We start from the raw sequence: 71,735 nt of genomic DNA, 5'->3' as shown, positions 1-71,735 counted from the left end.
AACTGTAGTTCAGGTGTGCCGTGGGATGGAAGGGTTGGTAATCGTGGTAGCACAGCGTGGCGTGATGTGCTCTAGTAACATGTAACAAACACTATATTGTATGAATAATACTGCATCACCTAACACTGTTTCTATAATTCACACCAATACTTAACTCTTACTGAGCACTCGCTCTGTGTCGGGTTCTTGACAAAAATGACCTCTTACTTAGTCTTTAAAACTGCCCTAAAATACGCATCCTCAACAAGGGGGAGTCGCTCGCCAGAGGGCAAAAATTAGTTCTGGGTGGGGTGAAAAATCTTAGCGATGACAATGCTTTGTGGTCCTCCAAGGGGCCACAGTACGTAAACAGATGCACTATGTATTTCTGGCATTAAAATTCCCCTGACGAGGGAGACAGTCTGGTGGGGGGAGTCTTAAAAAGTTCCTCAAAGGGCAGTTTTTTCAGAAGGTTAATGGCACCACCCTAAAACCTAACCGTGGTCATGAACCCCAGGAGCAGACTCAGAGACGTGAGCTGACCTGTCCAAAGTCACTCAGCGACTAACTCCTACATCAAGAATTCAAGTCCAAGTCTGTCTAATGCCAGAAGCCATGGCTGCAGTGAGTTCTGGCAGTCACCTCCGGACATCAGGTGGGAGCGAGCCGTAGGCACGTCCCGCGGGTCCCACCGGTCAGTGTGGTCCTCACACCAGCAGCTGGGAGATGGCCGGAGGAGCGAGCCTCAGGCCCCGCCCCAGAGGACGGTGTGCACATCCAGTGCTGGGGGAGCTGGATCCTCACGGGCACAGGTGAGTCACCACAACCACCTGGGACAGAAAAGACACAAAGACACCTACAGCTGTTCCCACCTGGTAGGTTCCCAGCCCCAGTCAGAAACTCCCTTGTCAGGCTAATTATACGTAAGGGTGTTCTGTGACTTGCAGTGTTCCCAGAAAAAGAAAGAAAAATGAAATTCTCTTTCAGGCTTTCAGGGTAGATAATGTCAAATATTTACGGAGCAAACATCATTGTAGAGGCGCCATTCTCTTCCAGCTGATGAAGGCGCTGTCAATCACGCCGGGATGAGAGGCCTGTCAGCCCCTCTCAACAGAAGCCACCTGTCATCTCCATGGAACCGGGAGCCTGCCAGGCTGGGAATGCGGGGGGAGAGGGCTCTGAAGGCAGGCCCGGGGGTGGGGGCGTGGGGGTGCGGTTCGGGGAAGCCTAAGGCCCACCTTTGTGGGAGGGCCTGCATGAGGCCGGCTGTTGCGTGACTTTGCCGAGTTGCTGCGGGTGGTGGGAGAGAGGCCTCAGGGCACAGGGGACTGTGCTGTCAGAGCCTGAAGCACAGGGGCTGGCCCTGCCCAGGGCTCAGTGGTTTGGGTTTGGGACCTGAGACTTTGCACGTCTGCCCAGCTCCCAGGTCCTCTTCCAAAGACATGAACCAGTGACTCCCGACTGGATGCCTCCTTTCTCCTCTCAACGCGCAGTCTCTCCTGACAAAGCAGCAGAGAGATGTTTTCAAAGCCCATCCCGTCACACCCTGCTCACAGCCCTCCAATGGCCCCCACACCACTCGCTGTAAAACCCCAAGACCTCCCCCTGGCTGGTGTGGCTCAGGGGATTGAGTGCCAGCCTGCGAAACAAAGGGTCACTGGTTCTATTCCCAGTCAGGGCACATGCTTGGGTTGCAGGCCAGGCCCCCAGTAGGGGGCATGCTGGAGGCAACCACACATAGATGTTTCTCTCCCTCTCTTTCTCCCTTCCTTCCCCTTCTCTAAAAATAAACAAATAAAATCTTTTTAAAAAATAATTAATAATAGATAAATTTTTAAAAAACCAATACCTCACCATAGGCTGCATGAGCAGACCCTGGGCCGCTGCCCCACCTCCCACCCAACCTGCTGACCTCCCTGCCCACTTGCCCTCCCAGCCCCACCTCCGCCCCCCCCCCCGAAGTCATCCACCATAGGGCCTTTGCACTGGCTGTCCCCTCCACCATGCATGGCTTGTTCCCACACTTCACTGACGTCTCTGCTTAACTGCCACCTCATTGGTGGCACCTGCCCTCCCAGGGCACATCAACACCAGATATGATGTTATATAGTCCTTTGTTCACATCAGCGGTTTACAGCTGGGCGGCTCTGCCCCCGACCCTCCAGAGGACATTGGGACGTGTCCAGAGACATTTTTGATTTTTGATTGTCAGGACTGGGGAGTGTTTCTCCAGGGCAGAGGCCCCAGATGCCACCAAATACCGTCCAGGACATAGGTCAGAACCCAAGGCAGAAAATGACCCGGCCTTGAGTGTCAGTAGGGCTGTGGGTGAGAACCATGTTTTGCGCATGGATGGTCCCCATGCAGTTAGGGACAGTGCCGCATCGCAGACGCTCAGAGAGTCTTGGATGGGTGGATGGTGGATGGGAACTTGGAATACACAAGTGGGTCTCTTCTTTTCTTTTTGGATGGCAGAGCATCCAGTTTCCTCTTTTCTCGAATAATCACGTCCATGTTTCTTCTGGGGAGTTCCTCTCTCCATTAGTTATCTATTGCTGGTTGGTATGGGTTGAATTATATTCCTCGAATAAAAGATATATGGAAGTCCAAATCCTCAGTACTTGTGAATGTGATCTTATTTCGAAATAGGGTCTTTGCAGATGGAATCCAGTTAAGATGAGATCATTAGGGTAGGCCCTGAATCTAATCTGACTGGTACCGTTATTAAGGCAAGGAAGTTTGGACACAGACATGCACCAAGGGAAAATTACTCGAAGAGACACTGAGCCTATGGCCATGTCTAAGCCAAAGAATGCCCGAGGCTACCAGGAGCCAGGAGCCAGGAGCCAGGAGCCAGGAGCGAGGTCAGCAACAGACCCTTCCCAGGCATCCTCAGAAGAAACACAGACCTGCTGACACATTGACTTTGGACTTCTGGCCCCCAGCACCGTGGGGAAATACATTTCTGTGTTTCTAAACCACCCACCTCGTGGCATTCTGTTAAGCCAGCCCTAACAAATTCATACACCACCTAAGAAATTGTCCCAACACATGACGACGTAAAACAATAGGCACGTGTAATCTCATCATTTCTGTAGGCCAAGAATCCAGGCATGGGGAGCCGTGGGCCTCTGGCATAGGGCCTCATGCAGGGTGTCAGGTGGGGCTGCGGTCTTGTCTCAAGGGTCACCTGAGGCAGGGTCCACTTTTGGGGAAATCAGTGGCTGTGGGCAGCATGAGATCCTCATGGCCCATGGGACTGAGGGCCTCAGAGCCTCTTTGGCTGTTGGCTGGAGATCTCAGTCAGCCATTAACACTTGGAAATCACCTTCAGGGTGGCTCTCACATGGCAGCTGCTCCATCACAGCCAGCAAGCACTTGCAATGAAACAGGAGCCAGGGTCTCTTGTGACCTCCTCATGGAAGTGTTGTTCCCTCCCTTTCCCCTCATTCTCTGCGCTACAATCAAGCCCTTAGGTCCAGCCACACTCAGGGGAAAGGGGTCACAGCAGGCAAGAACACCCAGATGTAGGGGTCACCGGGGCCCCCCTCAGAGGCTGCCTGTCACCTTCTCCCAGACTGTGCAAAGGGGGAGAGGGGCAGGTGTGCAGGCCGATCACATTCTTTCTCATCCAGGAAAAACTCAATTCACTCCCTGGAAGCCCAGAGCGGTCCTGCTTCCTCTCCTCCCCATGCCCAGTCCTCCAGCTGGTAGTTGGTCAGCTCCCCTGTGCCATTTCAAAACCAAAGAGTCGATTTTGTTTCCTACATCCATCAAACTCCGACTGATAAGGGGTAGGACAAATTTGCCTCATTTAGAAAAATAATGAATTATAGACCTTGAATCCAAGAATTGTACAGCAAATGCCTACCTGTTCAAATGGATGGATGGATGGATGGATGGATGGATGAAAGGATGATGGGTGGATGATAGATGCATGGATAAATGATAATGGATGGATGGACGATGGATGAATGGATGGATGAAAGGATGATGGGTGGATGGATAAATGATGATGGATGGATTGACGGATGAATGGATGAATGGATAGATGATAGATGGATGATGGATGGATGGATAAATGATAATGAATGGATGGATGGATGGATGGATGGATGGATGGATGGATGGATGGATTGGTGGACGGATGGGTGGATTTAAACCTCATGTGGCAGGCACACCAGCCCTAATTTCATCTACCCAAGAACTTTTCATATCAAGGTCTAGATAACATCAAGTTTCCTATTCAGTTACATTTCTTGGTTTTTATCTACTTAAAGCAGAGTAGAAACAGGGGGCGTGTATATGTGAGTGTGTGTGTCTTCTAATTTGTTCACATTTATTGGCTTCCTTAGGTATTCTGAAATTAACCAGGCCTGCTAAGGGACATTAGTAAATATTTGGTCATAAAGTATCTTCAGAGAACCATTTTCTGAGTTAACCACACCCGATAAAATCCTCTTGCATCATTGAAAGGCTTGTCTGGCTGTCAGGCAATGAGGTCGTTTTATTGAAAAGACTCATGATGTAGTGAACAAAAGCTTAGGAAATAAACTCTAATCCCCAAAGGAACACTCAATACAACTCGACTCACACTAAAATATTCAATTTATGGCCTATATTGAATCCTATGTCTATAATTTACTGTCCTAACTACAAAGGAGTTTTTTTTAATACAAACCAATTTCAATATATTTTACTATTTTCCTTGCCTCTGTTAAAGCAGAAATAACAAATTTTGCTGAAAGATTAGGAGACAAATGCAAGAGATTCCCAGGGCTGCATCTGACAGGCACCTAGTTTTCGTCAGCCTCTGAGTGCCTGTGATTGTGTGGAATGCCCTGGGTCCCCAAACGGGCATTCTCGTTTTTAACTGTCTTCCCAGGCGGTTCTGATACATGCCAGGAACAATAGCTCTTAGGAAAACGGCAATGTATTTATTCAGTAAATATTTCCAGAGCACCTACTATGTGCAAAAATCATTTACAACAGTAAACAAACTAGACAACAAAGTCCCCCTCATTAAGGAGCTCTCATTCCAGAAGGGAGAGAGAAAATAAGCAAAATGCAAGGAGGTCTGTCCAGAAGGTCTCCAGCCATGTGATAGGAAAAATAGAGACACTTACTGAAGAAGATAGAAGATACAAGAAATATTGTACATAGGACAGTGACGCCTCAGTCCCCTTCAAAGTAGGTACACTAGGACCTTACACAGTTTTCCCAGTTGCCATCAGCTGCCCCGTTGTATTTTCCTGAATCTCACTGATGGCCTGAAACCTCTTCCCTTACAAAGGTGATTATAGTTTTGGGAAAAGCCAGAAGTCACAGGGCACCAAACCTGGGCTGTAGAGGGGCTGAGTCACCTGGGTAATCTGATGTTTCACCAAAAAACTCTTCAAGAGATGTGATGCATGAGTGGGTGTGTTGTTTTGATGAAGCTGCCAATCACCAGTTGCCCATAGCTGAGGCCTTCTGAATCATCCCAATAGTTTCTGGGGAGGAATGTTCAAACTTAATGCAAAATTGATGCAGATTCGTTGCTCTCTACTCATTTAGTCATTTTGAATAGCACGGCCACACAGTACACATGCTCACTCAACAGCGTCCACTGTCCCCACTGATTAGTACAGTGAAGTCGTCATTGTTTACACATGCACATTCCAGTCCACTCTCCTCATCTGCCAGGTTACATCTATATCACGAAAACCATTCTCGTTATATTAATAATGGCTGGACTTTTGTCCAGACAGACATATTACACTATGGAGAATATTCAGGAGTCAGCCACGTCCTCATGGAGAAAGTGATATTTGGGCAAAGATCTGGAGGAAGTGAAAGGAGGGAGCCATTCATAGATCTGGAGGAAGAGTAACCGTGAGGGGTTTGGAACAGAAGAATCGACAATCTGGCTTATATTTTTAAAGGATCCTTCTGGCTGCTGCATTTAGAATGAACTACCAGGGACAAAGGGAGATTAGGGAGGTGGCAACTGGAACCAACCTAGTGAGAGGTGATGGGGGTGGACCAAGGTGATAACTGAGGACATGAGAAGACATGATTGGATTTTAGATACAGTTTAAAGTTAGAACAATGGGCATTGCTCTTATAGCAGATTTGAGTTGTAAAATTAAGACAGGCTTACCCTGGGTGGTGTTGCTCAGTGGATTGAGTGCCGGGCTGCGAACCAAAGGGTTGCTGGTTCTATTCCCAGTCAGGGAACATGCCTGGGTTGCGGGCCAGGTCCCCAGTAGAGGACACACATGAGGCAGCCACACACTGATGTTTCTCTCCCTCCCTTCCCCTCTCTCTAAAAATAAATAAGTAAAATCAAAAAAAAAAAAAAAAGACAGGCTTTAAGGATATCTTCAAGGTTTTAACCTGAAAACAAGAACCATGACATCACCATTTTCTGAAGAGAGAAGTTAGAGGAAAAATTATGTATGCAGAATGAAGATTAGGAGTTCAGCCTCTGACGGGTCCTGTTTGAGATGCTGTCTTAATTATCTATTGCTGCATAATAAGTGTCCCTAAAACTCAGCATCTTAAAAGAACAAATAGTTATTATCTCACAGTTTCTGTGAGTCAGGAACTCAGGAGAAGCTTATCTGGACGCTCCTGGCTCAGGGTCTGTCCTGAGGTGGCCATCAAGCTGTCGGCTGGGGCTGCGTCATCTGAAGGCTTGACCGGGGCTGGAAGGTCCACCTCCAAGGCGGCACAACGTGGCCGTTGACAGGAGGCCTCAGTTCGAGACCCCAGGAGGGTCTCTCCATAGGACTTGTTGACTCGCACCAGCAGCTGGCTTCCCCCAGAGCGAGTGATTCCAGAGAGTAAGGCAGAAGTCACAATGCCTTTTAAGGCCTAGTCTCGGAAATTATACACTATCATTTCCATAATATTCTGTTAGAAGAAAGTGATGAATCCGCCGCACACTCAAGGAGAGGAAAATTAGCCTCCACTCTTTGAAAGACAACATGGCAGTGTGGTAGGTGGGGGGTGGGGGGGAGAGTGGTGGTGGGAATGTGGGGAACACTGTAGTTGAACAACAATTTTTGAAAGGAAAAATTTTTTATTGATTCCAAAGAGAGGGGAAGGGAGGGAGAAAGAAAGGGAGAGAAACATTGATGTGAGAGAGGAACATCGATCAGTTGCCAATTGCATGCGCCCCAACTGGGGACGGAACTCACAACCCAGGCCTGTGCCCTGGGAATCGAAATCGCGACCTTTCAGTTTGCAGGATGACGCCCAAGCAACTGAGCCACACTGGCCAGGGATGTGTCAGCTTTTTTTTTTAAGCATCAGAGATACCAATCAGACATACAAGTGGAGGTATTCACATGCATCGATTATAGAAATCTGGAGCCCAGTGGACAGGCCCGGAGTGAAGATGTAGCCTGGCAGTGGGCAGCAAATGGTCATTATCAGTATTTTTATGTTCTTACGCCACAGTGGTTATGAGTACAAGCTGTGGTGTTAGATCTGAATCCAGAATCCACTTTAGGCCCTCCCTGGCTGTTTGACCTCAATCAACCTCTTGCATTCTCTCTCTCCTTCATAAACTGGAGATAACAATTCCTACCTAGTCTTATCTCCAGGGAGGTTTGGTCCACCCAAAACCCCGAAAGTGAGGTAGGCTGGTTCCCCAAGGGGAATACAAATCGTGGTACCAGGAAACAGAGGAAGGAAGCCAAGCAACACTAACAGAGGCCCCACCAGACATTTTGGGTAGAGCAATGCCGACCAATGCTTATGCAGGGTGTCTGCATGCCCGTTTGCAAACCCCTTCTCTGTTTGTCCTCCAAAATGGTCAGCGACATCCTTGGCGCCTGTGGAATGATTGATCTGGTAGATGTTCGCCATTTAAAGAAAAGGAAAAGCAGAGTGTCACGGAGGAGAAAGCGCTCTCAGAAACCAGAGCCTGTGAGAGAGCGTGACCTCAACCCCTCCCTCCCCACAGGGATCAGCAGAAATCTTCGGGGCAGCTCTGGGGTCCTGCAGGCTTAGGGAACGTGGACTTCAAGGCATTTTTTTGCCTCAATATCAAGAAGCATGGAATTCTCTAGCTGTTATCCAAACTGTAATTATAATATTGATCATACTTTGCAAACTATCTCCAGCACCACACCCAGCGGAGATTAGAAAATTCGCCAGGTTTATTTATAACCACCCCCCAAAAAACTTGCAAACCACAGTACTTGGATCAGATGGGTGAGAAATGGCAAAGAAAAGGGAGGACGATAAGGACTCCAAAAACACAAAGACACTAGTGGGATTCGAAACAGATGAATTCCAGTTTTGGAGAAGTTTAAGGTCATTGAATTGGGAGAGACAGCTAATCTGAAGGAGTATTTATTTTTTATAATGATTTCATGAATGTTTGAGTATTTTTTAATAAAATGTTTCAGATGTATAACAGGGTATTAGAGAATAATAAAACAAACGCCTCTGTTTTACCACCCTGTTTTTAAAAAGAGAGAGAGAGAGAAGCTTTATTTAGTTAACAAACCTGTGAGAGATGATTTGAGTCTTTAATGCATGGGCATGCGTGACTCTGATAAACATAAAAAATAAAAACAAGTTATTAAAAATAAAACTCACAGTGGACAGAGCAATAGAAGAAATGGTAACAGTAATATTTCAGGGCCAAGGTCTTATGTGCTCCTAATGGACTGTTTTTAAGCAGCTGTTTTTCTTTAATGAATAAATAATTACACTCAATTTTTTGTTTTTTACAATAAACCCCTGTGAACCTTTCCCCTCTCTGGTCATATTTTCCTCCTCCCCCATGATAACGACTATCCTGAATTTGATGTTTTCCATTCCCATGCATAGCTTTATTTTTGTAATACTTTCATCCTTACACGATACTTAGGGGTTGTTTTGCATGTTGCTCAAAATTCATACCCACGGGCTCACTGCGCTTAACCCTGCTGCAAGCTGCTTTCTCCGTGCTGGATTCGAACTGTACGGCCCCCTGATTAGCACAACGCCAGCCCCGCCTCCCTGCTGCAGCGACACTGCCCACCCATGAGACAACACCGTTCCTTTATTTACTCGAACCCTTGTTTGCTTCCAATGTCTGGCCACAGAGACATTCCTGCCATTGACTCCCTGTCCACACACCTGTCCACTTTCCCCCGAGTCTCTCGCACATCATTGTCCAATCAGCCACACCTGCAGTACCTACTTCAATCTAGAAGATTCTATAAAGGAGTGGTGACCAACGTGTGCCCTGGGCGTGACTGACAGGTTCAGGTCCCAGCTCTGCCTAATTACTGGAGATGTGACCTCAGGAGAGTTACTCGACCTCACTAGTCCTCGGTTTGCTCATCTGTTGAATGGGTCAAATAAATCATAATGCCTTCCTCCCAGGGCTGGGGGGAGGAAATGGGCCCCTGGCCTGGGCCTCACGGTGGACGGGAAGTTACTTATTTTGACCATGGTCCTTTTAAGGGCACCCCCCTGAAGGGAAGGAGTGGCCTGTAGCTGCTGCAGCCTCTACACTAACAGGTGTGACAGGAGGAGGGGTAACTGTGGCCAGGCTGCCGTATTCCGTAGCATCTGCCCCCTGCAAAGGCCAAACCGGAAACACTCTTGGAGTAATAATAATAATGCAAATTGTTGCCAACACTTGAGGACTGAATATGTTCTGGACTTTGCTAGAGGCACCTTCCATGAAATCTCGCAGCTTTCATGGGGTGCCCGCTGGAAGAGAAGACAGCTGAGTTCCGTTAGGCCACGTGGTTTAGCAACTTCTTTAGAGGTAAGTGACCGAACCAGGCCCTCAGTTCTCCCTGCCCCCAAACCCCAAAGACCGTGCTCCTAATTGTCGACTGGATGGCAACAGCACAGAAAATGGTGAGATGCTCATCTTTCAAACTGGAGAGAATCTAGCAGACTGAGGATGTCCACCTTTGGCAAGACTGTGGAGCACGCAGCGCCATCAGACCGGCATCTGTGTTGGAAGTGAATTTAGCAATAAAAGTGCAAATCAGACATGCACGTACCCAATAACGCAGCAAGTCTACCTCTCTGTACTTCCCCAGGAGAAACGCTCTCTGGGGAACGCAGGGGGAAAGCTCAGGCTGCGGACAGCAGCAGTGTGTACCTGGGTGGGGAAGTGGAAAAACCTCCAGGTAAATCCTGGGAGGAACACCCACAGGGCCATTGCTACACCCACTGACCCGGTCCAACCAGGCCGTTTTTAAACACGGGATGAGTCTAGATGTACTGGCATGAGCCAATGTCCTACTCACCGTGTCAAAAAGTGAAACATAAACAACTCACAGAAAAAAACTATGAAGAGAATGAGGCTATTTGCATTTTTTAAACCCTACACAACTATGGGGTGCATGGGAGAACATCACAAAAGGTCCACATGGAGGTGATAGCGAGAGGATCTCTGAGGGGGGCGGTGTGCAGGGGATTAGGGGGTGGCCTATCTCACTGCGTGATTGGAATAGCTCACAAGTCTCTGTTTATGTTTTCTTGGGAAAATTTTGCAGGAGAGTGGGATGAGTTGGGGCTCCGTAAAAAGAAGGAACACCAGGCAATGATTCATAATCTTCCCCAGAGCTCATCGACAGGGGAAAAAAATGCATATTTTGCACATCTGTACAAAACTTATTCCAGGGACTCACAGATTCACTGAAAACTGTCCGTGAGACCCGGTGACCCTGGTTTAAAACTGCCACAGTGGAGCGAAGGAGCACGGGGAGTTAGTAGGACCACGGGGTCTCTGCACTCCTCCCAAGGAGAGGTGGGGTCCGACTCTGCTCCCCCAGAATCCAAGCAGCCTCAGGGATCTGCTTGGCCAACCAAATGCAACAGCATGGTGTTCTGGGACTTGCAAGCCTGGTCATAAGAAGCCTTGCTTGGGACACTCATTTTGGGGGAACCCATCCCCGTGACAGGTCACCACAGACTCCCTGACCCTGCCATGCTACAGGGGACCTGGGCAGGGGACGGTGCCAGGCAGAAGGAGGCTGCCTCGTACCTTTCCAACATTTTTAAGATTTTTTTTAGATCCTTTTTTAAAAATTTTTATTGTTATTCAATTATAGTTGTCTGCATTTTCTCCCCATCCCTCCACCCCACCCCAGCAAATGAGTGGATCAAAAAACTATGGTACATTTACACAATGGAATTCTACGCAGCAGAGAGAAAGAAGGAGCTTATACCCTTTGCAACGACATTTTTAAGATTTTATTTGTTTTAGAGTGGAAGGGGTGGGGACGGAGAAAGAGAGGGAAAGAAACATCTACGTGTGGTTGATTCCCATGCACCCCCTACTGGGGATCTGGCCCACAACCCAGGTATGTGCCTTGAATTGAACCGATGACCCTTTGGTTCGCAGGCTGGCACTCAGTCCACTGAGCCACACCAGCCAGGGCTTAAGCCACTAAGTTTTGGAGTAGTTTGCTGCTTGGTAATCATTGAACAAAAAAGGGATGAACTCCTGTGATCTGGGGTGACAGTGGGGGCCCCACCCATTCAGAGATGCTGGAAGGGGTCCTTGCTTCAGACTGGGTATCTTAGGTGTATCCCAACCTTCCATCGGGAAAATTTCCTTCCCTTCCTCCTTTCCTTCCTTCCTTCCTTCCCAAACATTAATTGAGCACCTGCTGAGAAGCACAAAGCAAGGGCCAGACTCTGGAGAAACACCGATCCGCCAGGTAGGGTCACTATTCTCCAGGGCTCACAGTCTCAGATGCATAGACGTGCAAAAATAATCACCATATATCTTGGAATCATACATAGTAACCACAATTGTTTTATAATAACAATACAATCCTTTTCCATTAATTGGCTTCATGTGGATGGATTCATTTCATCCTCACAGCAACCCCAAGATGAGTCCCATTGATCAGATGAGGAACCTGAGTCCCCCAGGTGTTAAGAGATGTGTCCAAAATCACAGATTCAGAATTTGAACCCACGCTCGCTGGTTCCAAAGCCACGGGAACTGTTTGGGGAAAGAGTAAAGGGGGTGGGGAGGGGGGTGGAGGAGACTGGGGAGGCCTGGGAGACCTGGGAGCAGTGCTGGTCCAGGTGAAGGTGTTTTGCTCTAATGAGGAGGAAGGATGGAGGCTGGAGATATAGGTGAAAGGTCGATCGACAGCGTTGACTGCTTTACATTTCAGGTAAGAGAGGACAGGCGTCAAAGATGAAGTAAATTTGGTGGGGAAATGCAGAGTTCAGTTTGGGGTGTGTTAATTTGGCAACTGACATTGGAACTCCACGGACAAATCCTCGTGGGCCGTGGCAAATGAGCTCACGTGTTGAAGGAGGAAATTTCACCCTAAAAAACAGAACCTGCTCGGGTTCCTGGGGTCAGAAAGCAGGAAGGTGGTGGCCGGGAGCTGGGGGACAGGGTCCCATGAGATGAAAAGTCTTAGAGACAGAGGGCGGTGATGGTTGCGGAACAGGGTGGACAGACTTAATGTCACAGAGTCACACGCTTAAAAATGGGCAAAACGGCCCATTTTATGTGATCTATATTTTACCACAGTAAAAAAATAACCTGGATTTTTGGACTCTTGAAAAATTGGCAGACCTGGAAAGACCACGGGCTCCTTGAAGTCCCCATGCTCCCTTCCACCCCCAGGAGTTTGGGCTCCTTCAGGTCCCCACGGGTCCCCCCAGCCCCGGGTTTATGGCTCTGCACAGAACATTCCTCCTTCTGGCTGGGCCCCTCACTTCCTCCAGCCCAGGGGGCCCAGGAAGGGTCAGGGTGAGAAAGCCGGGTCTCCCAGGCAGGGAAGGAGGGCCGGGCAGGGACCTCCAGCTCCTCGTGCATCTCTAATTGCGAGGATTGTTGCTGCCCAGTGATGAGCTGGCTATGGCGCCAGCATGAAACAGCCATTTATCAAACCCTGAACCTCCTACTTCAACAGAAAAGCGTGGCCCTCGCCCTGCACGCGGGCAAAGGGAGGCCGCTCCTTCACCCTTGTCAGCACGGAGGCTGGGGTGGGGGGATCCTGGTCTGGGCCGGCCCAGCCCCTGATGCCCGAAGAAAGGGCGAAAGCCAGGCCATGGTCACCATGTGGGAGGCATCTGCCTGTCACTGGGCGGGCGGTGTGCGCAACCTGTGCCTGGATTAAAGATGCTGAGAATTCAGAGGCATGCTCACACGGGGCAAGCAAGCCCAGCAGCCCCGAGACTCAGTCCGCAGACAGCAAGCCAAGGAACAGCAGCTTTGCTTTTCTCTCTTTTTCATTTCTTCAGGAGTGCCTCGGTCTGATCTCCTGGGTCTGCTGCAACAAGTGACCACTAACAGAGCAGCTGAGAACAGAAATTTGCTCTCTCACCGTCGTGGAGGTGGGAAGCTGGGAAGCCAGGTGTCGGGAGAGCCAGGTCTCCTGGGGCTGTGGGGGGAGCCTTCCTGCCTTCTTCCTCCCTCTGTTCTCATCTTCCTCCTTCTCTTCTCTTTCCTCTTCCCTACCCTTGGGAGTTCTCAGCCTTGGTTGGTCCGCTAAGGGTTCTCAAAAAAATTAAAAATGGAACAGCCAATGACCCAGCAATTCCACTTCTGGGAATATCTCCAAAGAAACCCAAAACACTTCATTGGGAGGAGTCTGTGTGCCTCTATGTTCACTGTCGCGTTATTTACAATCGCCAAGACTTGGAAGCAACCCATGTGGTCGTCAGCGGACCAGTGGATAAAAAAGCGGTGGTACGTTTGCCCAATGGAACACTACTCAGCCACAGAAAAGAATGAAGTGGTACCATCTCCAACAGCATGAGGGAATCGCGCTCAGTGAAATAAGTCAGAGAAAGACAAATACCATATGACTTCACTTACATGTCGAATCTAACGAGCAAAATAAATGAACAAACAAAATGAAAACAGGCGCATAGACACAGAGAGTGGACTGGTGGTTGCCAGAGGGAAGGGGTGGTTGGAGGGCCGAGTGCAAAAGGTACGGGGACTGACAAGCGCAGATTGGCAGTTACAAAACAGACACAGGCATACAGCAGAGGGAATGTCGTCGATAATGTGGCAGTAACTGTGGGCAGTGCCAGTGGGGCTAGAAATACGGAGGGGAACATTGTGTGAGGGAGATGACTGTCTGAGCACTATGCTGTACACCTGAAACTCACACAGAATAACGCTGGATGTCAACTGTAACTGAGAAATAAAATTTAAAAGAAGAAAAAAACTACAAGCCAGTGACACATCTCAGTTATGGACTGTGTGCTTGCGCCCCGCACCCCCCACGCCCACCCCACCCAACCCCTATGCTGAAGGCCTCAGCTCAGCAGGACTTTTAGAGCAGGGGAGGTATTGAGGTCGTGAGTGTAGAACCCAAATGCTGTGGCTTGTCAGAAGAGGCGCAAGGGCTCGCTTCCTCTCTCTGCTCTCGCCGCGGGAGGACACAGCAAGAAGAGGGCCGTCTGTAAACCAGGAAGTGGGCCCTCCCCAGACACCAGATCTGCTGGTACCTTGGTCTTGGATGAGCAGCCTCCAGACCTGTGAGAAATCACTGTGTATGAGCATCCCCATCTGTGGTATACTTGTTACAGCAGCCTGAACAGACTAATACAAGCCCAGTCTTGAAATGCTGGGACCTTAGGAAATAGGCCCCCTTCTCTCCACATCCAGATTTGTTTCATATATATATATAAAATTTTTAAAAGATGTTTCTGATTAGACTTAGGCTCCAGAAATGACTAAATAGAAAGAGATACTTTCTCTTCTCTCATACGAAAATTCATAGATGAGTTTTCTATGTATATTAGATGAAATCACATGGCCTTTTATTGTGACATTTTACATTTTATGTTCTGCCTCATTTCACAAAGAACTTAAAACAGAAATTTGGACATATTTTATGGAAATAACTAACTGAAACTATACTTAGTTACTGTAATATTCAAAAAGTTTCTTGGAGAATTATGGCTTCAGGGGAACACAGAGGCAGTCCAAAGGAGAGAGGCTAAATCGGGACCAGAGAGCTCGGTCTGTGGGCTGCGCGGCCCACACCGCCATGGCTCGCCTCGCCTGCCGCCGCACAAAAGCAGCCGCAGACAACTGTAAACAGACGAACGTTCTGTGTTGGCACGGAATTTTATTTACGGACACTGAAACTTGAATTTCATATCAATTTCATGTGGCGTGAAATATTCTTCTTCTTTTGATTTTTTCCAACCGCTTAAAAACGTAGAAAGCATTCTTTTCGGGCCAGCCCCACTAAAATCGACGACACACAGGACCTGATTCTCAGGCCAGAGCTTGCTAGCTCTCTGTCCTGGAATGTTTTCCAGCGTTCCTTGAGACACACTCCTTCCTCAGGATGGTAACAAACGTCTCCCAAAAAGAAAGACAAAATGGGAGGGCCCTTGTTAAGTGAATTTGAATCAGCTCTAGGTTTAATTAGCATCCGCTCGAGAACCCTGCTGAGTCCTTTTTTTTTTTTTTTAACTTATTGATTTGAGAGAGAGAGAAAGGGAGGGAGAGAGAGAGAAACATCTATTTGCGGTTCCACTTATTGATGCATTCGTTGGTTGCTTCTTGTATGTGCCCTGAATCTAACCGTGAGAAAACCTGAAATGTGAGCAGAGCTAAAAGCACACAGATGTCCAATACAGTATTTTCTATAAACAAAGAGGACTTAGAAGCCACTTACAATAAGTGCTATGGTCGGTATGTGTCCCCCAAAAATCCATATGTAGAAACCTAACCTCCAAAGAGATGGTATCAAGACAGTGGGGCTTTTGTGGGATGATTAGCTCAAGAGGAGCATGCTTTAGAGAGGAGGCCCCACAGAGCTCCCCAGCCCTCCCACCGTGTGAGGACACAGCAAATCATTTGCGACCCAGAAAGTGCCCCCACTGTCCCGTGGTGACACCCTGATCTCACACCGCCAGCCTCCAGAACTCTGCGAAGTGAAGGTCTGTTGCTCATGAGCCGCCCAGGTGGCGGTATTTTCTCACGGCTGCCCAGACAGACCAAGACACTGAATATAAGCTAGCAGTGCCAACACACCCATTTCATTCACCAGTGGGAGATGTGGCGACCTCCGAACATTACAGCTGCAAAGAATATTACTAACAGGCCGTAGCTTGTGTGGCTCAGTGGATTGAGTGCCAGCCTGTGAACCAAAGAGTTGCTGGTTTGATTCCCTGTCAGGGCACATGCCTGGGTTGCAGGCCAGGTCCCCAGTAGGGGGTGCACAAGAGGCAATCACCCATTGACGTTTCTCTCCCTCTCTTTCTCCCTCCCTTCCTCTTTCTCTAAAAATAAATAAATAAAATGTTTTTTAAAAGAATATTAATAACTGGAGGAAATGCCTTATTTTGTACTGTCTAGTGAGCCGAAGAGGATGTAAATTTGTTTATAAAGTTCAACCTTAAAAAAAAAAGCCTTCTCTTTATTAATGAAAATAACTGTGTTCACACATTAGCTTCCTCGAAGCTGGGAGACAATGGGGGATTGTCTTTTTCTGATGGTCAATCAGGGTGGTGGTTGTTTCTTAATTTATTAGGAAACCCACCACTTGTTTTTCAAAAACAGCCTGAGCAACCAGAGACGGGTAAGGCACGCTAACCCCACGGTCAAGGAGGGGGCTTCTTGCTGCTGCAGCCTGGCTTCAGACTTCAGCGCCCTCACCAGCTGTGGGCAGGGTTACAGAAACCCTCCAAGGGCTGGTTTCCTTCCCTGTAAAATGGGAATGATGGAAGCTCCCATCTGGAAGGGGAGTTGTGGGAATTGAACGAGCCGGTGCACTGAACTTCCAAAGCCCATTGCACGCGCTCGATGAAGGAGAACTCTCCTCTGGTCTGGTGGAGAGGGGCCCTGTGTTTGGGGAATTCAGAGGAGGTGCTTGTCCTTTGTTATCTTGATTGTCTTAAGAAGGTTCTCTCAACCCAAAAGAATGAACTCATTTAGAATAATCCCTCCCAACAGGAATCTTTGTGAAGGTCTTAATGAAGTTTTCGCTGATTTGTTTTTCATGTGGATTTTCTTGGTTTGCGTTTTTGAGGGGGAGTTGGGGTTTTTTGTTTGTTTGGGGTTATTGGAGGTTTGTGTGTGTGTGTGTGTGTGTTGTTGTTGTTGTTGTTGTTTTGGTTAATTTAAATGACTGCCCTTTACTCTTCAGTCATATTGTTCCAACTGATCTGCCCTCTCTTGTATTAAGGAACAGCGACAGTAAATGCCAACTGTATTTTTTAATACCCTTAACTGGCAAGATCAAAACTCTGTATCCATCTTTATGATGACACTAGTTTTTAACGTGATTGGTTAATGAATTCCAAAAATCTGCCCCCCACCAAAATGAAAGGTCGCTCTGAACACTTGCTTTCATCTGGTTTTGAATCAGGTGTGTCGTGCAATTACCTGTCCTCTCCGAAACGGAAGAGTGGAAACGTTCTTCCGTGGCTGAGAGGTGCCCCTACCGCTGCCTTGTCACCTGTGACAACAGAAGCCCTCGGGGAGTAAACCCCGGCACATCTGGGCAGCTCTGGACGCAGCCGTCCTGTCCACAGGAGTGTGGTGTGGAGCCCTTTAAGTGAGAATCCTCGCTGTGATTTTCCAAGCTGAAGCCTGGTCTGTTTTATATTTGTTTACCCAGAGTTCTACAGTTGCTGATTAATTTCCTTTAAGTTGCCCTAGGAAGCTTAGTAGCCAGCTTCTCTTTGTTCCAACAATTGTTCTTCTTGGGTAATACTGCCCCCGTGTGGACAAAGGTTGTATTACCATTGCCTGCGAGCAAAAGACGTTCCTTTTCGTTCACTGTTTAAGGAAGTCGCCCTAGTGGACTTTCTTTGAAAAAAAAAAAAAAAAAGAATGAAAATGCTAGCCTCTACTTGTGTCTGGGTTCTCAGTGTTCCAGAGTTTTCTGGACAGAGGAAGTAATCCGGTTAAGTAGAGACTGCTCTAGGATGTGAGGGTTTCCACAGCCGAGAAGCCACAGGTCCAGCCTCAGCTCCGTCCTCAATTCCCTGACGAAGAAAGTGGAATGAACATGCCTGGCTGGTGTGGCTGAGTGGATTGAGGGCTCTGTAAGCCAGAGGGTCCCTGGTTCGATTCCCAGTCAGGGCACATGCCTGGGTTGCAGGCCATATTCCCCCAGTGGTGGGGGGGGGGGGTGCACTAGAGGTAACCACACATTACTGTTTCTCGCCCTCTCTTTCTCCCTCCCTCTCTGAAGATGAATAGATAAATAAATAAAATGAACGAACAAGTCGAGGGATTGAGATGGAAAATTAAAAACACAGCCTATGCTCCTCGGTATGAATAAAGGTTCCATACCCATTCTGACATGTACAACAATTGTTCAAATGTTCTCATGAATAAGGTGCAAATTCATTGACTTTTTTTAAAGTTTGGCTTTTGTCATTAAGGGTTGCATTGATGAATATCATTCATTTGTTTAGCAAGATATATTTATTTCGCATCTCCTGTCAAGCAGTCACTCAGTAGAGATTCATTGGGGAAAATGGCAAGTATTGACGATTAAAGAGTAAAAAAGTCTGGGGGAAAGTATCACACTAAAAATGGACTTACATGTAATTTTAAAATAAAAGAATTAAAATTAAGTGAAGCAAAATTGTGGGTTTTCATTTTTTTAAAAAAAGGAAAACGGTGTGTGATAAGACCAAATCATTGGACTCCTGAGTGTACCCCCCAAAGAACAGAAAGCAGGGACCCGAACGATAACTCGTACACACGTGTAATAGCATCATTCACAAAGCCGGGAAGCTAGAAATTCTGAGTATGGGGGGAAACGCAAACGGGACCCCAAACCTGGAATAAAATGTAAACAGGAGGGCAGATGGTGCCCCCTAAGCGGAGGCACGCCCCACCCGAAGGACGTTTGGAAACACTCTGCTCACAGAACGGGCAGATTCTCCACTTTGGGCGGGGCCGAGGGGCAGAAATGCCCACGGGCCACGCGGCCAGGGATGGACAGTCCCACACAAGGAAAAGTTGTCCCGCCCCTAACGCCAACAGTCCCTCCTTTAGAAAACACAGCAAACTAAAAATCTCCGATCTGTTGTTGGTCGGAGGCGGCCAGACGCGAGCGCTCCTCATGTGGCTGGGCCCACGGAAGAGCAGGACTCCGGTGGGGGCAGCCAGTGCAAGACTCTTGTTTTTCATTGTAAACACTATTTGATTGTTTGAACCAGCTGCAAACATAATTTTGTTCACTTGTATTTCAATGGCAATGTCAACGGTACAGAAAGGACTATGACATGAGCATTGAGATCTTGCTCCCAGGCACTTGTCGTCAGGTTGGCTCAAATAAACTGGTATTAAAGGGGGTGGGGGTAGGAAGCGATGACGTAATGGAATGCGATCATTGTTCAATTAAGGCATCAGCTACGATCTTTCATTTGAATGTTTAAATGTTTCCTTTGGCCAAATGTACTCTGGTTTCAGAGGCATATCCAGCTTGGAATTGCAAGCAGCTGCTTCTTGTTCAAGGGAAGGAAACCCAAAGCCCCGACATCATGAGAAGCCGCAGAATTCAAGCCTCATCTCAACAAAGGCTCGCCCAAAGGGCCGTTAACCTGACGACGGGCGCCCCCGTGTGGCAGTGATGTTTACGCGCGCTTCAGTTTTCCCTGCCCAAAATAAGATTCTCTTGAGAATGTTTTTTTGTAAGATTTTATTTCTAGAGAGAAAGGAAGGGAAGGGGAAAGAGAGGGAGAGAAGCATCGATGTGACAGAGAAATATTGATAGGTTGCCTCCCGCTCGTGCCCCAAATGAGGACTGAACACACAAGCCAGGCCTGTGCCCTGACAGGGAATCCAACCTTAAACCTTTGGCTTGGCAGGACAAAGCCCAAACAGCTAAGCCGCAGGAATCAGGGCTAAAACGTTCTAATTTTGTGGAAATCCCACTATTGCGAATTTGGTGCATACAATGGAACTCTATTTGACATGTCTCCAAGTCACAATTTTAGATTTGCATAATTCAAATTTGCATACAAGAAGACTTCACTCAGCAGGTTTGGCAGCCCGGGTCTGGGTCAGGCTGATGCTATATCTGAAAATCTTTAAACTCCTCAACTTTGGGTGTCCTTTGTGTTGTAGATGAAAGGAGGCCATCGAGCCAGCTGTGATTTATGATTGTTTTTTATCAAGGATCAGCAAAAAGCAATAAAAAAGAGTCCTTAGAGGATTCCAATTTGCTACACTCACCTGCTCACCTTCAAAATCCAACCAATAAGCACGAGGGAGACTTTAATACAAGTTCAAGCAGAAGTTGTTGTCTGACATTGCCCTTTCCACTTCTGGCTGATGAAACCGGGGATCTTGTTGTCCTGAAACTTTGCATGGTGCAGCGTTTCTCACAGCCAAGGTGATGGGAACTCCCTCACCAGCCACGCGCCCCTTTTCAGCCTCTGCACATCCATCCCCGGCAGAAAACTCCACTCAAGTGGTCCCCACCTACTGGCGATCCCTGCGGTGAGCTTTGCTGCCTTCTACTTCTGGGTGAAAGGGGTTGGGGGGAGTTCGGGGGGCAGGGAGCTCAGAGGGAACAGCAGCCACAGGCCCTCCTGGCTCCTTGTGCATGTGTCAGATTAGATGGCACTTCTTCCAGGAAGCCCTCCTGGCCCTCCTCCTGAGGGTCTGAAGCACAGACAGGTGGCATCTTCCAATAATAAAAATCAAGTTCAATATGGTGGCATGAGCAGCCCTGTCAGTACCTCAGCTGCATGAATTTTCAACCTCATTTGAAGGTAACATCAATGATTCAATGGCCAAATTTGCCCAACCATGCCAGAGGCTGAGGACAGCTGTGCCTGAGACCACTCATGTTAATCCTCTGCTCAGACTCTGCCCTCCCCAGTGGCTCCCATCACATTCAGAGCAAAAGCTGAGATCCTTCCAACAACCCAGCAAAACCCCACCTTCTTTCCTCTCCTCATACACCTGGCCTACCAGCCACTTGTGTCTTCTCGCTGTTGAGTAATCCGGGGCCTTTGCACTCGCTGTTTTCTTTGCCTGAAATGTTTCTGTCCAAATAACCACATGGCTCATTCTCTCGCCTCCTTCAAGTCTTTGTCCAAATGGCATCTTTTGCCCTGGATGGTGTGGCTCAGCTGGTTGTAGCACTGTCCTGTAACCATCCTGTAACCCAGAGGATGCAGGTTTGATTCCCTGTCAGGGCACATACCTAGGTTGTGGGTTCCTTCCCTCAGTCCAGGCACAGACAGGAGGAAACCAATCGATGCCTCTCTCTCACACCGATGTTCTTTCTCCCTTCCTCTCTCCCTAAAGCACAGGTGGCAAACACAAGCCCCATGGGCGGAATCCGGCCCTGCACCTTGTTTTATCCAGCCCAGCACCTTGTGCATGGCGGCAGCACCAAGCTCCTTGCCCCTAGTTAAAGAATAGGTACATTTATACAGTCCTAAAATTACATTCGGCCCTTTGAAGGCAGCTGTGAGGCTGATGTGGCCCCCCGTGAAAATGAGTTTGACACCCCTGCAAAAGTAATGAAAAAAATGTCTTCAGGTGAGGATTTTTTTAAAAAAATCAAATGGTGAGAATTTTTCCAACCATCGTATTTGAAATTGCACCCTTACCCCCAACCTGAACTCCTGATTCTCCTCACCAGGTTACTTTCTACATAGTTCTTATGAGCATAATAGACTGACTTATTGTCCATAAGAGCCAAAAACTTGTGTTTTCACGATAAGCCCTCAATAAATAAATAAATAAATACGAATGTAAGCAGTGAATGAATGAATGAGTAGTGAATGCGTCTGCGCTGCCCTCTGGAGCTCAGTCTCATCTTGTGATGGTGTGACAGTCATCACCCAACCTGGAGGGTCGCACGAGGCTCCGCAAGTTCCACCGTGAACCAAGTCCCCTCCCTGCGCAGACCCAGGCGCAGACTCCGCGCACTAACCTGTCCGAGCCTCTGTCTCCTTGTTTAGAGAATGACATTAAATCGTGCCAACCGGGGAAGGCATGTTGTGAGTCGACAACCTAAATACTGTCTGGTTTTTATATTCCACATCCCCAAATGGCTTTACCGTGCTATTTTTAACTCGTGTAATATACGTGTACCTGAAAGTGCCCAAATCATCCGCATAGGCCTCAGTGAATTTTCCCAAAATAAACCAGCACCCAGATGAAGAAATAAAGCCTTTCCAGCACCCCAGAAGGCCGCTGTCCCTCTCTGCAGTCACCCCAGCACCATCCCCCCACCCACCCACCATCCTGACCTCTAACAGCAGAGGTTACTTTTGCCTGTTTTTGTCCTTCACATTGTGGATTCCTACAGGATGTCCTCTTCGTGCCTGGCCTCTTTCGTTCAAAGTGTGGGAGGTGTATTGTGTTACTCAGCGTAAGTGCGGGCCAGTCATTGTCACCGCTGTGTTTTACTCTGAGAACATACCGCGACATACTTACCCGTGCTATTGCCGGTAGGCATTTGCACATATGCCATTTTAAAGTACCGAAACACCTGCACTATTGCGCCTGTCTACCATCACGTCTGTGCTTTAAAACGTCTGAAATCGGGATTATCTGTGTCACGGAGTACACCCAAGGGGCTATCCAACTTGTGTGTCTGAAGTCCAGGAAGTCTCGCGGTCACTGTCATGCTGTTGTTTTAATTCCCACTGGGGGACGACTGAGTGAGTTTGAGCGTCCACCTGTTTTCTTTAGGTCCCAGGAGCCACGCGAAGCTGGAAGTTCCCGGGGCAGTCACCTTGGACGGGGGAGTGGAGGAGACTGCAGTGCGGAGACCCGACCAGCAGGGGGTGCGGCCGAGGAAGAGAGGAGCCGGCAGGCTCCGTCGGCCGCACCTGGGGCCGGAGGCGCCCTCCGCCCGGGACTAATTTCCTTTTCCATTAAGGTTGGACCCTCTGGGCCAGGATAATGGATTTGAGCCTGGACCTTCTGGCCCGACGTCCTCCCTGCAGAAAGCACGGGCACCTCCGCCCCGCCCCTGGCTCAAAAATAAATAGATATAGAGAGGATGGATAAAACGGGGTTTGGGGGATTGCCGGAAATAAATGCCAGAATGAAAGTGGTGCCATTTTGTGTCCACGTGTCTATCACTAAGGGCAAGGACTAAACTCGGTCATGAACGTAAAGGCTAGCTCCTGGAAAGTTGAACTATAAAAACTTTAAATAGTTCAATAAAATCGTATTAATAGAGTCCCATATTTCCTGCAGCATCGGAAATAATGCAGATGTTCTGTCTTTGAAAGTTTGTCCCGAACAGCTGGTAGGACAAGTAAATGCCGTTTGGAACAGCGCCGCCTCGTGGCGAAGCTGAACACTCTCCAGGGTTAAAATGTGTGCGGTCGCTGGTTGGTTAGTTCTATGAGGAAAAGAGTCTTGGATACTCAGTGCTCGTTTATTTTTATATTTTTTTTAACTGAAGAAGTTATTTCATTTTTTAAAGATTTTATTTTTATTTATTTTTAGAGAGAGGGGAAGGGAAGGAGAGGGAAACCTCAATGTGTGGTTGCCTCATGCACGCCCCCCACTGGGGACCAAGCCTGCAACTCAAGCATGTGCCCTGACTGGGAATCGAGCGGATGACCCTTTGGTTCGCAGGCAGGCACTCAGTCCACTGAGCCACACCAGCCAGGGCTCAGTGTCCCTTTAATGACTGTCTTCAAGAACATCCTCCTCGCGTACAAGTTAGCAGAAGCATATTGTGCTTGTCACTCTCCTCGTAACCAGAAACAGTGGTGGGTCCCAAATGTAATCAAACCCACTTCGCTTCTTCAGCTAAAGTCACCAAAATGTCCATCTTTTAGGTAAAAAGCACAGACCTAGTTCAAGCCCTTTACCAGCTCTCTGTGGGCCTCAGTTTTCTCATCTGTAAAATGGTGAGAACAAATCAGCTACCTTAAAATACTGCATGTAAGTCCCTTGGGCTGTCTCTGGCACATAGAACAGACCTTAATTTAAAAATACTTTGTTGCTAAAAAAACCTAACCATTGTGCCCTGGCTGGTGTAGCTCCGAGGGTTGAGTGTGGGCTGCTTTAACCAAAGGGTCATCGGTTCAATTCCCAGTCAGGGCACAGGCCTGGGCTGCTGGCCAGGCCCCCCAGTGAGGGCCAGGTGAGAAGACAACCACACATTGAGGTTTCTCTTTCTCCCTTCCTCTCTAAAATAAAAAATTTTTTTAAAGATTTTATTTATTTGTTTTTAGAGAGAGGGGAAGGGGGAGAGAGAGAGAGAAATATCAATGTGTGGTCGCCTCTCATGTGGCCCCCACTGGGGACCTTGGGGACCTAGCCTGCAACCCACGTATGTGCCCTGACTGGGAATCGAACCAACAACCCTTTGGTTGGCAGCCCGCGCTCAATCCACTGAGCTACACCAGCCGGGGCTAAAGTGGAATCTTTTTTTAAAAAAAACTAACCATCATCTGAGACTGTTATCACCTGGACAAGGTTGATAGACCTGCTCGACTCAGGGTTGACACATTTGTTTAAAAAAGCAAAACAAACCAGCACTGACTGAGGAAAAGGAGTAAAATGAGGTACACCTGTGTCTCTCATCTCCTGCAGCCTCATTACCCGAAGGCCCTCCAGCCACCTCCACCACTCACCTCCCCCTACAGGTACCCAGAGGAAAAACCACCAGGCCAAAACTCTAGCTCCTAACACCTTTGATTCTTCTAACCTGCCTGCACCACCCACACACCATGCGCTCTGTAAAACTCCTTTCACTTGGTTTGTGTGTAAGGAACAAACTAACCCGTGGTGAGGGTGATTCCACTTATTGCCACGGATAAATGAAAATGCTTACGTGGAGTAACTTAGTAAATAACCTCAAAGGTAGATTATTCTGTGATACTTCCAGACTTCTTCTTTCTCACTAATGCGTGGCTACACTAGAATAAGCCGCGTCTATTCATCCATCCATCCATTCTAGCAGCAAATATTAGGATCGCCAAGCCCTGCTCTAAGCCCAGGAGATAAACAGGTAAACTTCTGCCCTCGGGGAGCTCACCTTGACCAATGCGTGATAATGGCAGCCAGTGGTGAGTGCTGGGAAGCAATTAATGCCAAATACAGACAGAAGGAGCTAGAAAGGCTTGGGAGGTAAGTGCCATGAAGCACTTGAATGTGGTGATTATCAGGAATAAAAGTGCCACCAGATTCGAAACAGCAAGACCACTGCAGAAGGAAAGCCGAGTCCTCTGTGGCTGCCATGATAAATGAGGTGAGGAAAGCGCCCTGGTCTCTCTTAGAGCCTGGCCTGACCACGCAGCCCGCGTGACCGTCCCAACATGTCGCCATGGCTCTGAGACTACTTTCCGGTCCATCTCCAGCACCCAGCAGAGCTTCGGTTCCTGGGAGGCAGACCCCCAACACCTGCTCGTGCTTGGCACTCAGTAAAAATTCAGTGACTATGTGCTAACAAGTAAAATCAGGCAGAGACCACTGACTTGCACCTCGGAGATTTTTTTCCCCAAGTTGTTTGATTTTCATCATTTAAGACAGAACGCAGCCGTCCTAACATCATTAACCGTTAATGCAGCCGTCCTAACGCTGCATTAACGTGCAGCGTGCTCGCTCCTTTCCACGCGAGGGGCACCAATGACCTGCTTACTAGCCTATCCTTGCAAACGGAAGCAAGAGAATAAAAAAACAGAAGCTAAAATTAACTGGTTCCTTTATAAAAGGGAGGGGACAGGGTGAAGGGGTGGAAAGTGGGATGTCTGAATATACCTGGCTTTATCGTTGCAAGTATGACAGTATGTTTTACATAACAAAACTATATTGAGGACAGGGGCGAGCAAAGCCGCATCTGGGGAGTGCAAAACCACGTGTCCTGACAGTGGGTGGCCCTGTGGTATAGCCCCCCAAGGCTAACTCGAGAGTCTCAAACACGTGGCTCTTGTCCCGATTGGAGCTTCCTCAGTAGAGGTCAGTGGACACTGGAAGACTTGATAGCCCGGGCCTCCGCCCCCTAAGTTCCCGATTCAGCAGGTCTGGGGCAAACCCAATCATCTGCGCTTCTAACCATTTCCTGGGGGTGACAATGTTGCTAGTCTGGGACCCCGAGTCAAAAACCACTGCTATCAACGAGTAAAACTATAGACACAAGAAATGTTTTTTTGAAAGCTTCACTTAGTAATCACGCTGTTGAGTGCTTGGCGTCACAACTTCGTGGTTACATACAGTGACATAATTCTCATTATATTAGTATCATCAGGACCCCAGGCGTCCAGAAATATGAAAACTAAAACCAAAAAGTAGAAGCACCGTCTTAAGTTTGAATTAGGAACAGCAGTATTATTTATTGAGGCATTTTTCTCAAAGCAGATATTTCAGGCCAGGAGCTGAAGCAAATCTGGTTGTGATGAGCACCCTCCCCCTGGGCCAAACCACCCCTCCAAACCCCTGAGCAATTCCAATCCTGTCTCCCATCAATGGAACCCAGGATCCTTGGAGAAGTAACTGTCTCCAGGTCTGGATCTCAAGAAATGTTCGTGATGAATTCAGAACACCTCACGGCAAAAAGCTAGGAACCCTTCAGACCATGGTCCCAACCACACAGCCCACCTAGATCCCCACTGGCGAGAGACAGGAGACAGCATCAAAACACTGCCTGCAAGCGCTTGAGATGTACCCCAGGTGCAAGTCTGCAACCAAAAACTCGAGAGTTAATGCACTAGTTGTGCACTAGTTGGGAGGTGCTGGGCCGGGCACTGACCAATTCGCTATCAAATCCAGTTCATCACCGGTATTGGGAGTCAGCCCTTTCTGTTCCCAAGTGGCATTTCAGGGTAAAAAATAACCACAGTGAGGTCTTCTTCATAGAATTCCAACTAATGAATGCAGGAATGACAGGACTTTAAAAAAGCCTCACTCTAACCGCCCCCCCCCCACCCGCCGACGTGGTTGCCAATTCATAGGGTGGGCAGAGGCTGCAGGAGCAGGTTAGAGGAAACCACAAATATGTGGGAAACCCAAAGGAGAACATGGCAACTTCTACAGGACAAATAACCCAGTTTCTTCAATAAATAAAATGTCACACAGGGCACGGGTGAGATTAAAACAGGCTTAAGAAACATAGCAATGGAACTGATGAGTACGTCTTGTTTGGTGCATCCGGATTCCAACTCACAGACTGCGGACAGGCGTTTTTGAGACCCGGCAATAGGCTGTTGAGAAACCCTGGTGGCTCGGCCAGGTGCCACGCTGAAATGCTCCACCTGAGATGCGCACGCAAGTGTTTTAGGGATGCAATTAAATCTCGTCAGACTCGCTTTGAAATGCTCAGGGGAGATGGGGGCGGGGGGATGCCGAGGACAAGGGCGGCCAACTCTGCTGACCTCGCTGCCCTCGTGTATTTTTACAATTGTATTTATAAAAAGTTAAATGGAACAAAATCGGAAACCAGGGACACAATAAAGACCAAAACCCAAGACTGCAAAACACCAAATCTATATTTACATCCACATATAATAACATAACTTTAAGCTGAAATATATCATAAATAAAACAGGTAATGTCTACTGTTTGACAACTTAAGTATCGACAATTAAAATAAATCAAACTGGAATGAAATAAATACATAAACAAAAATCCAAGAGATTGTACCTCTATTATATGTACTGTTGTCTCCAAGAAAAAAAACATACAAAACCAGTAGTATCCCAATAGTTAATACTGATGGGCAAAAAAAAAAAAATTTGGAATATAAGGGTTGTGAAAAAGAAAAAAAAAAACTGGTATTTTTACGCTTTCAGAAATGTGGTTAGAAAGGAGAAATACGAAAACCCCAGTAACTTCAGCACAGCACAAACTGACTTGTTTTCAAATAGATTTGGTGATTTTTTTTAGATACAGGTTTACACTTGAGCCCTCCGCTGCGCTGTGCCCCCTTTAGAGATGTACACCAGAGCAAGCTGTCGCTGGCGCTCATCGCATTGGGCAACAATCAAGTCAATCATCTTTGCAAATGTGTTAATCTTCAAAAATAGGCTATAAAAGTGCAAAACTATGAAAACGAAAATCTCGATTATGTACATATGGCTCAGCTTGTGAACAGGAAAAAAGGTTAATAGTGTACACTTTCCTGATACAAAGCACTTCATTGCAAGGCTAGCAGACTGATCTCCAATTAGGCCCCCCCTGTCATGGGAGTTAAGACTTCGCGATCAACTATGCTTCATGTTGCATAATGAAAATAAACAAACAAACAAACAAAAAATCAGGATTCTTTCAGTACTTTACCCTTAGGACATGAAACATTAACAGTGCAAATTTATTTTTGAAAACAGTTTCTTAATAAAACATTTCGTGGTTGCTAAACCCAGGACTGCTGAAGAAACTCAGCTAGGGACTGCAAATTAAGGGAACAGAAAGTTTAAAACATCTAATAAGCCAACTGGTGGCTGTCCTCTCTTTAAAACCCAAATTGCATGTGTACTGAGAAAATGCTGCTGCTTTAAAACCAAAAGTGGGAAGACACCAAGGTCTGGAAACGGTCGCTCCTTCCCTGGTTATCACCAGAAGGCTCAGCCAGCAGTTCTCATTCAGAATCAGCGAGTCTGCAGACACCCCGAGACCTCCAAATACAAACCTAAAATTACCCTACAACTTTCATTTCCATGAAAACTGCTTCCAATATCTGTGTATCACATGTATAATTTAGCGTTTATATTTTTTATCTACTAATTTAGACGAGTGCCCCAAACACCGCATTTTCCAACAAAAATGATTAATTTGATAGGAAACTCTATTCAGTAGCTCCACATACAATCTGGTACGTTTACCGGGCAGCTGGCTGCTCTACAGAGGAAATGATTCTCTGTAGACACTTGCGCTTCAACCCCCCAGCCCGCCGGCTCCCCCAGGAAGTGCTGGGGGGGCGGCCCACCCTCGGCTCACGGCGGCACCTGCAACGGGAGGGCACTGAGCTCAGAGGGGCCGACCTCGGGGTGCGCAGCACACAGCCACAGGGGCCACTGCCTCCATTAACAATTTTAAAACAGACTGTGGATGATTTAACATAATACAAAATCATCAAGAAATTACTTTAAAACGTACAATTTAAATGAAAGAGCCCAAGTAGCAGGAAACCGCTCAAAGTGATGAGCTACTGAGAAAAAGAATACACAGGGCATTTGAACAAGCAGGTACAACTTATCTATTTACAGATTTACCTGAGGTGCAAGCGTTATATACTTTCTCCCCGCCCCACCCCCCCACCCCAAATGATTCTTTTCAGCAGCGCTCAAGTATGCAGAAACTCCACGTATTTGGTCAATTCTAAAAAAAGGATCATTCAGGGACAAAGCAGAGATCTCCGGCCTCCGTCGTGCACAACCCCGCGGCTCCGACGGCAGTTTTTATTGCTATTTGGTACAAGAGCGGACAGCGTGCCGCGGCACTGTAGTGTTCCCGGGTCCTGTGTACAATACAATCACAGCTTGTTTCAGTAGCTCTCACGGCTGGCCTTCTCAGAGGATGGACTAACTTAACTTCACGCAGAGCCACACACATCCACCGCCGAGACCTAGGGAAAACAAAGTATAAAAGCTGATTAAGGTAAACTGAAGGCAATTTTTTAAAATGTTAAGCCCCAGCCGGGTAGCTCAGCCAGAGCGTCCTTCGGATTCCCCAAGGTTGCCGGTTAGACCCTTGTCAGGACGCGTGAAGAATTGGCCACCGAGCGCCCAACTCAGAGGAACCCAAATCGGCATGTTACATACATGCGCCCTCTCTCCCTCCTCCCCACCTCTCTCTAAAAATCAGTAAATGATTTTTTAAAAACTTAAGTGTACGAAACAGACAGAACTACCTGGAGACCTGGTAGAGGTGAGCTGCGCTACTTGAATGGTTACAGATATGCAACTGTGATTTAACGCAGGTGATGTAACCAAGAACCAGAATCCACATCAGTTACACTAAGTCTGCAAAGCCAACTGCCACCTCCAAGAAACCCCGCAAGTCTACACCTTATCACAGAAAAATGTACAGCACAGACCAGTAGTTAACGAATGACAGAATAACCTCTGGCCTTGAGAAGAAAGGTGCGTAAAATATTTGTAACATGATGTATTCAGCTAACACCTACTGCAATGTTCCCAGCAACGGGCTAGGCGCTGAGCTCGGCTAGTGGTGGAAAACAGGTGGAAATGGGCAGGAACCTCACACCCATGCAACACAAAGGGGAAGGAGCCTCCGGCTCCCTGAAAACACTGGAGAGACGGTATGTGAGCTGGTCCCGAAGTGTCAGAGAGGGTGCCTGACAAAGGGGGTGTAGGGGAGCGGGGAACACAGACGGAGAAGCCCAGAGGTTGCGGACAGAGACCCGGGTGTCACTGACGGGTTGTAATGCACAAGCAGGTAAACCCGTCAGTGATAATCCGCTCCTCCAGGTCCACGAACGGTTTTTACGTCTCCCTGCAGAGTGGACTGATCCCACTCCTGTGGTGACACCACTTCCCCCACTCTGCACAGGACTAGAATGCAGACCTGCACATGGCTGATGGGCCCCCGGGTGACCCTGTGAACCCAGGAAGGACAGGTCCTGCCCCGGCCATGAGTATCTTTCCAGCGCCAGCAGGCCTCGGGCAAGAGCGCTCCAGGAACAGACACACGGGGTTGGTTCATCTCAGAGAGAACTGAATCTGTCCTTGAGCCCAATCTTTTCACTCAATTCTCAATTCACCGCTGAGTGGGTCCCAGTGTAGTAACTCTTCCGTGTACGTCACACCCTCACCCAAACGTGGATGAGCCAGCACCCGTGCGGCTCCAGGCGCACCACTTGAGCGTTCTGGGTGGCCCTCCGGTTAGATACACACACCAAATGAAATCGAATCGTCAACATGAATTAAACCCTTATACCTCCTCCCGTCCCCGCTCCCTCCCAACAGACCAGGATTTACAAAGGCTGTGAACAAGCTCTTAACGGAGGGCTGGGGACAGGCTTAGGACCAGGCAGAGTGAGGCACTGGCAAGTCACACAATGCCAGTCTTGGCCTCCACACCTCTGAGTGTGTACGGGACACCCTAACCTGGTGGTCAGAAAACTTTTTCTGTACAAGACCAGCAGTAAATACCTTCAGGTGCTCAGGCTACGTAGTCCCTGCCACAACTACCCAACTCTGCAGCCACAGACAAAAGGTCATGGCCAGGCACCAATAAAATCGTGTTGACACAAAAAAGCAGAGACCACAATTTGCTAACAATGCCTTGCTTACCGCCCCCTGCTGGAAGAAGGATGAAAGAGGCCATGTTCACAAAACATTCAATGCAGCACAAAATAAATGCTTACTAACTTTCAGTTGTTATCTTACTGTTTCTGGCCTGAGCACTCTAAGTTTTAAAACACCTTAAAAAAAAAATCAAAATTAAAGTTAAAAGCAATTTTACATTCTACTGGATACGATCAATGGATTATTTTCAATTAAATCAAATCACTACATTGTATATATGCTCACCTTTCTTCCCCAAATAGGAAATCAAGTTTTTTTGTCATTTGGTCGATAATGTGCACTCGCAATAAAACTCTCATAGTTTCTCTTCTGCAGCATGCTGCTAGATAAGTGTTGATACGACACAGGCCTTTTTCCTAGTTGGGAAAAAAAGTGCAAAAGGGCATTTAGCATTCAGTCCAAGCAACTGGGTGAGCTACGGCGGGCGGTGAGAGGCCGGTTTCCCACAGCCCTGACCTGACAGTGTGGCCGGGTTGGAGCTGCAGTGTTGTAAGTGCCATGGAGCGTCTGTCACCGCAGAACTTTAATTCACCAAAGCTAAGGTTACTTAAGCACAGGGTTGCCATGGAAAGACTTAAAAAGCCAAAAGAAATGGGCAGCGTAATATACTTTAACCCTACATCCAGCATGGGAGAAGAGAAAAAACACCGCTTTAAAAAGGACTTCACTCGCAACATGGTCTTTTCTCCCCCAGTAAAGACAAAGTTTTGACTCAAATCCATTTTACATGCTGAGGGGGAAAATGGATGCTTTTAATCGAAAGGCAGCAGGAGCTAGCATTTCACTGCAATTTTTTAAGGCACTGTAGTGTTGAAAGCACCTGTTTTTTAATTCGCTATCTGCACTAGATCAACAGGCATCAGGCTACCCTCCACGGAGACCTGTCACCACAGGGAATGGGGGTCCGAAGTGAACAGGGCCGGAGGGGCTCGGCTCTGGGGCAGCAGCCGCCAGCAGAGCCCTACCCAAGGGAGGTGTGGTGGTGTAATGCCGAGGGACCCGCCCTGGGGGCACTGCTCCCACCCTTTTGCTGGCACAGCCAGGGGAGGGGACCAGGCCGCTCTCCGAAAAAAAGGCGGCCACGAGGAAGGAGGGGCTTTACAAACATTCCCACGGGGAACTAGAGTCGTCTAGGAAGCGACCACTGACACACTTGGGGGAGCGATGGCACTTCTGAAATGCACAAAGAATTTCACAAGAACTAAATAGGCCGCATAACCCTAGCCAGTCCTGACATGGAAACTGCTCAGAAGTGTTTAAGCAGCAGCCCGCACACAGTCAGCTCCGGACAGGCCAGGGGGCCGGTGGGATCTCCAGCCTGCCCCCGGCGCCCCCCAGTGGGGCACATGAGGGACTGCAGGCAATTCGAGGTTCCCTGGGCTCTATCGCAGCTCTGAAGGAGTCAGAGCGCCCAGGGGTGGTGGTAAGAGTGGGCAGAAGTTTCCCAGATCTCAAATCCCAGGGCTGGGAGTGCTGGGCACACTATGTGTATACCAGGGGACTGTGGAGGTGGGAGGCGACAGACCCAAATGACACCTAAGATTTCAGGCCAAGAAGAGGGCCAGACCACTGGTTCTCAACGATCTTTCTTATCAGCCTAAGGGAGAAAAACTAGAGAAATCTAATACTCAGAAATAAAGATGATCCCGGAGGGCTGAGCTTTGGGGACCACAAACCACAGCCAAATCTAGGAATGCCTCCCTGACCCTCCCCCCATACATCCTATTCCCCTAGGGGCCCCTCCCCCAAGAATGCAAGGGTACGCTGGGGACGGGCAGTACCTTCAAGCGCAGCGCCGGCCGCCCCCGCGGGGGCGCACGTGTAGAGTGGTCCCGGGCCGCCATAGGGCTTGTGCACGGTCAGCACGTTCGCAGAGTCGATCTCCCCCGAGGCCAGGAATCGCGGCTTGGGGGGCAGCACCGCTGGCGGCGGGCACGCATACTCCTGGGGCAGCAGCGACGTGATTCCGCGGACCACCTGGTACTTGGGCAGGTCAAGGCCCCTTCTGTAGTGAGGTCCGGGCTGCTCCGCGTCCAGGGCTGCCGGCCCGGCTTTTGGCCGTTTGGGAAGAGGCTCTCCCAGTTCTGGGCCGGCACCTCCCGCACTGCGACCACAGAAATAGTCTCTTCCCAGGGGAGCCCATGGGCCATCGTGCTTGGCAGGGAAGTCTGAGCCGTTGATGGTGCTGCTGCCCAGCGCTGGCTGGGACACGGAGACTCCCGGGGCTTTGAACTTCGGCTCCGGCCTCTTCATCTTCTCCAGGGCAGGAGAAACTCCACTTTTAGGAAACATCTCTGATGGCTGCTGCCTGGCGGCCGGAGCCCCCTGCGACCCGAGGCTGGATGGTGGCCTGTGCGACTTCAGGTTGCTGGGGGCTAAAGTGCTAGAGTCTGTCCCTGAGGTCAGAGGGGCTTTGCCTGGCCCTGGGGGGCCCGGCTTCCCCTTCTCCGACGGCAGGGCCTTGGACTGGGCCTGGGCCGGGAAGGCGGGCTTGGGCTTGGGCTTGAGCAAACTGGACAAGGGTGGCACATCTTTTCCCAGTAAAGCAGGTGGGCAGCCAGTGCGTCTGCTTCTAAGCCAAGACTTGCTTCTACAGTTTTTGTGAATGTCGGGATTGTATTTATGCTCCAGCCGCTGGTGCATCATTAAAACTTCTGGATAAAAAGTCTTGAAGGTACAAAACGGGCAGGTAATACTAGGGATCAAACTCTTGCTCAGAGAAATTGCTGGGCAGCTGTGAAGCGGCCCAAGGGATAAATTTAAAGGTTTTTCTTGACAGTCCATGCTTGGCTTGATGCCGCCATCAGCTGCCACCTCTGCCTTCATGGCTCCGGCGCTCCAGGTGGCAGTGGCATCTGGGCGAGGAGGAGGAGGGACACCCCCTTCCGTTCTGCAGACCAGGCTACTGGCCTGGGGCTCCACGGAGGGTCTCTTCTTCCACACGTCCAAATGAGCAGGGGCAGCGTTTCTGCTCGTGTTATCAGCATTGTCTGCGGTTGCATTTTTATTGAAATCCTGAGTATCTTTGTGTACTGGCGAGTGGACGGCGCTGCCCAGGACACTCTGAAAGGCAGGGGCCATCCCCTTAAGTTGCTTGGCAGGTGGGCTGCCTTTGACATCTTTGGCACCATCGAAAAATCTTTTCAAATTTTTGGTTTGCATACTGTCGGCGGCGAGTAGTGCATCTTCGGTCTCCTGGTTTTTCCCGTCACTCTTGACCTCGGTGGCCGCGTCAGCCTGCTTGTCTTTGTGATGTCTCTCCAAGTGGTACCGCAGCGAGGTCTTCTGGGCCGCAGCGTAGTCACAGAATTCACATTTGTATGGTTTTTCACCTAAAACAAGAAACGTCACCATATTACAAAAGTTTATAAAAAGCATCAGAAGAGACCTTTGGAAACTAGAAGAATCTAACACAGAACACAGGATCCTTTCCTCCTCCTCCTCTACCTGCTAACCAACCTCCACATCCAGGAGTCTCCTTGTCATTGCTTTATCTCACTGACTATATTGAATATTTGAACATATGATACATGTCTTTAACTTAAAAAAAAATAGAATAGCAACAATTTCAACTTCTTTAATCTTTATAATAACCCTGTGGAAGTGAGTTATTATTATCCCACTTTTAAAGCTCAGAAAATGGGGGCTCAGAAAGGTTAAATAACTTGCCTAAGGTTGCACAGCTAGTGAGAGGAAGAGATGAAATCCAAGTGCACATAGCCTCCTAAACCACTGTCACAGCTGCTCTACAGTCTACAGAAAAGACTCCGGCCCCAGCGGGTGAGGCTCCATGGACTGAGCACCAGCCTGCGGACCCAAAGGTCTCCAGTTCGATTCCCAGTCAGGGCACGTGCCTGGGTTACAGGGCCAGGTCCCCATTTAGGGGCATATGAGACCCGACAACTGACCAATGTTCCTCTCCCTCCTTCTCCCTCCCTTCCCCTCTCTCTAAAAATAAAAAAACGGAAGACTATGAAATACATTCCCATTTCATTCTAAATCATAACAATACAAAGAAGCTGCGGCAATAAAAGACATCAATTAAAGAGGTCTGAAAATGAGAAGGTTTGGTGATCAGAAACTAAACAGGAAACTAACTTCAAAATAGGAATAGCTCAAGTTACAACGCCACTAAAACACTGAAAAGACAGCTGCAACCTGCACACTGCACGTTTATTTTTACGCTATTCCAAGGCCTATGAGATTATCTGAACCAAAACAAAAAAAATCACAGACCGCTACATCATAATTCTTTTCATTAAAAAACCCCTCAAGCTCCTTACCTGTATGCGTTCTGAGATGAATATTGAGGTAATAATTGGAACGGAAAAACTTTCCACAGTAACTACATTCTCTTGAGGATGTAAGATGCTTTATTTTGCCTCCATCGTCATTTTTATCTTAAAAAAGAAACAGAAGTATGTAAGAAGACAGCTCAGGTACATGAATAAGCCAAGGTGACTGAAACGTTCTTGATAAAAAGCGTAAGATATAGCTTTTACGCTAATGTGCTGGGTAAACCAAAAAGCCTAGAAACACACCGGATGTTGTTTCGAGGTTGCCTGGGGCTCGTAACGCGCGTGTGGGCTTGTGTGTTTCTTTTGGGGGCAGGCTCCGGCCGCTGAAAGGACTGAGCCGCCCCCTCGGGCATCACGGACACACTGCTGACAGACAGAAGCCTGGGCAGCTCGCTCTCCCGACGTGGCTGACCCACGCAGGAAGCGGCCAGCTGGGGCTGGACCGACACAAACGGGCTGGAGTAACTAGCTTCTTCAGAGTAGGCCATCTAGAAAACTGAGCCAGTACCAATGGCCAATTTTTCCAACCGCCGGGGGAAAATCAGGTTTTTTTATCTCAAGGCTGGGCAAGTTACCACTAGAGGGAAGCAAGCACAACTTCATCCGCACAGAAAGTAACAGGCACGGGCAAAGCCGGAGGGCAGCCTGTCAAAACTCAGCAACGCCCTGGAAAGCAGTCGGCGGCGTCCACAGCGCTCACGTGGCCGCCGTGTACCCGACAAATCAAAACCTGAACTCGAATTACAGCGCGTTACACTTCAGACATCAGCCTTGCCGGGACGATCGAGACAGCGCAGCAGAGCCGAGGTCACTGGGGACCCTCACTGAAGGGTGGCTGCACGTCACAGAAGACAATGGGAGAGGCTACAGGGCAAATACCTACTCCCCCAAAATGAGCATTTCGGTTTTAAATCAAACTCCTCTTCCTGCAGTTCATTTCATGTATATTACAACGTGACAAGTTGAGACTTATCTTAAAATTTAACACACCGAAACTGGTCACTTTGCCTTGAAAGAGTCATTTCCAGCTGAAAAGCCTCTCCCCTGTTCCCTGCAAGTTCCCCACTCTAGGAGACTCGGGGCTTACTAACCTGTTAACAAACGCAGCTCACGAGCAACCCCCCCCCCCCCCCCCCCCCCCCCGCGCACGAACACAGGAGCGCACGACCTGTCACCCCGAGGGAAGGGCGCCCCCTGACCCGCTGAACACCTCTGAACACTCGGAAGTGGCAGGGACAGCCCTTGATGGGAAAGGTGCCACAAGGACATTAAAAATAGGTTATCCTGTGAATGACTCAGTAATCCCATTTATAAAAGCTGGAAATGTTTTTTTAAGTAATTTACTTTGGGTTTTGATCATCTTAAAAATAAATCTAAAAAAATCAGGTTAATGGTAAATGATAAGATAAATCTAGACCAAAAGACATCAGAATACAAGGTGGGGCAAATACAGATTCAGTTGTTCCCATGGAACACAATAATGCAATTAATAGCGATAATACAAGAATACGCCGTCTTTCACATACTCCCAACTGTGAATCTACTTCTGCCTCGCCTGTATGAATCTAGGAAAAATAACTCCCCAAATACAGAAACACCTAGCTTGCCTTCTCACAACCACACCCAACCAGCCAAGTGTGCAGCCGGGCTTGCACCTCATCGCCATTTCCGACTCCCAACCGTGTGTCAGGGTTTATGGTGTGTTGCGTCACGTCCAGAAAGCTGCGCAATGCCTTTGTTTTAACAGAAAGGACGTGAAATGCCCCATCTACCTGGTTCCTGCCCTTCTTACAGCATCGCCTCTGACTTGCCAGTGCTGTCCTGTAAAGGACTGGACTCTTATAAACAGGCTGCTACAACTATCCTTGGGGGGCAGAAGACAAGGATAAAGCTGATGAACCAATTTCGCAAACAGGGAAATCAGGGCAAAGAAAGGTGAAGCAATAGGTTCTCGGTCACAGAACAGCGCAGTGGTGGAACCAGACTATACCCAGGTCGGGCGCTCCCAGCTATTATGGGCATTCTAGCTGCCTGCCGACCAAGCCCAAGTTTCCCACCAGATTCTTCTGCCCACACCACCTGCTGGCAGAACACGACTGGCCATTTTCTTTCTTTCAGGGCACAGGGGCATCTCTGGGGCCGGAAGGTTTTCCTGCGACCACATGGGTTTAAAGCTTTGTATGACGTCACCAAGACACCAGAATGGGTTTTCTGGACTTCTGAAAACTGAAGGTGGTAGTTCTCTAAGTGCTAGGTCTCCTGCGTCCCAGGAAGCTCAAAATTCTCTCAACAAACACTTGATACAAAAACCACGGCTCTCACACCCACCACGTGATCAGGAAGAGCGCGGGCCCAGGCAAGCTCAGCACATTCTCTGGTCAAACTCACCTTGGGTCTCACACCCAGCTCTCACAGAGACAGCCACACAGTCAAGGTACAACAAAACGCAGCATTTAGTTTAATCAAAAACACTTTTCTAAATGATAATGTTTTTCTAAAACTCATGTTCTCATTAGCCACTTATGGGGATTTTCAAACTATTTTCAAAGCAGCAAAACCCTTTATTCCAGAAACGTCTGATCACATGTATGAGCAGCTCTGGGTGAAGTGAGGGTGGCAAGCCTCCCACACGTGGGGCGAGGGGGTCCTCTACCCTGGACAGTGCCCACTGGGATTCCAGAAGCATCACCGACCCAGCCCTCAATGGCAGCTTCCATTCCCTACAGATGTCACTAGCACGTTAAAAATGACCGAGCAAATGGGAGCTCTTAGAAACGCCTGTGGTGTGCCCACATTCCCTGTGCTTTAGGAACAAACTATGTCGGTGAGCTAACTGTCACTGAATACCGGCCCCAGACAGAAAGGCCAGGGTGCCCTAACAGTAGTAGTCGTCTCCCTCTGGTTCACCACCACTCCTAGTACCTTTCGTCACCATGGAAATCCAGTTGCGAGCTGAGCCTCAACAGACAGGGCCGTCCACTGCGTGTAAGAGTAACTTATCTTTATAGGTAAGATCAAGGATGGGGAAAAACTTAAGCAAAGGCCAGCGTCTCGACCCTGGCGCTACTGGCATCTGGGGACTTTCTCTGCTACGGGACCATCCCGTGCGCCGTGGGATGCCTAGAAACATCCCGGCCTCCACCCACCGGGCCAACAGCACACACCCCCAAGCAGCTGTGACAACCAAAACTGCCTCCAGACACTGCCAGGTGCCCTCCGGGGCAAAATCACCACCTAATTACAAGTGCTGCTTTAGGCTGATGCTCAAGTTAAAACAGTGTGTGTCCTTTATTAGCCAAACACAAAATCCCAGAATTTTCAGAACAGGAAGAAACCTTGACAGATAGATAGGCCTTTCAACTCAACCCAGAAGGGGCACGTGACTTACTACAAGGAGGTACCTCAACAGCCTGGACCCCGAGCCCCCCTCCCCCCCCCCCGGGTCCCACCAGGGGCCAGCTCGCAGCCGGGCACTCACCCAAATGCAGCCCTTCAGGAAGTCCGTCCTCAGACCCGTCCTCAGAGCCCCCTTCACGGTCCACGGCTCCATGCTCGTCCAGGGTGCTGGAGAGGTCTGGAGAGCACGTCCTTGGCTGCCTTCCGTCCACAGACGTGGTGGGCGACTCCGCGTCCATCCTCCGGTCCTTCTTGTGGACCCTCGAGTGCAGCACCAGCTGGTGGTAGGTTCTGAAAGCCTTGCCGCACTCGGAGCAATGTGTGGGCTTCTCCTTGTTACCAGACAACTTGGGGTCCGAGTCCCCGGAAGGCACTTCACCGTTGGCATGTCTAGGCTTCTCCTTATCTTGTGTGAGGCCTGCACAACCACTCCTACTTGTTCTGGACTTCCCGGAACCTTCGGGATGGCTTTTACTCACACTCCAGATCTCTCCAAGCTCTTCTTTGTCCGAATCGTCGTTGTCCGTGCTCCCTTCCTGCCCGGGCTGCTCCTTCACCGCCCGGCAGACGGCGACTTTGCCCTTGGTGGCCAGCTGCCAGGCCTGGTAGGTGGTGAAGGGGTCGAGCTGAGGTATCCATCTGGCGGGCTGCTTCCCGGTTTCAGGGCGAGCTGTGGGCTTCAGGTTCAGGAACTGCAGGAACTCGTCTCTGGGGGCTGGCATCCCCGCCAGCTGAGAGTCTGCCGGAGCACTGCTGCCACCGGAAGCCGTGTCTCTGGTGTGCATCTTCCTGTGAGCAATTAGACTTTCTTTATTTGGAAATAGGAAGCCACAAACCATGCAGATTTTGTAAGGAGAGGAGATGCTCTCGGCGGCCTGCTCCTGGACGACCTCGTTGATGGTGGCTGGGCTCTCGGAGCCCTGCTGCAGCTTGTTCTTGGCCCCCGACTTGCCGTTGTGTGTTCGCATGTGGTTCTTCAGAAACCAGGGCTCCTTGAACCTCCGTCCACACACGTGGCACCCGTAGGTGAAAGAGTCCTTGTGTTTCTTCATGTGGATCTCCACATCGAAAGCAGCTCTGAACGTCTGCCCACACACCTCGCAGCTCAGGTCCTCGCTGTCTTTGCCACTCGTGTCCTTGGCAGGCTCCGCTCGCACCTGGCTCTTGTCCAGGGGACTGAGGTACTCTGCTTCCACACGCAAGACTGCAGGCTCACAGAGGGTGGGCCGGTGCTGCGTGAAGACGTGCTTGTTGAGGTCTTCAGAGTGTGGGAAGGTCTGACTGCAAAACATGCAGTCCAAGGGCGTGTAGCCCTCGGCTTGGATCATGTTCTTCTCCTGCGTGGCTCTGAAAGGGACAGCAGTGGCCCCCTTTACTGACATGGCGTCATCTAGCTCCATCTGGGTGCCGAGAGAACTGCCAATGACCTCCGGCCCGTCCATATACACCAGGAGCGACTGGGTCGGCATGTCTCCCGCGCTCGAGGCTGCGTACAAAGGAAGAGTCCGGCTGAGGGTCTCTGGAGACGAAACAAGGCCACTTGTGAAACTTGTCACTCACACCCCCAGCAGCTCTGGGGCTTCAAAACTAGAGCAAATACTTGTTATAAAAGTTCAAAAGAAAGAGTATATTCCTCTGAATATCTTATCTTCAGAAGCCTTAGGTAGCTCAGTGATAGAAGTATCACTGGCTCTTCCACCAACAAGGCAGACTGACTCCCTGATGCTTTGGTTCAAATATGAGTCAGCACAAAGCACTGGTTCTGTCTGTCTCCACAGAGCGAGTCATCCCGTTGGGTACGTTAATCCCAGCGACCTGGAGACGAGATTTCCAAAACCTGGAGGGGAAAAAACAGAAATGGTTGGCTCCACACAGAAAGAGAAGAGAAGAGAAGGCTGGGTGCGTGGTCCACAGGGAGCTTTTTCCACATAGTAGACAAGGCACCTATTTCAGCCCCTTCACTTTTAACTTAATACAGTGCCAGCCTGTTAAACATGCTTGTTAATTAAATCCAACCACTTACCAATCAGTACACTCATTACATCACCAGAATTTCATCCAGTTAAGAAACTTAAAATATGGTGCTTTAATAAATCAAAAATGTAATGTTTCACAACAGAAACTGTTAAATTCAGATAAATGCCTTCCAAATGTCACTGAAATGCACATCTGTATCTTTATTAAAAGCCTCTACAAATCTAGACTATAAGGATTATAAAAAATAAGATGACAAAGAAAGCCCTTTAGATAAAATTTTAAAAGCCAGAACTTCAGACTGTTTTATACACAAACATACAAGAAACACACATGCCCAAAAGCACACCAGGTGCATACATATACACAAGTCAACAACACAAAACATGGGAACACTTCCTAGAATCCCTATTCAAGAAATACAGCCCTGGCTGGTGTGGCTCAGTGAACTGAACACCCGCCTGGGAACCAAAGGGTCTCCAGTTTCAATTCCCAGTCAGGGCACATGCTGGGGTTGCAGGCCAGTTCCCCCGTAAGGGGCGCATGAGAAGCAACCACACAATGATGTTTCTCTCCCTTTCTCCTTCCCTTCCCCTGTCTAAAAATAAATAAAGTAAACTTAAAGAAACACAGAACACCTCAGAATGGTTGCACGTCTTGGCCAAGGGAACCTTGGTGAATTTTGGTTCACTGGGTATTGTAACCCACTGTCAATCCCCTGCCCAAATCCCAGTTTGCTTTTGACAATTCTCTGCCTTCAACAAGCATCAGGGTAGGGCTTCCTCCTCCAAACAGTAAATAAGGAAATACATGCATAACACTCCTTTGTGAATGTCCACGTTTAAAATCCTCAACAGAGCTGGCTCAGCTCGCCTTAAGTCTTTAAATCAGAAAACGGGTCCTCCCGTCGGCACCCCACTCACATTCTGCAAGGGTAGGTGAAAAGCCGACACCCTGACTTCGCTCTGCAGGCTCCGATCTAGCAGCTCAGGTTCAAGCTCAGCGAAGAATTACCAGTACCCTCTAACGGCAAACCCTCCACCATTACGGCAAGGGTAGGACTGTTTTTTGAAGTAATCCCAACTACTTTGACCAAAGTCAGTTAATTCCACCCAGGGAAACAGAAAGACATGCAAACTATTCCCACCACAGGCAACTTTTAAAGAAAAAAAAAAAAAGTTTACTTTCCTTCTCTCTACTTCCTCAAAGAGCAAGCTCAGAGAAGACCAGGGAACACTTCTTCATACTCATAGAAGAGAAAATTCACATTCCTTGTTATCTTTTGTTTTGAAAAAACATAAACTTCTCTAAATAAGACTGCAGATGAAAAAATTTGGGGTAAAGAAAGAGTGCACGAAAGTATTTCATGTTAATTTCTCGGTCCTTTGTTGCGATCACAATTGAGGATAAACCCATGGGCTGACTACCAGCTCAGGAGGGATATGATAGAACATTCCAGAAACCTGAGTTCCAGTCTTGCCTGAGTCACAACCTTAAAGTGGTCACCACCATACTACCTCACCTTACTGCAGAGGGACAAATTACAGGACCACCTCAAGAGTTTCAAAAGCCTATGGTTCTGGGGGACAGATCTACATTTATGGACAGATATACTCAAAAGTATATTTAATGACCACACTAATCAAGACATTAAATGCTATTTGGCTATGTGGCTGATCATTTACTGAACGCCACTATCCCGGGTCACATTTTAACTGAGAGAATTAGCAGCACGTGTTCAAGGGAAGGCAGGCACCAGGCCCACCCTCTCTCACTGGCTGACAGCTGAGAGAGAGAGAAGCACCTCAATGAGCTCGTGTTAACGCCAACGTGAATAAAGACTGTCCTTTCTGTGCAGTCTTTTCTACTTTTTGGTTCCGAAATACCCTTTTTAAAAAATGGAAGGGTGACAATGTCAAATAATAGTGTTCTTTTTAATGTCCTAATTTGGCAAAAAATCAGTTAGTCTCCTACGTCAAAGCCTCAACATTATCTTTTCTTTTTTAAAGAAATTTTACTGGTCTGTGACATTTTTAAGTTTTGGGGAATTCCAATTTTCTGTAAATCATCTTTCCCCAAAAGACACAATCCTCAACTGGATCTCTGGATTAGAACACAATGCCGTGATCTCCCACCCTGGGCCACGGCAAAGGCTGGAGACGCAGCTTGCAAGTACGCTTTAGTTTCCGTTTTTCTCTCCGAAATGGTAAGTATCTGGGTTAAGCAAGTCACCATCAGGTTCTAACAGAAGACTGAAAGGACTGGTGAAGGAGGCAGTGTTAAAATCTGAGGAGGAAGAGCTCCAGTTCTGCCTGGGGAGTGGGAAGGCGGAGCGAACAGGGGGAGGCCTGAGCTGAGGGGGAGGCCCGCTGAGGCCAGAGTCCTGTACTGCAGCAGGTGGGGAGACCACTTTCCCAGGGGAAAAAAACGAAGCTCTTCTTCCTCTGGGGCAGCTTCTGAGGCAGCCTCTCCTAGCCATTACCTCTGCCCAACTGCCAAGCGCTAGTCGACCTTGGGTCATCGTAATCCTTACTATTCACCCGTAAGGTATAAAAACCCTGGGCCATCCCTTTAAAGATCCTAGGAGCAGAGATCCGGTCGGCCTTGTTCCCCCACTGCTCCCCACCCAGTGCCTACAAGGGGTCCCCAGGACAGGGTCAGGCCCTCGATAAACACCTGGTGAACTACTGAACACACACTACATCACCAGTACAGGTGTGGACTCAGTATGCGCATCTCTGCCACAGTCCCAACCATAACTGATACTGAATGTTCAAACTGCCACATGGCTGCGAACTTAATAAAAAAGCTTCCACATGGCTATCTGTGGCTGCCATTGCAGAGAATTACCATTGTCTGCAATTTAAAGTATAATAAAAAAAAATTCATCACACTGTAAAATTGACCAGCACAAGCAATCACGTGAGCTCACAACCACTTTCCTCAAGGACCCAATGAAACAGGAATGCGGGCCATGCTAGGGAAGAAACCTGTGACAGCACATGTCCTCCTTGCCTTGCCTCCTTTCCGTAGACAAAACACTTCCTTACATGTAGATCAATATCATCACTTAAAACCAATCTGCTAAACAAAAATCTTCAGAGTGAAACAGAACTTAGGAAATATAGGCATTCAAACCAAATTACTGTCACCAACCAACCAGCATTTCCAAGTGACTGAAGTGTGGGCGCCGGACCTCAGGCGCTCCGCACAGGGACACCCACAAACAGAACTCGTGCTCATCAAGTCAGCTGTCTCTCCACCGAGCCCTGGAGGGGAGGGGAGGGCCGTCTAACCGGGCACCGACAGTCCAAATGCTCTTAGTATGCAGAAAAGCGAGCGTTCTGAACACACGAGGCTTACTGAAAGGCACTCGCAAAAATGTTTTTCAACGTTTAAGAATTTTTTTCTAAACCTTCACTCAGGTAACAGCACTTCACCTTGGCCATACACTCCAAGGCACCTTAGGCAAGAGATTCTTCATCATAACCTTCCATTCTGAGAGAGTACTAGGATTTAAATCATACTGTGATTACTTCCATAAATATTTTATTTTACAATATAATCTTTCAAAAAAGTAGGAACCCTAGCTATATATAACTGCCTGCAATAGAAGCCTGATATTCTAAATCATTTCTTCCGTTTGTTTAAGATACTCATTTGTGAATAAAGCTACTTTGAGTTCTGCCGCTTCCTGCAGATCCTGAAATTAGCACATATTGCACATTATACAATGCTTAATGAAAAACACAGTAATTTGTGCTTACGCACAACAAATCAGAGGCAAGTGCCTCCACACTGACAAGCGCCGTGACGCTCGGACAGCGTTCTCCGCGTGCCCAGGACTCAAACTGCCAGCCTCCCCAGACAGCGAGCTGCTCAGGCCGTCTTACATTTCTTGATACGGAATATTCGTTACCACGGGACGGAGCAGTTCAGGCACTGATGGGCCTCCAAACTGTCCACAACACACAAGAATTCTACTTACAGCCAAGTAGTCTGAAGTACCCAGCAAAACTGCTAGGCTCTGCCTCCCTAGTTACTTAAGTGCCAATTAAATGATCATTAAAACATGCAACGTAAACAAACTGCTAGTCATTGACCACTTCACTTGCACCTTTAAACTGCAAAATTATCTCCAAGATCTGGCTAGAAAAACCTACATTTTCATAGCAGTTTCCCTTTCATATTTCACACGTACTACTTTTTCCCTTCATCTGACAAGGAAAGAAAACTGCACAGTAATCTACAGCAGCGATCAAAACCTGTAACTTGAAATCCTGCAAAACTGCTGCAAGGAAATCACCAAGGCCACGCCCAGGCGCTAGGTGGTCAACCCAACTTGCCTGATACAGCTGTGGAAAGATGTTTAAGATGGAAGTGAGAGCAAAAGACTGAAGTACTCCGAGCTGACAGTCAGCATTCCAACCCGAACTATTCAAAAGCAAACAGCTGTTCAGAGGCAGTCTCACTTTCTTGAAATTGCACACGGTGCCCAATTCTGATAGGACTAGAGACCACGGCAGTGTTATAAAAATGTACCCACATGAACAGATTTGAATGGCATGATTAAAAACTACCTGGTTCATTCCAAATTAATTAAGGTCAGTTAAAGGATCTTAGTAGGAACTTAAAGCACCATATATTAGTTTTAGTTTCTGTATAATCACAATTAACAGAGACTGTGGTCTGTAAACTGGCTTTTAAAAATTTTACTATGTCCTGAAAGAGAACTACAAGGGAAATGGATAATTTAAAAAAAAAGAATTTTAATTAGGCAAGATTAAGCACTGCTATCATTGAGTTCTTATTATCATGACTTAACCAGCGCTACCTTAACATTTTGAAAGGATTTTAGCATAACTGAGCCAAAGAGAGGGAGTTCAGAGAACTAAAGCAATGAACTGTTCGAGCTTTGCCTACAGTCTTTCACTCTACAAAGAAAACACTCATGTGTACATGTACACACACACACCCATCTGCAGACACACAGGTGCACCAGCAAGTAAGCAGTACACCTTACCCTGGCCCTACACACCCACAACTCTTTCCACAGAGCCAAATGAAGAGTGTCCCTAGTGGCACCCCAACTTAACTTCAGATCGAACATAAACGTGGCAATGCCTTTTAAGGCACGAGAGGGTTCTCTAGAGACATTTAAACACTCCCCTCCCTGTCTTTGCAGAGCAGACACTAACGTTGTATGTCTGGCCCTTTCAAGTCACCTATGTGCTTTCCAAATAAAGGGGAAAAAGTCTCCTTCCAATCGATACATACAGTTTATGTTCAGTGGATTTATATACTGAACAACAAAAAAAGTATCCACTGATGAGAACAAAAATACCTCCAACAGGAAAAACAAGTACTTTTCCTAATGCTGATTCAAGAACAAAATGTGTCTGGGCTTTCCTTCTCCAGGCCATATAACTACATTTTGAATGATTTTAAACTCAAAAAGGTTCTGACACTACAAAGTAATGGCCACCAATACACAAAACACTACGAGAACCCATTTAAAAACGAGCATCTGGCTCCTGGGCAGCTCATCTCTGGGAAGTGGGGAAATGTGTATGTCAGAACTTTGGTAAAGCTCAACAACAAAGAAAGGCTCAGGAATTGAACTAATTCCCTCATAGAACTTAACTCAGCTGTCTTTTCAGGTTTGGTAATTTTATTTCTCAACTTTACCATAAAATTACCAAACTGGCTCCAAATTTCCAGTAATCAGCTATGCTGTTGCCCTGGGCAGGAAGTAACGGGGATGTGAAGGACAGGCAGCCCACAAATGATCAAATGCAAAGGTTTTTCACCAGCATTCCAATTTAGGCATGAAGGGGCAACTGGGAGGTGGCAGTGGGCTGGCAGGGGCTACCCCTCTATTCATCTGGAAGATAGGTTTATACAAGAATTGAGCTTGCTCTTCAGAGCTGCGGGATTTAAGAAAGGATGGTCCCTATCCTCCCACTTCCTCAAAGTCAGACTCCTACCTGCCCTCACGGTCTCACTCCAAAATCCCTTGCCCCACACACCACTGCCAATCCGCCTGACCGTATTACACGTTTGCAGAAAACCAAGCCAAATCACCTTATTCTTAACAGTAAAAGCTGTCATTTCAGTAAAGTTGCTATCCTGCATCCAAAATGAGGCCACTGAGCTGTAATGATCAAGATTTTAAGACACCCCCTCACCAGATTTTAAGACATTTCCTGCCGGCTTTGTGTAATTCACTTGCTTCCACGTGCAATTCAACTGGTCAACACCCCTCCCCCCACCTGGAGATGAGGTGGACAAATCCCATCTCCCCACTGTCCTGGGTCCACCCTACATGCTGGAACCAGACCCTTCACTATTTAGAACAGTCGATGTAATAACCGGGATTCCTTTAATGCATGGTCTGTAAATTCTGTCCAGGTTTTTATTTTGTAACACCTCAGTAATTTGAAAACTATTCTACCTATTCCAATTATAGTCCTTTAGTTTAAAATCTCACTACGTTTGTTTTATTCCACTGGTATATTCATGAGTATATAGAACTGTCTCATGTTTTCATTCCTACTGTACAATTCCAAGGCTTGCAAACACCTGGTCACTGTTCACTATTTGGGCGCCACCTTTCCATTTGACTTAGTAACCATCCTGCTCCAGGATTAAACTGAAATAGGAAATTAGGACTAAACCATTTAAAACAGGTCATACACAGCAACGTCAAAAACACATAGGCCATACTGGCATCCATAAGATGGAACAATTTTAGCTGAATTTTTTGAACAAGTGGAAACAAAGCTTCATGTAAAACACAAGAGGGCCAATCACAATCCTAAAAGTCAGATAAAAGTGTATCGTTTCTTGGAAGTAGTGAATTGCAGGCAGTCAAGACTCATTAAAACTACTCCAAAGTTCTCATCAGTCAATATCATGTTTGTGACAACTGAGAGAAAAGAAGGGAATTTTATAAAGTGGGAAAACACATCCCTGGGGACCCCTGAGGCTCTCATCAAGCATCTCAGAAGTAAGAGGGCTCTGGAGCTGGGAAAAGGCAGCCCCGCTGTGGCAAAAACATGCCATTTCATCCTCCTGTTAAAAGGGAGAAGAGTGATTAGCATTTATCTGACATGAGATAGAGGGCCTGTCCTTGCCAGGCCATTATATTCCTTAATTACTTCATCAGTTTGTAAGTGACTTGCTTAAGTCTTATTTTCAGATTTCCTTTCTAAAAGGGCCACTGGGCTGCTATTTCTCCCAGACTTCCCACTGCCAAAAATGGAGGCTTACAAAAAGGAATGCAAATCTGCCTCCACCTTAAACCTTAAGAGTAAAGGCAAAGCCAAAAACCTCCACTCCTCCCTCTTCCTCCCCTGTTACCTGGGGGAGGAGGGGGAATCAAGCTTTTATCTAAATAGATTCTACAGGCTGAAGGGAGAAAATGTTTTCTACAAGTTTTATTTCAGTGGTGTATTAATTTTTTTTTTGATTAAGAAGTGAAAGGGAATAATATGAGCCCAAGACAACTGCTAAACTTCGAACCCACGAGTCGTTATTTTAGAAATGGCAAAGGTCAAACTGCAAAGTGGTAGGTGCTGTGAAGATAAAAAGGACTGGAAGAAATGGGACGCTGAAGAGATGTCTTTCACCTAGAAAAGTCATCTTCTTCCCCCACTTCCTCCTCCAGCATGCAAATCAATGTGCAGAGCTAAAGGAGCTGCCTTCTTCCTCAGACCAAGTAATTAAAATTCCAAGCAATCAGATTACTAACCCTATTCTAACAAACAAGTCAAGTAAATTATAAATTTGTCTTGGAGCTACTGACTTCTGAATCTTTAAATAAGGCACTGCCTCTAGAATGGAATACTTACATACTATTAAAGATGGCTGCAATTGGGAGAGTGGGGGATGATATCAACTAAAACACCAGGAGTAAAAAACACATCCACTACTAAAGACTCTGGAATACTGAAAAGAGAAGTATCTAAAATAAACGTACTTCTCAGAAAAAGCCATCTACCATGAAGGACACACCTTGAAAGTTCTTAGCACACATTAACTAAAGAAGCACAAACTAGAGGCCTGGCTGTTGTATTTTTCAGACAAAAAGCAATTAGGTTATTGCTCTGCACTTGTCACTACAGACACTGAAGGTTTTTTAAAAACTTTAGATTACTCATTCTCAAAATAATTAAGACTTAGTATTTTAAGTCTCATTTTCTACCAAGGCAGCCCTGCACTCCAGGGGGAAAGTACAGTAAAAGAACATTTTTAAATGAACTTCCTGACACAAGGAAGAGAAGGTATAAGGCCTAAGACCCTACCTAGTGGCCAGGCCTGGCTGGCAGCTGTTGTTTCCCTGCCTTTCTTTTGTTGAGCTTAATCTCATGTCAACTCATTCAACCAACTCAAAAGCGATGAAGACATAATTGAATCAACCTGAACTAAATCAGACCTAGGCTTTTTAGAACATACAGCTTAATGGTTGCCAACGATCTAGAAAACCAGGAAACCAGCTAGGCTGTGGTATGCACCGTGGTCAGCAACGCTGGGCCCCAAAGTGGCCAGAGGACCAGTACAACCGCCATTTATTTAATACACGTTCAGGAATGTTCAATGCTCCAAACCCTATAGGCTGATTCAGAAAGATAAATTGTGGCTCAAGGAATTTCAAAGGGGAACACCACACCAAAGTCTTAAACTCCGAAGTAACTATCCTTTTCTTGGAGGGGGTGGGGGAGGGCAGAGAGAAAAAAGTTTCTGCTGCTCCAAATGTGGAACAGGCTACTGGGGTCCCAGAAGTGGCCACTGGTGGCTCTTTCCTGCTCCTGGAGCTAAACCTTCGCCCACCCCATCCGCCAGAAAAAATGCGGCTTCCCGTCCTCAGTGGCCCTACCCCGAACCCTAAAATGTGGGCTCACTCCTGGGACCTGAATGGCTGTGATCCCGAGCGCGCAGGTACCGGCCAGGGAACCCCGCAGGCGACCTCTCACCCGCCCGGCGCAGGACCGCCCAGGCCGCCCCAAATCCTGCCTCCCGGGCCCCCAGCAGCGCCCACCCCCCCCCCCATCCCGTGCCGCACTTATTTTGGGGCCAAATCAAGAGGGAAGAGGGCTCTACATCTGAAACTGCGCGGTTTCGCCACTCAGCGCCTGCTGGCAGAAACTTCCTTTAAAAAAAAAAAAAAAAAACGAAACACTTTTAGGCTAACATTTCAATCCCTTCTGCCCTTCGGAGTTCCTAGTTCTGCTTCCAACTGGCTTCGGGTCTCCCACTAGAACTGAGTTATAAAGCTATTCTTTAAACGCTTAGGAGTTATTTTTAAAGTTCTTTTTAATCTATAAAATTAAAGGGGGAGGGAATAAAAATCCTAATCGCACATCCAGGAAACGCAGCCCTGCGCACCGCCTGCTCAGAGATGGGCAGAAGACCTGGACTCCCGGACAAGGATTTTGGGGCGGCCGGGGACCTCGCTGGGGTGCGCGTCGGGGTCCACGGCCAGGCCAGGCCCCTCCCCCGGCCCCTGTAGACGCTCCCTCCTCTCGGCCCGTGTGGACGGTCCCGGCCATTGTTTGCGGGGGACGCCTGTTAGGACGCATTGTTTTGGCTCTTTCCAACTTGCTCCGGCCCCTCCCGGGCCATCGCGGGGGGCCCCGCGCCGGCCGCCGACCCCCACAGCCGGGTCGGCAGACCGGGAGAGCCGCCCGGCGGAGCCACCCAACTTTTCAGGCCCCCACACAACATTGCAGGCAGCCCCCAGCTCCCTCCAGCCGGCCCCTGGCTCCCGACCCGGAGAGGGGGGACTTCCCCGCCCCCAAGCCATCTCGACTATTTCCAAGAGTGAGTGTGATGGTAAAACACTGTCTGTACACACCGAGGGCTCGCCCGACACCTTCTCGCCGGGTGGGGAGGGGGCGCCCTAGAGGAGCGGAATCCAGTAGGAACCGGGGGTGGGGGTCGGGCGGGGCGATCATCGGAGGAGGGGGAGAGATAACGAGCACCGGAGGGACTCAAGGGCGGGCTCGGCGGGACGCCAGAGGGGCTAAGTGGGGCGCCCCCTGGGGCCCAGCGCTGGCGGGGGGTGCGCCCCCTTTACCTGCGGCTCCGGCTCCTCGGCCATTTCCTCGCTCGGCGGCGGCCGGGACTGAACTGACACCACACGAGCGAGCCGAGGTTTGAATGAGGAGGGAGCAGGAGAGGAGGGGAGGGGGCGGGGAAGGCAGGAGGGAGGGGAGGCGACGGGGAGTTTCTCTCGGCCTTTTGTGCGGACACCTCCCGGATTCCGCGCCGGCACCGGCCCCCCAAAACTGACGGGGGCCGAGAGGCAAGCCATCCCCCACCGCGCCTCGGGGCCTCGCGCCTCGAAGACCTCCCCCAAAAGGAGTGCCCCCCACCCTCCACCCCACCCCCGCCCGGAGGATTTGGGGGCCGGGCTCACCTCGGGCGCGGGGCTAAGGTGAGCGGGGTGGGGGTGCGCACGGGGGCAAAGGCTCGGGCGCCCCCTACTCGTCCACGAGGGGACAGTGCAGGCGCGGGGGGTCCCTAGAGCCACCGGGGCGCGGCGCGTCCGGCACACCGGGACTGTTGGGTCAGAAAGTGCTCAGGGAGCAGCTGTTGCGCCCGCCCTCGGCCCCGCCGTTCGAATACGCCCCGCCTCCTGCCTTCACCGGCAGCGATCCGCCAGAGGCCCCGCCCCCGCCCACGTGATCTCCGAAGGCGCGCCCCTGCCCCGCCCACCACCGCGGGTTCCGCCTCCGAGGCGGGGGCGAGCGGACGAGCACGCGCACTCCCTTTCTCGCCCGGGAGATTCCCGCGCACGCGCGCGCCTCTCACCGCCCCTACAACCCAGGCCTAACGTGGCCAGCGAGCACCCGGCGGTTCCAGTGACAGGTACGCGGGGAAGGGGCCACGAGGGCAGCGCGCAGGCGCAGATCCAGGCCTCCGCCTTGCTGCCTCCCCCTCCCTTGCAAGGTGTGCCCAGGCGAGGGGAGGGGCTGGTAGCCCGAACTCCTGGGTCATCCAGAATTACTAACAAACAAAAAGCCTTCACACTCATTTGGATAGGTTAAAAAGCAGCTGTGCACAAACATTTTTGTCAGATTTTCTTTTAAGTGTAAGGTCGATGAGACAAGATTAAAATATTTTTTAATTAGTATCTTTATGAAGCTATCCTTTGTTGTTGTTGTTTTTAAGGACTGGGTTTGCGCACTATTATAACTTGAGATTTCCAAACTTGGCCTGGGTTCCAAGAATCCACTTGGCTTTGACAGAAACCCACGTGGATGAAACCGGGTTTATTAAAGTGGGAACCCCCCCCCACCTCCCCACGCCCAACTCATTTAAAGCGTTTCCATACTGTTCTTACCCTTGCTTAAAAAAAAAAAAAAAAGGGAAAGGTTATGATTCTGAGGACACTGATTTCCCCCATTTTAAGCCCCAAGAGGAACCACAGAAGCACAGTCACACCCACCAAGGTTTCTGCCCCCATGCAAACGAATGCAAATGGCAACGGAGCGGTGCAAGTCACCTCAAACAAAACAGCCCGGTATTTCTTTTTCTTCTGGCCTTCGTCCGAAATGGAAAAACTTAAAACATATCAAGAAAGGCACTTAACGTATATACTTAATAAATCAGGACCAAAATGAAAAATAAAAAACACTACAGAAGTGCTCGGCTGATGAGCAATGCAATCCATAATAAATAGGAAATGGAATTTGAGAGGCAGCTTCTTAGCAAAGGGGAAGAATTTGCCAAGTGTGATGTTTTGCTGTCATTTTATATATAACTACTAGCCCCACATATGGTCTGGTTAGTCTTTTCTAAAAAGGAAGTGAACCAATTACTTACTCACACTTAATTAATTAGCAGCGCCAGAAGTAGATTCTTAGGCCAGAACTCTTTTTTTTTTTTTTTTTTTTTTTTTTTCCACTCAAGAACACTGATACCGATTACTTCTGTTACCAGAATTCCTTTTCTCAGGGAAGATGAATACCTTTCTTTAAATACTCCTTAGAGCCCTTAGAGTCACATCTTAAAACACAGTCCAGACACAAACTCTTCCTAAACAAGAAGCTTCACTGAACTTATCAAAACAAATGACTTCCAGCGGCGGCTCCTACACAAAGAAACTATGAACTAGTGGAACCAGGTTTCTGTCTTAACGTGAGTGTAGCCTCACTCTACATGTTAATGGATAACCTTTGAACTCTGAAACCCTGAATGCTGTAAACAGAATAGCACTGATCATTTAAAATCTTACTATTAAAATTGAGCAAAAAAGAAAAGTCCAAACTTTTCAGCAGGCATAGGGAAACAATCAAATGTTTTGACAAATAATCGTTTCACTAAGAACAATAGGGCTCTTGGCTCTCAGACCCTGTTGTTACTGAATTATTTTCAGAGCAAGAAAGTGTTGTGCTTTTTTTCTCTATGCCCTCACAAAGCTACCACTTTGTGAGCATACTAACATCATATGGTTGTCAACTACTGTTTCTCTCCTCCCCCCCAAAAAAAGCCTTGTTATGTTATAGCTTTCAAAAGTAAAAGATGATTGTCTGAACTGATCTATCTGCTAAGAATTTTCTATGTGATCCCTACGTTTGAGCAAGGAATTACAAAGAACCCTATTCCTGGAAGGATGCCAACAAAAAACTGGGAAATGGTTGCAAAATACTGCCAGGGACTGAGTGCTGGGTTGCAAACACATTCTGTGTTTTTAAATGGACATAGAGTGATCTGAATTCACTGGAAGGGCTTCTGTGAGACACGATCTCCCTTTAGAATGGAGAGACTTGTACTTAAGGTGTATTTGGAAAGCATGAAGAGTTAAAACAATTAAAAATGGAAACTCCAAAAGTAACAGAACACTAGGAACATGTGGTTTTGTAATAAACGCGAAGAATTCACATTATTATTGTATGAACTGAAAATCGAACGTTGGTCTACACATACTTAGCTCCGCCCACAAGTAATCCTGTTTTGCCAGCACCCCCAGCTAGACTAATTCTTACGGAGTCAGGTGCTGCAGAGAAGCAGGCAACACAAAGAATGGAACCAGAAATGTCCCTTCAAATGTGAGCTGATGCTCTCTGCCCATGCTACTCGGGCAAGGGGCAGAAAAAGCCCTGCTTCACCTTTTTTTAATGCGACAAACATCAGCTACACTTCATTTTTCACAATTACCTAAACAGACCAGCCTTCCTTAAGATATTTCCCAGTGTACGCTTTAAAAAATCGCCCCATTATCTCTGATTTAATCCCGGTGATATGAGGCTTCTTCTTTTCCAATTTCTCTCCAGCTCTAATAACAAAACAAAACAAAAAACCCTTCTGATTTGCTATATTTAACACTTATTGGAATCATCTTTTGGGACTTAGCCTTAATTAGAAGAACAGAATGCAGTATGATCTTCTTATTTCGCAAGTATTTATTTTACTGTGGAACTATTACAGAAAAACAATTTGGAAACTGTGTGTAAAACCCTGGAGCTGAAATGCAGCCAACACAGATACTTAACTTAAAAAGAATTTAGTGTTCAGAGCAGGAAAACCTGAAAAACTGCAGTGAAGAGTTAGCAGGAAAAGAGAATGAAAAAGTTAGCCAAACCTGCCAGCTTCTGCAAACTACAAAGGACATTTGAGAAGAAAACCAGGGCAGCCTTTTACCACGACTGAATGCACTAAATTAAGTAGGGATTGCCAACCGCAGGAAATACCACACTTCTCTCTTTTCTATGAAGTTCCTTGATTTCACTCAAGTCATCTCAAAATTTTAAACCTTCTGTCTAACATCATAACACTAGATGACAAAAATAAACAGCAGAAATTACCTTTCGGAAGTGGAGGCAGTGCCTGGAACCAAGAGCCTGTCCTTTTCTCTCCAAGTTGGCCAGTCTACCTGGCTGGGAACCGTCCTGGAAGAGAAGAGATTGTGGGATTTTACCAGCAAACCAAAAAGGGAGGGGCCAAGAATAAGGCTCAATTTAAACAGAGGTCTAGATTCAATCACAACTTGATTAGATTGACTTGATAAGGTGGGGTCGAGGGGTGGGGGTGGGGGGGTAACATTGTTTATTTCAACTGTTTGTCCCGTTTGTAAGTTGGACCAGTGCCCCCTCCCTCTGCAAGTACAACTTTTGTCTTCCTCTAATATTGTAGATGTTTTTCCAAAGCTGACCTCACTTGACATGCAAAGGTAAACTTTCTTTAAAAATTACATGTCACATAACTTTGGGAGGCACCTCTTTAAAGCTTTTCCCACTCATCTGATATTCCAAATGGGGAGGTTTGGGATGAGGGGAAGACAGGAAGAGGAAGGTTAAGTAACATTTCTTGAAACCCGATTCTCACCCTCATCTCAGTAAATGGAACCTTTTCCCATCCACCAACTTACTCAAGCTGAACCATAGAAGCCAAACTATATTTCATCTCCTTCCCCACACTCCTTGACTCCACCAGCAAATCCTGTAATTTCTAAATATATTTCAATTTTGTCCACTTCATCTCTCCCTCACAGCACCACAAACTCCCTCTATCCTCCAAATATCGGAATGTGAGGTTTCTCCAAAGCTGCTTTCTTTCTATGTTTGCCGTGGGGCATTCCCCACCCCACGACCTTCCACAGTACAAATCTGACCGCGGCACGGCCTGCCCGGCTCCCCTTCGCCTCAGGAAAACAGAAGGAACTCCAGAGCTTGCCTCCCAGCCCTATAGATCTGGCCCCTGCCTGACACCTCTCCAGCCTCCAGTCCCAGCTATCCCTCCAGTTAGGAGGTGCAGCCTCCTGAGCTGCAGCCTCCCTGACCCAGAGCCTTTGGATCTGTGGGTCCCCCTGCCTCAGGCTCCCTTTCCATTCATTTAGGAAACCACTTCTGTTGGTTCAGACAGGGTGCCTCTCAAGGCATCAGAACATCTCCTCTCCAATAACTCTGGGTTCAGAGACTCCGCACCTCCACCTCTGGAAAGCTGCATTAATTCTAGAATGTTATTTAATCTCTCTGGGTTTCAGTTTCCTCATCAATAAAATGGGATAATGATGAAGAGGAGTGCAGGAGGTGATAGAAGAAGAGGAAGAAAAAAAATAGCTACTTAAAAGTTCTCATCACAAGGGGAGAAAGTGTAACTATGAGATGATGGATGTTAACTAAACATACTGTGGTGGTGACTTTGCAACACGCATACATTAAACCATGCTGCATAAACCTTAAACTTATATGGTGTCATGTCAATTGTATCTCAATAAAACCAGAAAAAATATGTAACTCTATTGCTGGCATAAATAATCAATATTTCTATAAAGGCTAGAGAATTACACAAGACACACTGCCAAGTTGTAAGCCCTCATTGCGGGGGGTCTGGCACAATTCTAGTCACGGGAGATGGAGCTCAGAGTTAGCCAAAGGGACGAAGTCCTTGCTCCTTTGGCCTTACTCTATCTTCTAGAGCAGCAATTTTCAAACATTTTAACTCATGGCACACATAAAGCAATCACTAAAATTCTACAGGTTCGTGCCCAGGTTTCAGCACACACACACACACACACACACACACACACACACACACACAAATCTGGCATACCTGCCACAGATCCCAAAATATATATATTTTGCCAGTCTGACAAAAAAAAAGGTATCATTTTATTCACCCACACAGGATGGCTATTCTGTGCTGGCTGCCGCAGGGACAGCATTCTACCCGACTGAGCTACCGGGCCAGGGGGGACCTCTGAGTATTTCTACCCTCACTGCACTTGCCTCGCCAGCGGTACCTTACGGTCTCTCTCTTCCCCTCCTCGAAATGCTTTTTCCCCTGGATCTGGAAATCTGCAGGCTTCCCCCAGCCCTCACTGGCTGCTCCTTCAGTACCCTTGTGATTTGTTCTTTCTCATCTCCCTGACCTCCAGGCTTTCGAGTGCCCAGGGTCCCAAGCCAGCACCTTCTCTGTTTCTGATTTACTCCCTAGGTGATTTCATCCAATTCAATGCCTCGAAAGACCTGTAAGGCTCCTAAATTGATACATTTCTCACACAGACCTTTCTCCAGGACTCCCAAAACATATTTCCAACTGCCTATTCCATCCCCATTTAGATGCCTAGTCGCGAATTCTAGACCTCACTCTCAGACCTCCCCCCACTGCTCCCCACCACTCACAGATGCGTGATGCCACGAAACTGTGTAAGACTCCACAGGAAGTGAGCTCTGATGAAGAGCCAGCGGGCAGAGGCCGGCTAGCCACTGACACTAGATCACTGGCCCCTGCAGGCAGCCACACAGTCACACTCACTACACATCACACCGCAGTAATGGTTCGTTCCTGCCTGTCCCCCTCCTGTTAGACGCTAAGCTCCATAAAAATAGGTGACACCGGGTCCTGTTCTCTGCCGTTATCCCCGTGCTGTCTGCCCGCACTGGAGCCAGTAAACGTGTTCAAAACAAATGAATAACAACATACAGAACCTGGCCAAGTGCGTTCCAGCAGGAAGGGCATTGAAGTTTGGGTCTCCAGATCAGTTTCCTCGCCTATAAATAAAGAGATCATGACCTCTCCTCGCCTGCCTCCTTTGGTGGTCGGGTGGCCCTGTGCTGAACCACAGGGGAAGCCACGTTGCACACCAGGCTTGTTTTGAGGATGACTCTGTTTGCACTGCGCAGGCCGCTTACACATTTGTTTCCAATTGGAACAATATTGCAAATCTATTTTCCTTATGATTTTCTCAATCACATTTGTTATCTAGTTACTTTATTGTAAGAATACAGTCTATAATACATAGGATACACAAAATCTGTGTTACTGCTAAGGCTTCCAGGTAACGGTAAGCTATCAGTGGTTAAATTTGGGGGGAGTCAAAAGTTATACTTGGATTTTCGACTGCACAAGGGTGAGGGAGCACCCTTAACTTCTGTCTTTATCACGGGTCAGTTGTACCTAGTACAAGTATCAAGTCCTCAGAGGGCTGCGTGGGGCTCAGCTTTAAATGTACCATTTGGCAGCCTAGCCTCAGCTCTCCCGATGCAATGACACTGCACCTGGAACCCGAGGGGTTCCACAGGCCACTAGGAAGCACATAGAGAGTCTTGGGCCTTAGTTTTCCCCTTTTCCCTCTGGCTCTCCCTTTCAGACGACAAAAATGGCCTAGTAAGGTCTTTGTATAGTTGGTTGGTTAGGAATTTTATTTTTTTATTTCTCAGTCTGAATTGGACCGCTAACTCCATCGAGAGCGGGGCCTAGTCCAAACCCACGCCCACAAGTGCCTTCTACATTTCTCTGCCTTGCCATGGAAGACTGATGTATTTCCAAACAATCCTGTGCCGAAAGCAGGCCAGTGCGCCAAAAGGCCGGCCAATAAGCACTAACGTGTAGTATGTTCTCCATGTGAACTTTGTACTCTGTAACTCATTTAATCCAACTCCCGGCGACCCTCTGAGGTAGAGCCTATGTTTTTCCATTTTTATAGGCGAACCTGGCCACAGAGGGACTCTCCCAAAGCCCACTGGTCATCAGCAGTAGAGCTAAGAGTCTAAATCCAACACCTGACTCTAGGTCCTTGACCTAATTCCCAAGACATGGGGCTTCCCTCATAGCCCATTCCCCTGCCTAGGTCTCCAACCTCAGCTCCTCTCTCCCCTTCCCCCTCTCTCTCCATCCTTCAACTCAGGGCTTTCCTCCTGTGCAGACACAGGCCAAGCCTCACCCCCACACCCCATCCTGCATGTATCCCCAGGACCTGAACCATGCCTAGTGCATAGTAGATGCTCATTAAATATTGGATTAAAAACCAGTAAGCGGTTACCAAGTGCCAGGCTTGTGATAATATCCATTATCTCATTACGTCTTCCTCCTAACACAACCCAATGGCTATTTTTAGTCTTGCTGTAAAGGCAGGTGGGTGAAGAACGCATTCGACCAACAGAGTGCACACCTGCTCCGTGATGTGCCCGGCATTTTCCCACAGGCCAGGGGTACAGCGGGAAGGAACATGACGTCTGCGTCCACAGAACTACCATTCCAGCCGAAAACACCTATCTGTCACACTGATCTCTTCAAAAGCCACCTTGATCTTTTCAAAAGTCAAATCCGATCATGTCAGGGCCCTGCCTAAAACTCCCAACGTCTGTCAGGATAGAGACAGAATTTCTGAGAGCGCGGCTGTCACGACCTAGCCGGCCCACTTAGGATTTTCCTCCAAGAGCACCAGGAAGCCACTGAAAGGAACAGAAATAAAACGGAAAGAACTACTAAACTCAAGTGTTTCTTCCTCCACAGATTACCTCCTCCACAACCTCATCCTGGCTGCACGGAGGGCATGGCCAGCAAGCAGGACACGGCAGTGCTCGTGTCCAGGGCAGGGCCACTGAATCTGAGTTGTTGCTGATGAAAGAACACCTGTCACTGGACTCCCTGTAATCTTATCAATCTTCGCCCTTTATGTTGTTACTGCCTTTTTTTTAGAAAGAGGAAACTGAGGCTCAGGATGGCAAAGAAGCCTGCCTAAGGTCAAAAGGCCAATGGGCCACGTGAACCTGAGGTCAAACCTCAACTCTGTCACCAACCTAAACTTCCTTAGTTTCTGAACTTCTACTGAAGCGCATTTCTGGACACCCTACCTGAGGGTTCGCCAGGGTGCTGTGTGTGGCTCTGGGGCAACGGTGAGGCAGCCTCAGTCTAAACTCCCTCCCCTCCCCCATTCCTGGAACAGCTAGAGGTCTTTCGGTGGCCCCAGGGCTAGTCCCCTCCCACCTCAAGCACTCCCCTGCATTCTTGGTGTGCCTGTGTACTCATCCAGCTTCCCCAACAGACTGCAACTCTCCTTTGAAGGGACGGGAGAAAGGTTGTACAAATTCATGCTTTTTTGCATAGTGCTGGGAGGCAATTAATGTTTACAAAATGGAAGTGTCCTAGACTAGGTCTCAACCCTCCAAGCAGGACTTTCCATTGCCCCTCAGAGCTAATCAATTAGTGCACCTTACAGATCCTATCAACCCAATTGCTCACAAATGCGCCCTTCCTTTCCTTCTTGCTCCTTGTTTGTTTCCTTTTGATCTGAACAAAGGGCTCATCACCGAGCCTCCAGAACCTGTGTGCTTCCTAGCCCAGAACACTCTTTCCTAAACCCATTAATAGCCATCTGCTACAGCCCTGTGCAAAATTACACACTGCACCAAAATAAGTCATCAGTTCCTCTCTAAGGATGCAAAAGCCAGCCCATGGTCCCGGCCAACCTAGCAGCCTACTCATTCCCCAAGAATTTACTGACAAGTCCTTTGTCTCAGGCACTTGGCCAAGGTAGTAATTAAAGAGTGAGTACAAAACAAATTGTATTTTTGCCCTTGTGGAGCTTATATTTTAATAGGAGAAACAGGCATTAAATGAATGAAAGCACAAATAAGAGACAGTATGTAATGCCTACTGTGGAGTAACAACTAATGCCTCAGGTCCACAAGGATGTTCCCTGCAGCACTGTTTATTACAGTGAAAAGCTAGAAACTACCTACATGTCCATCAAAAGGAAAATGGACACATAAACTGTGGTGTATGCAAATTTACGAATACAGACAGCAGGTGGGAGGAATGAACTAGGGCCACATGTACGAAGATGGCTAAATCACCAAGACATCACAGAGTTAAAAAAAAAAAAAAAAGATTCAAGCTGCAAAAAGGTATGCCACTTTTAACACACATGATGTAATTTTCTAAAGGAAAGTATTTATATGTGTGTAACATATAGGTATGTGTATACACATGTACTATGCATATAATACATACCTGTTTATATACCCACAGATTATAATATATACATGTATATATCATTTCATAATATATACAAGTATCAAGTAATTATGTTGTGCACCTGAAATTAGTATGTCAATTCTATCTAAATAAGTAAATAAGAAAGAATGAAAGAAGGAATATGGACACACGTAGATGTTGGGAAGACCCCTCCCAAAGTGGTCAATGCTCAAATGTGGACAAGGACCCAGGACCGTGGGTGGTGGCTACACATTTTGATCTTTTTGCAGGTAAAACATATTCATATTTTCCCTGTATAATTAAAATTTAGTTGCCTATTGCACCGACAGGTGTGGCTTCCTTGGTTGGGGCCTCCTCGACAAAGCGACAGGTCGAGTTTCGATTCTGGGTCGGGGCACATGCCTGGCCTGTGGGTTCTGTCCCCTGTCCCGGCGCCTATGAAAGGCAACCGTCCAATGTTTCTCCCCCTCTCCCTCCCCTCGCTTCTCTAAAAATAAACAAATAAAACTTAGTTGCCTGTTAACACAGAAGCCCACGGAGGGGACGGGACCTAAGAACCAGCATCGCATCCCAAACTGTTCAAAGCCCTGGGGAACAAAAAACGATGAATCACGTTTTCGGGATTTCTACCTTCGGACAAACACTGGAGAAACCATTCCCCGCCTCCCTGGGTCCGCGCCCTCCGCCCCGACGGCGCCGAAGGGCCCCACGCCTCGCGGCACAATCTGCCGGAATCAATCCGCACCCATCCCGCCCTCCAGGGCCACTGGCCAGGCCGCCACTGCCTCGCCTTAGTCACCCTTTGTTCAGCGCCTCCTTTATGACCTTGGCCGGGCTGGGCCTCGCCGGGGACGCGCGCGCGCGGGCAGCAGCGGCCCGGGGCAGGCCCCGCTTCCTCCCCCTCGTGCAGTATGGCCGCCGCACGCAGGCAGCGCCGCCGGGCTGCTTGGCCCGAGTAACGAGTAACGAGGCGGGCTCCCCGGACGCGCCCGTGCACCGCCGTTCTCACTCGGCCGGTATTTCCTACGGGCCCGCCGCGTGCCAGCCACTGCGCTAGGGGCTGGGGGTGCAGCGGGAAAGCAAGCCTGACAAAACGCCTGTCCTCACGGAGCTAACATAGTGTATTAAATAATATTATAGTGTATTAAGTGGTAACTACTATGGGAGAAAGTAAAGGGGAAGGGGCAAAGGGGCCTGGGGTGAAGAGCACGGATGAGATAGGTGGGATTGATGGTAAATAGGCTAGTCCAGGTCGACTTCCCAGATGGAGAATCTGAGTAGAGATCTGAAGGGGACGACAGTGGGAGCCATGCGGGATTGTGGGGGGAGAGCATTACAGGCTAAGAGATGGGTATGCAAAGACCTCAAGGAATGGCAGGGAAGCCAGCATGGCATTGCAGCTTGTGTGGGGTAAGTGAGAAAATTAAGACGGAGGCCTGGCGGGGTCGCTCAGTTGGTTAGAGCTCCATCCCCATAGCCAAGGTTGCAGGTGCCCTCCCAGTCCTGGCACGTGCAAGGATCAACCAGTGAATGCATGGACGAGTGAAAATGCAGACCCACGTCTCTCTCTCTCCCCCTCCCTCTTTCTTTCTATAATCGATAAATAAAAAATAAAACAAAAATAGCTCTGGCTCGTGTAGCTCAGTGGATGAGCACCAGCCTGCGAAGCAAAGGGTTGCCGGTTCCATTCTAGGTCAGGGCACATGCCTGGGTTGTGGGCCTAGTCCCCAAGAGGGGGTATGTGAGAGGCAACCACACATTGATGTTTCTCTCCCTCTCTTTCTCCCTCCCTTCTACTCACTAAAAATAAATAAATAAAATCTTTTAAAAAATAAAAAATAAATAAAATAAAACATCTCACTAAAAAAATTAGGATGGGTTTGTTGGGTCACTGTAAAGACCAAATTTTAATTTTAAAAGGTGGTAGCAGGAGGTAGAAGAAGGTATGGGGGTATAAATGGTGATGGAGACTTGCCCTGGGGCGGTCAACGCCCAACACATCATACCGGTGACATGTTATAGAATTGTACACATGAAACCTATATAATTTTATTGACCAGTGTCATACCAATAAAGTCAATGAAAATGGTAAAAACAGAGGACGAAAAAAAAAATCTGATTTTACTCTGAATGAACTTGAGAGTCACTGAATGGTATGAGCAGAGGAACAAGGACCTGGCTTGAATGTTAAGAGGCTTATCAAACAGACTGATAAAACCAAGTACTGTATACTCCTAAAAGAGTAATGCAGATAGCCTCCCTGGTTTAAGTGTGTTCATATTTTCAGGTTATTTTTATTACAACAATGACAAGAGTAAGGGGAGATAAGGGTAAGAAAAGGGGGAAATGATACAATTTATTGAACCCCTGCTAGATGCCAGTCTCAACTCCACAAGCAACTGATCCAATCACGGTGTTATCTAGTTCTCCTAATAACCTAATAACCTTCCTCACTGGGCAGATGAGGAAACTGTAGCCATCAGAGGTGGACTCGCCTTCTGACTTTAACTTTTCTAACTTCCTTGAGGTTCTACAACGAGAATAAAGTGGAAATTCTTGCCCGATCTAACAGCCCATGCTGACTCACGCCATTTTGTTTGGACTAAGTGGTTGACCTTGGCCTTAGGAGAATTGAGAAGAAGAATAGCAATCATTGATTAAGTACTTCTTCATAGGCCAAGCCCATTACACGCACCATTTCTGGATATCGAGGCAGAGTCCCTACCATCGCCCACATGAGAAAGCGATGCCTGAGCGGTGATACGAGTTCTAGGCTCTTAGATCCGGAGAACTTTGGGTTCGACCAAGACGCAGGGCTTCCAAGAGTCCCTTTGACTTGATCTCCCTTTGCCTCTGTTTCCCGGTGTTACAGATGGAGGTAAGAGTATTCACTGACAGGTGTATTTGGATGGGATAAATAAGTCCTCGCTTGAAAAATGCTCGAGGAGAATTTGGCACATTGCAAGCACTCAATTAAGACACGCTCTTATTATAAAGACCCTTGCCCCCGGCGCAGAAGCTCTCAGGCTGGCTCAGCCAGGTCTGTTCTTAACCACCTGAGGGCCCAGCCAGGGTAGTTACTCCCGGACTCGGAAAGAGAAGCGAGTATGTTTACCGCAGGCAAGGGAAACAGTCGGATTTGGACTGGGATTTTTGTCCGCTCCAAAACCTAACTCTCTATCATCGCTAGACGAAAGGCACGTAATTTTGAAAATCACTGAGCTAGACCAACCAAGTGTAGAGAAAACCTGCCACATACCTGGATCTGGGTGATGTTCACGAAGCTGGGAGATAGTCTGCCTCTCAGTGTCCCTTGGGCGTCTTCTCCAAGGAAGGCCCGAGCGGCCCGGGGAAGAGGCAAAAGCGACTGGCGCCAGCGAAGGACGTGGACGGAATGAGCTCGAGTCTCCGGATTACAAAGTGTGCCCTCTCCAGCCACGCCCTCCAGGAGGATTCTGGGATTTGGGGGAAATGCTGGAAAAGAGATTAAAATCAGAGCCACACCCTTAACGGACGGAAAGTGACCAAGAGATTAGGAGTCTGGACCCAAACTCCTAATAGACAGCTGCCCTAAATTTCAATAGGTGACTCAAAGCGACCCTACCTCACCACTCCACTATCGGCAGATGGGCTTTTGCTCAGCAGCTCCCAACACGAGCAAATTTTCCCAGAAAGCAGAACTGAATAAAACACAACCTTCAGAGGCTGTCTGAACCCAAATGCTGACTCCTTGGCTCGGCGGCTGGGAGACCTCAGCCCAGTGACCCAATCTCTCGGCCTCACCTGTAAAATGGGGAGAATACTGTCGCGCAGCGCATCGGGCACTTTTGAGCATTAAATGAGCAAATTGTGATGAAATCTTAAAACTGCCTGGCCCGTGGTGATCTCTCCATAAACGTCAGCCAAAATGACATTAGCCATTATTCTTCCTGGATATCTCCCTATTCTAAAACAGCCCTCACCTTACTAAATCCCTCTGGCTGCTTTCACAACTTTTTTTTAAATGTGGTTAGCACATTTTGTTGTTTTTGTTTTTTTTTAACAAATACCACGCCTGTGTGTCCTCTTAAAAATATTTTAAGAGATCGTGTTTTGTCCCCACTTGCTTTGAGGAACGACTCCAATGTCACTGAGTGGGGTAGAAACAGGGAGGAGCAAATGAGGATAATGGGACCATCTTAACTTTTTCCAAAAAAAATAAGAGAGAGACAGAGAGAAAATAAAGATTCACAAAGATTTACATGTTGGGCTTTTAAAGATCATCTTGCTAAATAGTTTCTTATCAAGTTCCTCCCTTTTTTTTTCTCTCCCCAAAACACGACAGTAATTAGATAGTTTTTCTCCCTGCCTTAAAAAAAAAAAAAAATCTGTCACATAAATTTCTCCAAACCAACACAACTGAATTTTCTACAAGGATTTGTAACTGATATGCTATATTCTTTACAGAAAATAAGAAAGCTATGCACCGAAATAAACAGTTTCTGAGGCAATTTTATTTGAAGTCAACAAATAAGAACAACGTGTCCCCAAGGAAACAAAGTAGAATTTGGACTCGAAGCTAAAATGGCTCTCTGCCTTAATCCTCTGTTACCCAGTACGATGGGGCTGCGTTTACAGGAAACGCCTGCCACCAGAAGTTTTCTGCTAGTTTTCAACCCGTATTTCTGCATCCTCAACTCAGCCACATGGAAACAAATAAAATACCCAGCTTTTTTAAAAAAAATCGGAAAGTAAAGGAAGAGAACGCTGACCTGTTCATTTCTACCTTCTTCAGGATGGGAAGAGAGGCTAGAAGCAACGCAGGCTCCCCTCCCCCTCCAGGACTGGGCTTCCCGGGGGGTGGAAACTATCTCATTACCACATTTTCAAATAGACCGGTTTCTCTTCTAATCAAAGTTAGTTAGTGGTTGTTTGGCAGTCTGCGCATGCCACGTTTTCAGAGCTATAGAAATGTGTATTTATTTATTTGGAGATGGCTATGACTATAAGACAAACATAAGCCAGCCCTAGCCAATGATTTTATAGGAGCTCTGAAAAGCACAGCCTTTAAACACTTTCGGAGAGGCTCTCTCATCCTTTGTAAGTGGAAGTGTAAATTGGTACAGTCCTTTTGTAAACAACTCAGGGAGACAAGTCAAGGGCCTTGCCATGTTCATACATTTGGGTGCAGCAGTAAGTCTCCTGGAATGAATCCTAAGGAAATAGCCCTAATCTAGAAGAAGGTGTTATGAACAGAGATATTCATGGCAACAAGTTCACTAGAAGAGGAAGAAAAACACACAAACGCTCTCCAGATATACGGAGAAACAGACAAATAGAGGAATGATTAATCACCCCCCCACACACACTCTTGCACACAGCCATTTCAAACGAGAAAGTTTTGAAAAATATGCCATGGGGAAATAGTTATAAGAGCAAACTGAAAAAAAAATCAAGATGCAAAATCGTATTTTTTAACAAACTATGAATTTTCATATTAGTAAGCCAAAAGGGAGGCTGTAGGTATACATAAAAATGTTAAATTGCTTTTCTTATCAAGGACATTTTAATATGGACAGTGCCTTATGTGATACTGGAGACTCCTTGTTAATTCATTGGCTGTGATAATGGTGTTATGAGTTATTAGAAAAAAATGTATATGTGTATTTTAGAGACATATACTGAAGCATCTAGGAGGAGAATGACATGATATGTTGGAATTTGTAATACGTTAGCAAATTTTAAAAAAGGAAGAACTGAAGCAAATGAGCCTAACATCTTGAAACTGCAAAACTGGGTGCTGGGATAAATGGGTTTTTTTTTTTCTTTGTTTCATGTATATTTCAAAATTTTTGTGTATTATTAAAAATATCCATATATGGCTGGTGGCCAAATATAAAATTTTTTAAACTAGTTTTTTTTGATGATGAGAGCTACACCACGTTCTCCTATCTCCTGTTTTCCTCGAATTATTTTCTATAATATGCCTGGATTACATTTGAAATTAAAAAAAAATTAACATTGATTTTTCCAAAAAGAAATTAGAACTACGACTTGACAGTCCCCCAGAGACGGTTTTTATTGCTGTGTAATAGTAGCGAAGCCTCAGAAGACTGTGATAAGACTGTGCACCCGAAAACGTGAACTCGTAAATGGTCCATATCCTGTCTATGGGATAACACCAAGCCATCCCAGGAGATGATGCTGTAAATATAATCAGCTGATAAAAAGGCCAGCTGCAAGGAGCCATTTTAAAGATTAGGAACCATTTAAACACACACACACACCCCACGTCTTGCCTCCTAAATGCTAAGCAGCAAGCTACTCTGGTTTTCTTTGTCAAGTTTCATGCAATCATCATGTAAGCAGCCCAGAGTTCCACATACCGCCCAGCTGACTCAGAAGGAAGGGTTCTACATTCCTGAATTAGCAGCAGCAGCACTTCCTGCGGTGGAGTTTCCCATTTCATCCAGCTACTCAGTTGGCCCAAAACACCCCACGAGTTCACATAGAGGATTCCTGTTAAGTCTGGAAATCTGCATAGTGTTATTCCATTCACTTTATTTTATGAAACTACTTTACTTGGGTTTTGTTTTATCCTGTTTTATTCTATCATCCCCTACTCCACCGCAGTCTAGCTTCTGCGGATTACAGATGTCGTGGTGACCTTATGCATATCCTTGTTCTGGACTTCATGGTCTCCGTGTGTATGCTGAGATCACAGTTGGGAGCAGAATAGATGAATGACGTGCTTCACCAACTTGAAACACGACAGTTCTTCTCTTCATTATTAATAGTCAAAAGATTCCAAGTAATGTCCTGGGCCAGAAGGTTCTTTTTTAGTATGAATGGCTTAAATTAAGTTCCTGATTTGTACTAAAGTGCTCCGGCAGAACTCCTACAGGATGCAAGAGCGTGAGGAAGATTTGCAAACAAGATTACAATTTTCCAATGCGATATCTTTGATCATCTTTGACAAGATTGCAACCTTAACTGAAATGTCAAATTCTCAGAAAACATTCTCCATGTAAATATTGGATTTCACCCTTATTAACAATTATTTCGTTTGAACTTTGAGGATTTAAAGAAATGTGAAATAGGGATTGAGCAAAAAAAGAAAAACGAGAGAAAAAACTCGTGGACATGGGAGGAAAAAAAGAAATGTGAACAACGCTCAGCAGGTGATGGGCAGATTTGACAGACACTTTTTAAAAATTCTTTGAAAGATGTTATTTTGCACTTTGAGGGATCCTCAGTTTGTGCTACCATGCATTATTCCATTTTTTCCTTTTAGTGTTTTCTTCCTGAAACTATGTCTTTTCAAAGAATCCGGCTCCTCTTTGAGCACTAAGTAGGTTTATATTCGGTTTTTAATTAAGTACTTCAACGGAAAACAAAAGGATAGATAAGAAAAGTCTAGAATCTTCAACTGCAGCAGAAGCAGGCAGGTTCGCCGTGGTGGCAAATCTGACTTCTTCAGTGTCTCAGAAGGAGCCAAGAAGGTCTACTTAGGAGTTTTATTTCTTCTGAGAGTCTCCTGGCATTTGAGAATGCCTGAGGCTGTTTGGTGGGGTAGACCACCCCTTGATTGGATTTCTGAAGAATGAAAGCCTCGGCCTTCTGACTCATAAGAGTAATAAATTACTTCCTTAAAAAAAAGAAAAAGCAGCTATTAAAAAAAATTATTTATTTTAGGGAGAAAGGAAAGAAGAGAGAAAAAAACCACATCAATTTGTTATTCCACTTATTTATGCACTCGCTGGTTGATTCTTACACATGTCCTGACCTGGGATCAAACCCCCGGCCTTAATGTATCAGAACGGTCTTCTAACCCACTGAGCTACCCAGCCAGGGCCATGAATTACTTCTAACACTAAATGACAATTATCATGAAAGATATATTTTGAAATTCATTCACTTTTTTTTTTTTACCATGGTTCCTTTTATTTATGTATTTTTACCAGATACATCTACCATTTATCCCTTTTACACCCTCTTCCACCTCCCCCACCTCCCGCAATCACCACACTGTCGTCCCAGCTGGTGAGTTCTTTATCTTTTCTTTTGTTCCATCCTTCCACCCTCCCAACCACCACCACCACCACCACCCCACCCCCCCCCCCGCCCCCCAGAGCCGTCTGTCTGCTCTCTATCTATAGTCTGTCTCTATTTTGCTTGTTTGTTCAGTTTGTTCATCAGGTTCCACATAGGAGTGAAATCATGTGGTAATTGTCTTTCTCTGAAAAATTCATTTACTTTAAATGACAAGTATGTCAAGTTGAGTCCAGAGCCAACGGCACAGCTTAAAAAGTTAAACAGACCTTGGCCTTTTCATGTTCTTGGGTCATGTAGGCGCAACAATTTTTGAGTCTACCCCTGACTCGGTTTCCCCACTCCCTCCTTAGATCAGAAGATACTGTGGGGGCACATGAAGAGCACCCTGTGACTATCACATTGTCCTTACAGACACATTCCCATGTCACAGATTTTTTTCCTGAAAATAATATAGTGTACTGTGAGGTACGATCCTGAACCCAAGAATCTGAGCTTTCTTTCACCATCAAAGAAACCAAGACTGAAATAAAATTGTTCTTAGGAATATTGAGGGGTAGCATTCACATCTAAGAGAGTTTTGCTTGTCAGATGATATTTGGGGGTTTTTTAGAGATTTTATTTATTTATTTTTAGACAGAGGGGAAGGGAGGGAGAAAGAGGGGGGGGGAAGTATCATAGGGTTGCCCCTTGCACACCCCCACAGGGGACACGGCCCGCAACCCAGGCATGCACCCTGACTGGGAATCGAACTGGTGACCCTTTGGCTTGCAAGCAGGCACTCAGTCCACTGAGCCACACCAGCCAGGGCAAAAAAAAGATATTTGAATTCACTCTATTGTTTCCTTCCATTTCTGTATATGTATTAGAAACCAAATTTCTGCCCTTCTTTTTACTTTTGCAAGTTATTAAAAATGTTATGTCCTTCATAATCTTCAAGTGTGTGGCGAAACATTGCAGATCCTAGCAAGGAGACTCCGGAACGTCACCTTGTAGTAATTTCAAAGCCTCTATTTTGAACACAGGACGCCCACCCTCCACAGCACATTCCATTCTATTCTGTCTGCACAGAATCCGGTGGGCACGGTGCCCGCCTGCTGTTGTTCAATGGGCCGAAATGATCTTTGCACACTTGTCGTGGTTTGGGCACAACCACTTCTCCATCATCATCTAGCTGAGCCTGTGCCGGTGCCACCCGCTGTCAGATAGCGACCTACGAGGCCTCCTGGCCTTGCTGATATTTCTTTTCCTATCAGTGGATCATAAGCTGGAGTATTTCCTTAGTCACAGAGACCGGCCGTTTATTGGGATGTTCTCAATAGGAACAACAGTTGAAGATAACAAAATGGTTATTTAAACATGAATGCAAAAAAAAAAAAAACTTTCTTCTTGGGAGTTTAAGATTAGTTTGCTATTTTTCTGACTCAAACTTTTAGTTGTTTTTAAGCATGGATATCTGATTTTTAAAAATTCTTTCCTATGGCATTTGAATGTTTAAAAGCCTTTTGAAAGTATTTATGTACTCTGATCCTTAATATTGTCTGTAGTTCCTAAGAATAAGAGAACAGGAGAAAGCGAGAGAGATTTGGCAAGCAAGTATGTAATAATCTGGCAAGGAAATTCTTGAGCAAGAGTGTATTGGTTTGAGTTTTATTGGAACATTTGAAAGCAATTAAATGTTTTTTTTTTTTCTCAAACTTATTTTTGTCCTTTTTACTTTAAGTACCACAGACATACAATTGAAAAATAACATTACAAGTGTCAATGAATCATTAAGCTGATCAAGCCAAAAAGCTACTGCTGGGGGAGTTTATGGAATATTGATAGAGTATCTGTGGTCTGTTCTCAGGCTTTTCGTAGGTGTCAAAACATACCCAAACATACCCATTAGAAAATGCTAATCCCTGGCTGGTGTGGCTCAGTGGATTGAGTGCTGGCCTGCAAACCAAAGGGTCGCCGGTTCAATTCCCAGTCAGGGCAGATGCCTGAGTTGCTGGCCAGGTCCCCAGTGGGGGGGTGTGAAAAGCAACCACACATTGATGTTTCTCTCCCTCTCTTTCTCCCTTCCTTCCCCTCTCTAAAAATAAATAAAATCTTTTTTTTAAAAAAGGCCAATCAGATCCTCAATATTCAAATTTGATTTCTATTTATTGAACTGATACAGAATGTCCTGAATAACATTAAAAAAAAAAACACTATCTTTTAGCCCTGGCTGGTGTGGCTCAGTGGATTGAGTGTCAGCCTGAGAACCAGAGGGTTGCCAGTTTGATTCCCAGTCAGGGCACATGCCTGGGTTGTGGGCCAGATCCCCAGTTGGGGGGCACACAGGAGGCAGCCCCACATTGATATTTCTCTCCCTCTCTTTCTCCCTCCCTTCCCCTCTCTCTGGAAATAAATAAATAAATAAATAAATAAAATCTTAAAAAATTTTTTTTTAAATCTTCCAAAATATGGGGATAGGCTTGGAAATTTTATAGATACCAGTTAAACTATGTTTAAATGTATGTTGAACCAATGTAAATAGAAAACAGTAGAGCCCCCAGCAGATGAGTCCAAATTATTTGGGATAACTACACAATAAGATAGAAGAATGTTGGTATTAGGCCTATGTACCTCTGGTCTTTTCTAAGGATATTGCAAACTCTGAGAATTCTTGTATTTAAAATGTGGTAAGTGCATAGGTCTAATAAGAGTATTTTTCTAGTTTTTCGTGGTGGTCTCTGAGTGTTATATGTTGCGTTTATGGGTGATTCCTGCAGGTTTCAAACTTTGTATAATAAACAGTAGGCTTTCTGATCTAAATACTGTTTTATTTTTATGATAACACTCAGCAACAACCAGAGTGGCTTTGTCGGCGCTTGCTTGCAGCTCTCGAAAGATGGCTTAGTACTTGGGGATATCTGCTCTTTTTCACCTGACATTTTAATAAGGAAAATGATGATTTTGCTCAAGTGTTTAAAATGTTAGCTTCTTCAGTCACATCTTGTTTTCTTTCTCTTGTAAAAATTTAGAAAATACAGGTGCCAGGCAAGCTCCCTACTTCCCCTTACCTGCCCCTCACCCCATAACTCACTTTGGTGGAGCAGGATGGGGCAGAATATCTGTGCAAAGTGAAACAGAAAAAGAAAAAAGTTTTCACTGACAGTTGAATTAAAAGCCTAA

At 47.1% G+C, this 71,735-nt stretch overlaps 1 protein-coding gene across 3 annotated transcripts; it reads right to left on the bottom strand.

The window, feature by feature from the left end:
* Nucleotides 1-29,121: 29,121 nt before the first annotated feature.
* ZNF217 (zinc finger protein 217) lies at nt 29,122-65,416 on the bottom strand. Of its 3 annotated transcripts, XM_024559677.4 has the most exons (8): nt 65,294-65,416; nt 63,802-64,016; nt 54,626-54,709; nt 38,923-40,677; nt 35,430-35,546; nt 32,928-34,478; nt 31,372-31,502; nt 29,122-29,441 (listed from the first exon to the last, which is right to left on the bottom strand). In XM_024559677.4, the coding sequence occupies exons 4-7, from the start codon at nt 40,307-40,309 to the stop codon at nt 31,393-31,395; spliced, it is 3,165 nt and encodes a 1,054-aa protein (XP_024415445.2). In that variant the 5' UTR covers nt 40,310-40,677; nt 54,626-54,709; nt 63,802-64,016; nt 65,294-65,416; the 3' UTR covers nt 29,122-29,441; nt 31,372-31,392. The 3 variants fall into 3 exon arrangements, with proteins under 3 accessions (XP_024415445.2, XP_045050760.2, XP_024415444.2); XM_045194825.3 differs by lacking the exons at nt 54,626-54,709; nt 63,802-64,016; nt 65,294-65,416 and adding an exon at nt 51,235-51,592; XM_024559676.4 differs by lacking the exons at nt 54,626-54,709; nt 63,802-64,016; nt 65,294-65,416 and adding an exon at nt 50,893-51,179.
* Between the last annotated feature and the right edge of the window lie 6,319 nt (nt 65,417-71,735).

This window comes from Desmodus rotundus, chromosome 6 (genome assembly GCF_022682495.2).
Source record: "Desmodus rotundus isolate HL8 chromosome 6, HLdesRot8A.1, whole genome shotgun sequence".
Taxonomy (NCBI): Eukaryota; Metazoa; Chordata; class Mammalia; order Chiroptera; family Phyllostomidae; genus Desmodus; species Desmodus rotundus.
Note: the sequence above shows the minus strand (reverse complement) of the source record. Positions and strands in the feature narration are given on the sequence as shown.

Coding starts and splice junctions, on each gene's coding strand:
- ZNF217 (XM_024559677.4), bottom strand. CDS start 40,309: ATGCCGACCCAGTCGCTCCTGGTGTATATGGACGGGCCGGAGGTCATT. Junction 35,547..38,922: donor TCCTGAAGGGCTGCATTTGG/GTGAGTGCCCGG, acceptor TTCTTTTTTAAG/ATAAAAATGACGATGGAGGC. Junction 31,503..32,927: donor GGCCGGCGCTGCGCTTGAAG/GTACTGCCCGTC, acceptor TTTCCCAACTAG/GAAAAAGGCCTGTGTCGTAT.